The following is a 72,089-nucleotide window of genomic DNA, read 5'->3' as shown; positions in this document are numbered from 1 at the left end:
GAAGTTGCCACCGTCTGCAGGGAATATGTTACTTCGACCTGGGGCGTGGCCATGGATCGGGCATCCGTCCCTGCAGATTCTGATCTCAGGAAAGCTGAGAACATCTTTTTCCCGGCGGAGATACGTGAGATTCCTGGTGAGGTCGCCTCCACTGAGCCTCCTCAAACAGACTCCTCTGTTCTCGAGGCTGGGAGCACGGAGCAAGCCTCACAGGGCCAACCAACTGAGGACAGTCTTCGCATCAGCGAGATCCTTGCCCAGGCCCAGGAAGTCGCACTTGAGAATCCAGCAGCAGACGATCAGCCTGCCCCGACTCAAGGCTCTTAGGGACTTAGTGTAGGGATTTGTTTGTTTTGCTTTTTGAGACTCGTTTTGTTTAATCCTCACTAATGTTTGTGAACCGAGTTATTTTGAACACTAAATGACAAAAGTTATTTTATTTCTTATATCGTTGCTTTATTCTATTTTGTTTTCATCATGAATGGATATTGGTTTTGCCACTTTGCTGCTGAAAGTCAAGCAATAACGAATGAATACGTTAGAATGGCACTAATTTATAATTGGGCAAAAACCGTGGCTGAGAATCCGCACAACACTTATTGAGAATAGTCGCGTGGTTAATTTCCCCCAAGCCTGTGGTCCGAGGAGCCATCCAGGGCTTGGGTTCTGTTTAACACGTTTCGCGGATAGTTGCGTGGTTAATTTCCCCCAAGTCTGTGGTCCGAGGAGCCATCCAGGACTTGGGTTCTATTTAACACGTATTGACTGTAGTTGCGTGGTTAATTTCCCCCAAGTCTGTGGTCCGAGGAGCCATCCAGGACTTGGGTTCTGTTTAACACGTATTGACAGTAGTTGCGTGGTTAATTTCCCCCAAGTCTGTGGTCCGAGGAGCCATCCAGGACTTGGGTTCTGTTTAACACGTATTGACTGTAGTTGCGTGGTTAATTTCCCCCAAGTCTGTGGTTCGAGGAGCCATCCAGGACTTGGGTTCTGTTTAACACGTATTGACAGTAGTGGCGTGGTTAATTTCCCCCAAGTCTGTGGTCCGAGGAGCCATCCAGGACTTGGGTTCTGTTTAACACGTATTGACTGTAGTTGCGTGGTTAATTTCCCCCAAGTCTGTGGTCCGAGGAGCCATCCAGGACTTAGGTTCTGTTTAACACGTATTGACTGTAGTTGCGTGGTTAATTTCCCCCAAGTCTGTGGTCCGAGGAGCCATCCAGGACTTGGGTTCTGTTTAACACGTATTGACTGTAGTTGCGTGGTTAATTTCCCCCAAGTCTGTGGTCCGAGGAGCCATCCAGGACTTAGGTTCTGTTTAACACGTATTGACTGTAGTTGCGTGGTTAATTTCCCCCAAGTCTGTGGTCCGAGGAGCCATCTAGGACTTGGGTTCTGTTTAACACGTATTGACTGTAGTTGCGCAATAAAGCTGTATCAACATGGTGTATCTCATTAATAAAAGTATCTTTTCAGGTTATTTACATTCCACGGACGTGGCACTACACGTTCGTCTAGGTCTTCCAAAAAGTACGCACCAACACCAGCCACTGATGTGATGCGGTATGGACCCTCCCAATTCGGTCCAAGCTTTCCCCATGATGGGTTCCTCGCATTGCCCAGGACTTTCCTCAGCACTAAGTCCCCGGGCGCCAATGGTCTCGACTTCACCTTGGCATCATAGCCTTGCTTGATCTTTTGTTGATACTGAGCTAGGTGCACCCTCGCGCTTTCCCTTCTCTCTTCGAGGAGGTCCAGGCTTTTTTCTAGAAGCCCGTTGTTAGTAATGGGGTTGAATGTAGTAATCCTCTGGGAGGGAAAATTTATCTCCAATGGGATGACAGCCTCGGCCCCGTAGGTCAAAGAAAAGGGGGTTTCTCCCGTGGATCGGCGAGGCGTGGTGCGGTACGTCCACAAGACATGGGCGAGTTCCTCAATCCACCTCCCTTTCACGTCGTCCAGCCTCTTCTTCAATCCGTTCACTATGGTTTTGTTGATGGCTTCTGCTTGTCCATTACTCTGCGGGTAAGCTGGTGTGGAGTATCGGTTGGTAATCCCCAGTTCACTGCAATATCTCCTAAAGAGCTTGCTGTCAAATTGGAGGCCATTGTCCAAGATTAGGGTGTGTGGGGTTCCGAAACGGGTCACGATATTTTTCCAGATAAACCTCTTGACGTCGACATCCCTAATGTTTGCCAGCGCTTCAGCCTCAACCCACTTTGTGAAGTAATCAGTGCCGACGAGAAGAAACTTCTTGTTCCCGGCAGCTTTGGGGAACGGCCCTAGTATGTCTAGGCCCCATTGTGCGAATGGCCAAGGGCTGGACAACGGGTTAAGCACCCCGCCCGGTTGGTGTATATTCGGAGCAAACCTTTGGCATTGGTCGCACTTCTTCACATATTCTAGAGCCTCCTTATGCATGCTTGGCCACCAATAACCCTGGGTCATGGCTCTGTGGGAGAGGGACCGGCCCCCCGTATGGCTTCCGCAAATCCCCTCATGCAACTCCTCCAGAATGAGCTTCGTAGCTCCTGGGTGTACACACAGCAAGTACGGCCCTGAGAAAGAACGTTTGTAAAGTTTGGAGTCCTCGGACAACCAGAATCGAGGAGCTCTCCTCTTGATTTTGTCGGCCTCGACTTTATCATCCGGTAAGGAGTCGTGTTTCAAGAACCGGACAAGAGGGTCCATCCAGCTTGGTCCCTCCCCAGCGTTGTGTACCCGAATACTGCTTTCCTCCGCTTCCGTTGGGTGGCAGAGGTCCTCGACAAGAATTACCCGCGGAAGAGGCTGAGCCGAGGAGGTGGCCAGTGTTGCCAGAGAGTCGGCGTGAGTGTTCCCGCTTCTGGGTATATGCGTTAAATGGAAGTCGTCGAAGTAGGCCTGTAGGCGTTTAGCTTGGGCAAGGTACCGTCGCATTCTTTCATCTTTCGCCTCCAATTCTCAGTTTATTTGCCCTACTATGAGTCTCGAATCCGAGAATATGCTCGCGCATTTTCCATCCATTTTCCGGATCATAGACATCCCCTCCAGCAGTGCCTCATATTCGGCTTCGTTATTTGTTGCCGAGAATCCCAGTCTTAACGACTTTTCCAAGGTTATACCATCGGGAGAGATTAGAACGAGCCCCACACCGGAGCCCCTGTGGTTTGCTGCACCATCGATGTATGCTCTCCACTTATCATGATCTTACAGAGAAACTGCGCCGACCAATCTCCTATCGTCACTCGGTGATCCCAACACTTCCACCCCTTCTAAGATAGGCTCTGCAAATTCAGCCACCAGATCGGCGAGGACTTGACCCTTTATGGCGGTGCGAGGCATGTATCTAATGTCAAAAGCGCTCAAGAGGGTTCCCCATTTAGCTATTCTCCCCGTGTAGTCGGCGCTTCGTAGGACTGATTTCAATGGGAGTTGAGTTAACACAACCACTGTATGTGCCTGAAAATAATGAGGAAGCTTTTTTGTAGCTTGCACGACCGCCAATATTGCCTTTTCGAGGGGAAGGTACTGGGTCTTCGCCTCCTGTAGTGACTTGCTAACGTAATACACGGGCCGCTGCGTGCCATTGTCCTCTCGGATTAGTACTAGGCTCACCGCATGAGCGGCGACTGCGATGTACGCATATAACACCTCATCAGCCTCGGGACTGGACATGATCGGTGGTCGGGCGAGATATTCCTTGAGCTGTTGGAATGCTAAATCACACTCTTCAGTCCACTCGAAACCCTTCCACTTGTGCAATAGGAGGAAAAAAGGTCTGCACCGGTCTGCTGAGCGGGAGATGAAACGGTTTAAAGCTGCTATCATGCCGGTAAGCTTTTGGACTTCTTTGGGATTCCGAGGGGACTGCATACCATGAATGGCTCTTATTTGGTCAGGGTTAACCTCGATTCCCCGGTGGGTTACCATGTAACCAAGGAATTTCCCTGATCCCACCCTAAATGAGCACTTGGATGCGTTCAGTCGCAGCTTGTACCTTCTCAGGATTTGAAACACTTCGTCGAGATCCCTGATGTGGTCGGCCACCAATTTACTCTTTACTACCATATCGTCTATATACACCTCGATAGTTCTTCCCATCTGTTGCTCAAACATCCTAGTCATCATCCTTTGATAGGTTGACCCGGCATTCTTCAGACCAAAAGACATCACCTTATAATGATAGTTGCCGACTGGGGTGACGAAAGCAGTTTTTTCCTGGTCTTCAGTGGCCAAGGATATCTGATGGTAACCCTGGAAAGCGTCCAAAAAACTCATTCGGGGATGCCCGACAGTTGCATCTACCAGTCGGTCTATCCGCGGCATCGGTAAAGGATCCTTTGGGCAGGCCTTGTTTAAGTCCGTGAAGTCCACGCAGACTCGCCATTTTCCACTCTTCTTCTTCACTACGACAGTGTTCGCCAACCATTCGTGGTAAAATACTTCCTTGATAGCCCCGGCTCTCTTCAACTTTGCGACTTCCTCTCTCACAGCGTCCGCATGCTCCTTCGACGGGCGCCGGGGAGGCTGCTTCTTGGGTGGAATAGCTGGATCAACGTTAAGGTGATGGCGTATTAGGTCTGAATCAACCCCGGGGGCTTCATAAGGATCCCAGGCGAATACGTCCTCATTTCGTCGAAGAAAATTAATGAGCGCCGACTTCTCTGGTTCTGGCAATTCCGAACCGACTTGGAAAAACCTCTCGGGGTCCGATCCAACAAGCACTTTCTCCAGTTCCTCACAGCTCACCTCCATGGCTGGTCCTTCATTTCCTGTAGCTAGGACCGGGCTCCTTGATTGCTATAAGCTATTCTCGGCCAAAGTGGAAGGTTCACTGCTTGATTGTCGAGCAATCGCCGACACCATGCATTGCCTAGCCATTCCTTGGTCCCCTAATACCTCTTTGATTCGACCCTCTGATGGATACTTCACTTTCTGGTGCAGGGTTGACGATACAGCCCCTAATGTGTGAAGCCATGGCCGTGCAACAATGGCTGTGTAGGGGGAGTACGCGTCCACCACGATGAAGTTCACTTCCACGACTTCTGTGTCCGTCTGCACAGGCAACCTAATCATGCCTTTCGGGATGACTACTTTTCCCTCAAAGCTAAGCAGGGGTGAATCGTATGGCGACAGGTCTTCCTGCTTCAAGTTCAGCCCCTTGTACAAGTCTGGGTACATTATCTCCACGGCGCTACCCTGATCAACTAAAACCTTCTTCACGTCATAACCTCCTATTCTAAGTGTCACGACTAGGGCATCTTTATGGGGCTGAATGGTTCCTTCCTTATCCTCATCCGTGAACTCAATTAATGGCGAGGCCCTCCCTCTGGCTCTCTTTGATCCTCTTTCACCTGGCTCTGTCGGAAACCTACCCACTGACATCACTCTGAACGGGCCGGGACCGGTTCTCCCAGGTGCGGCAAGAATAACATTTATTGTGCCTATGGGCGGCCTCAACGCACTTTGTCTGGTATCGACATTGGACTGCTCGGGGCGGTGCAGCAGATGCCTGAGCTTTCCCTCTCGGACAAGTCGATCCAAATAGTTTTTTAGGTTCCTACATTCGTCAGTGACGTGACCAGGCTCTTGGTGATACGCACAGTATAGATTCTGATTGCGTTTTGAGGGATCGCCTGACATCTTATTTGGCCATTGAAAGAAATGCTCAAGCTTTATCTTCTCCAGGATCTCGTGCAGCGGTTCTCGGAACACAGCGTGGACTACCTGAGCCCCTGTAGATCCAGATTGTTCTACATAATCTCTCCTCGGCTTGTTACTGCTACTGAAACGGTCCGACCTGAAGTCCCTCCTCTCCTGAGGGACAAACTTCGACTTTCCTTTCCCAATCTGCTGGTCATCCTCGACCCTCTTGTACTTGTCTATCCTGTCCATGAGTTGTCGCACGTTGGTGATTGGTTTCCCAGTGAGAGACTTTCTCAAGCCATGCTCTATGGGCAGGCCCCTTTTGAAGGTACTGATGGCGACGTCCTCATAATTACCTTCGATCTCGTTGTACGTCTCCCAATATCTGTCCGAGTAGGCCTTCAGCGTTTCCCCTTCTCGCATGGATAAGGATAAGAGGGAATCGAGGGGTCGAGGGACTCTGGTGCTGGTAATGAAACGGGAACCAAAGGCTTGTGTCAGCTGTTTAAAGGAGTCTATGGAATTCGGTGGGAGGGCATCAAACCATCTCATCGCTAGTGGTCCCAAGCTGGATGGAAACACCTTACACATTAACGCCTCGTCCTTGGAGTGGACGGCCATCCTTTGGTTGAATTGGCTCACGTGTTCTACTGGGTCAGTTCGACCATTGTATGGGATAAACGTTGGCTGATTAAACCGCCGAGGAAGCACTGCCCTCTCTATTCTACGAGTGAATGGCGACTGGGAGATCCGGTCTAGGGCCTTGCTCATGGCGTCATTGACCAGGCCTCGGTAAGATGGGCTTTTGCGACCGCGCTTGTGAGGCCGCTCTTCCTCGTACGAGAACGTTTCACTCGGGGGGGTTCTCGTTCTTCGTCTGTACTCTTCATCCTCACCACTGCTTGTATCTGAAACGGGCAAAGGATGTTTCTGCTGGGCTCGACGCAGCTTCTTCTTCAAATCATCAATCTCTTGTTGTAGAGCCTTCCGCTCGTTGTGCTGGTGGGACGCGTGATCTTTCCCTTTCGAGCGACTTCTACTTGTGTGAGAGGTGCTCACACTGCCCTCTCGTTGATTATCTTGGTCCTTCGCTCGTTCAAGGTTTACAAAGTTGTCTTGTCGTTGAGATTCTGCATGTCCAGTTTGGCGCGGACCTGATCCTTCCATCCCTGACTGTTTCGCTTGTCGAGACACAAGTTCTTCCCACAGACGGCGCCAATTGTAGGGGTTGTTTTTGGGGCTTAGGCCCAACAGGCGGGCGATTCTGGCCCAAAGGTCCCACGACAATGAATTTGTAGAGAGTAGGTTATAGAACTAGGTCTTTGACAGCGGGGACGTGGTTATGGACAAGCCATGCAACCAGTTGGACGTAGAGATATTCCTCCAAGCTTTCGGGATAACAGTCCCTGGCGCTGTATCTTCCGTTTTCTGTCTCTGTCTCTTTTCTCCTCCTCTATCTTTTTTCTTCTTTCCGCTTGCGATGCCTTGGCCATGGGGATTTCCTTCTCTTATATAGCACTCTTACTAAGATCTCAACCCTACACTTGTTAATCATCTGGGTCTCCACTTGAGTGCCTGTCCCATAGGACATCCTCCCTCTTTTCTGTGAGTCGTACTGGCCAAGACAATTCTGTGCTCCTGTCCCTTCTACATTAATGCGGCTGGAAAAGTAGTTCCCAGGCATTTAATGCGGCAGTAGTGGTTGCCCCCTTCCCCTAATGTCATGCACCGTTCCTTCTTATTGGGTGACTTTTCACCATGTATAGGGTGTGAGTCGGACACTCACTTGGCGAGTCCGAGGAGGTACTCCTCCTCGGACGCCCTAAGCAGGTCCGGCCCAGCATGGTTGGGTTGGGATATCCTAGGCCCATGTCTTTTCTTCTCGTCGTGGTTGGGCTTAGTGCATTTGCTAGGGCCCAACATTGATTGACGGATTTTACCCCCACAGTACCTTATGTTTCTTAATTAAAATTAGACATATTATTAAATTGACCAATACAATAAAAATAATTTATTTTCCATAAAACAATGAATTTAATTGTAATTAATTTATTTGAATTTAGATAAGAAGCATAAAGTACAGCACTTAAAGAATTGTGTTAAAGTTTAAACTCATAGGCAAGATATCAAGCTTTCCAAAGGGTTGACATAAGTATTATGAAATTACATGAATCAATTAAAGATAGAATTTATGCATAGTGCATAACCATACCAATATATGGGTAGCAAAGTTGGCTCATGATAGGCCAAAAACGTATTGACCCTTTGTGATGAATTAATTGATTAATTAGCCAAATTTATTAATTAATCAAATTAAATGCAAATGCGTGGTAGCACAAACAAATCACCAATAAACTAATTATGCAGCGGAAAATAAATAACACAGTGATTTGTTTACGAATGGGGAAAACCTAACGACAAAAACCCCATCGGGTGATTTTTAGGTCACCACTCCCGAAACTCCACTATTATCACAACAAGCGGTTACAAGTAAAAGAATCCCGAGTACCTTACCAACCTACACTTGAACCCTTACCCCAATACTCAATTGGACTTATTCTGTAGTGACAGTTTCCCCTTTCGATGCATGGCTCCCAAGTACATGACTAACCAATTGCATGAATCTCAATACGCGACTTCACTCACCAACTAAGAAGGTTGTTGGCTGCAAAGTTTTTCAGTTCATCCACATGATGAAGATCAAGAAGATGCTTGATCACAAAACCCTATGGTGCACATACACAGCAACTTCTTCAAGAGAAAGAGATGAACTAGGGCGAAAATTTGGCTTTGGTCACAATTTGCTTGAACAGAGTTTGCTCAATGCTTGTGCAACTTTTGAACTCTTTGATAGCCCTTAAAACAATCCTTTTATATGTCTAGGATTAGGAGAAAAGAATGTCCAAAGACACATCTACGGATCCCAAGAAAAACATATCAGAAATTCTGTTTTTGTAAATCTCGACAAATAGAAGCTGTCGAGCATTTGTCGAGCTAGCTATTGAGCCACGAGGCTGAAACAACTTCTTAAACCTCGACACATGCTAGCTGTGTAGCTTTAGTAACTTTGCACTTTCAGCTTGTTTTCTTGGACAGACTTGAAGACTTCAACACTTGATCTTGAAACATGGTTTCTTGAAGTATTTAAACACATTCTAAATCTATCCAAATACAAATAAAATGCGTTTTGTCAAAGGATAATCCAATTATATAAAATAGTGACATATGTTCCTAACAAGTGAATCACATATGTTCTAACAGCTCATAAATCATACCATTGGTCAACTAAATCTTCTAACTGTATGCTATTTAATAATATACTTGAGCCATCCTTCACTTCATATTTATATCTACAAAAAAAAAAAAAATAGTTCCTCAACAAAGTTTTTTTTGTTTTTTTTTTAGGGAAACTCAACAAAGTGTTCTTAAACATTTTATTATTGGTAAAAAGTGTGTAACACAATGAATTTCTATTACAGTGAAAATATATCAACGAAAATATTATGAAGTTTCAGAGATCAATTCAATATAACATTTAAGCACTTGCAATAACAATATAGGGGGAGGTGAGACTAGGGTCATAAAATAGAAAAGATTTAATTTTTCTTCATGTGTTTGGTTGAAGAGATGAAAAAAAGAAAAAATTGTTTGGTTGAGGAGAAAAGTATGGATCGAACAGGTAGTTTATATATATTTAACCATATACCCCTATTACAAAATATAAATATAATAATTTCTTTTATTTTTCTTTATTATTGCATTACATTATATTATTTATATATGACAATTATAGAGGAGCCAACCGTCATTTGGTTTTAAAAAAACTATCATTGATTTAAAAAAGGAAAAGGAAAAAAAAAATCTATTGTTAAATACAAATATCACCATTGAGACTTGGTTTCTAAATAAATACACTAATTTAAAAAAAAAAAAAAAAAAAAAAAAAAAGAAGAAGAAGAAGAAGAAGAAGAATATGAAGAAGCTAGTTTTTTAGAAAATAAAGAAAACATGTCAAAGAAAAAAAACTACATGCCAAAGGCCTTGTAGTTGAATTGGCACCTCCCCCTGCACAAAGTGCTTGGGGGTTTAGGGGGAAAAGGGTTCGAGCTCTAGGGTTAGCAGCATGTTGTAATTATTTCTCAAAAAAAAAAAAAAAAAAAACTACATAACACGTAAAACACAAATAGTTGAGAGAGCGACACATTTGACATTTTGTCATCTAGCAATCTCCTCCTCAGTTTCACTTCTAAAATCACTTAGGGTCTGTTTGGTTGAAGGGGTGAAAAAATAGGAGGATAGAAAATTGTGGGAGGATGAAAAAGTGGGAGAATAGAAAAGATTTTATTTTCTCTCCTTTTTGTTTGGTTGGGAGTGGAAAAGTGAAGGGATGGAAAAAATAAATTTAATAAATTTATTCATATACCCCTATTAAAGAATGATGCCAAATTTTTTTTTTAAAAAAAATGACAAATAACCACACAAAAAAGAGCAATCACCCAAAATTTTTTATAAAAATAAAAAACATGTTCAAAAAAAATCACATCTAGTAAAAATGCTATTTTCTCTCCTGAACCAAACAGTGAAAAATGCTATTTTCCACCCTATTTTCCTCTCCTTATTTTCCATCCTCTCTGTTTTCACCCCAACCAAACATACCCTTAAATTTGGAGAGATTACCAATTTGGAGAAAGAAGAGACACGTGGCAGCCACACTAGATCTTATTGAGCTTTAAGGGGAGTCAACATAGGAGAGGCTTGAAATCGCTAAGAGTGTTCATATCAGCTTGTGCAAAAAAATTTGTCTATTTTAGCATAAAAATCTACTTTTTTTTCTATTTTACATACTCACTTTTGAAAATACCTATATCTGTAAATCTATTTTACACTACATTACATTAAAATATCAATTTTTTTTAATTGTTTCTCTTTCTTCATATATAATAACCACCATCCACTCTCTTCCTTCAATCTCGGGATACATAAAGAAAAAAAATTAAAAACTACTGTATGCAAAGTAAATAGTGTCAATGTAAATTTACAATAATTTTGCAAATTTAGAAATTTTTCTATTTTGCATTGATTGATGGGAATGCTCATATTCCATGTATTTGTATAAGGAAAAAGGACTTGGCTTAACTTATCTTGATTCCACTTTTCTCTCTCTCTCTTAAATAATGATTAAACAAATCACAATGTTGACGAAAATTGTTAACCCTTGTTTAACAATAATTGTTAGATTATGTTTAACAAACATTGTCAAATTATGTTTAACAAACATTGTCAAATTATGAATTGTTATTTAGCCAAATTTATCAAACATAATTTCACTCATAAGCCTTTTGACATATGATTTTTATTGATGTGAGTAGTACCTATTCAAGATAATGTATCTCTTAATTACAATCCTTTGTTTCAAGGGAAGACCCTTTGATTCCAACCACGTCGACTTTGTACATAAGTTTATTTATTTTCATATTTAAGGGGATATGTGTTTTTTATTTATTTGTGGCTACACCTAATAATTTATTTAGGTTGCCTACGTACCCTTGACAGGAATGAAGCCAATTCGTAGTTCTTAATTTGAGATTTGAGATTTAAAATCCTCAAATATGATTTTGCCCAATTTAAATGATGGACATTTAAGTCAAATACTTTGTATTCAATTAAGCATTGACTTAATTTTGTTTTTGGGTGAGATAATTGATTTTAATCTCAAGGATAAGTCAAGGACCATGTTTTTATGGAAATTGAACCAAGGATTCTCTCTTTGAGAAGTTGAATGTCCAAACAATTTTCCTTTTATTTCATTTGCTTCCTTGTAGGAATTTTAATGATATGTTGATTCAGGTTCCCAAATTTAATTAAGGGATAGAAAACTCCTTTGAAGCAATTTTATTTTTTTATGAACATGTTTTAGGAATTGGGAATTGGAAGATTTCCTCAAATCAATTTTATGGTCATTTTATTTTGTGAATTATTAACTCCAATCTTGATTAAGAAATTAGCCATGTTGGAATTTACATGAATTAGAATCATAAATTTGGGAGTCAAGGACTCTATTAATTTGGGTAGAGTCAAGGACTCCATCAAAATGTGGTAGATTCAAGGACTCATAAACATGGTAGAGTTAATGACTCCATTAATTTTGTGTAGAGTCAAGGACTCCATAAACATAGTAAAGTCAAGGACTCTATTAGTTTGGTAGAGTCAAGGACTCCATTGATGTGGTAGAGTCAATGACTCCATTAATTCGGTGTAGAGTCAAGGACTCCATTAATTTTGTGTAGAGTCAAATACTCTAGTTGAGAAAACATTGCACCAAAACTTGAGAGAATTTTTATTTGGTAATTTTCAAATAGGATTTACGAGTCAATGACTCGTATCTAAAACTTCATGTATGGAGTTAGGGACTCCTCATGAAACTCAACCCTATTTGTTTTACCAAACAAAAATTCAGATTTGAAGAAAGGAGAGAGAGAGAGAGAGAGAGAGAGAGAGATAGAGATATTTTGGTAGAGTCAAGGACTCTAGTTGAGAAAATATTGAATCAAAACTTGAGAGAATTTTTTTTTGGTAATTTTCAAATAGGATTCATGAGTCAGGGACTCGCATCTAAAGCTGCATGCATGGAGTTAGGAACTCCTAATGAAACCCAACCCTATTTGTTTTACCAAACAAAAATTTAGACTTGAAGAAAAGGGAGAGGTAGGGATTTAGAGAAGAAAGGAATTGATAAAATCTCAACCTAATGCTGATGTTGTGTATTCCACCTCTTTTTGTTGATCTCTATCGCTTTTTTTTTTCTTCTTCTCACTGTGTTTTGCTGTGTGTTTTCTCTCTATCTACTTGCTTCTCCTCTTTTTTTTTTTTTTTTTTTTTTTTTTTTTTGCTAGCTAAAGCCCATTTAATTTATAAAGGAATTGAGAAACCGTTTTCCCCTATTTTTTTCTCTTAAGAGCAATTACATCAGTTGATGTATAATTGTGCAAAATGGAAAAAGGGGCTAATTTTACAAAATTTGAGCAAAAAAACACCCACATCAGTAGGTGCAAAATTGTGCATTTATGCACAATTACTACAGTAACCGTGCATATATGCACGGTTACTGTAGCTTATGCATTTAATATTTTATTAGTTTTTTTTTCTCTCTCTCTTGTCTCTGCTCTCACTCTCACTCTCACCGGACTCTCTCCTTGTCTCTGCTCTCACCTCACCTCCCTCCCCCTTTTCCTCATTTGCTCTCACTCTCATCATTGCCGCCAATCAAACCATGCCTCCACTGCCGCTGGTCAAACCATGCCTTCACTACCGCCGATTTTGAGCTTCATCACCTTTTCGCCGATTTTCTTTGTCGATGTCGGGATTCTGAGATTCTGGTCAGAACCCAGTGAAGCGACATGATGATGCGATGAACGAGTGCTTCGCCGATCAACCTTCGCAGCCACAGCAAAGGAGGATCAACCTTCAGAACCCACTGAAGCGACGAGGTGATGACGAGGCGATGAACAACGTGATGAACGAGTGCTTCGTCGGAGCTAAAATCTTAAGGTTTGTGTGGTGGTGGTTTGGGTCTGTGAGAGAGAGAGAGAGTTGTTCTGAGGGAGAATCTTAAGGTTTGTGTGGTGGTGGTTTAGGTCTGTGAAAGAGAGAGAGAGTTGTTCTGAGGGAGATGGGTTAGGGTTTCAATGCTTTCAGATTAGGTCTATGAGAGAAAAGCGGTGAAGGAGAGAATAATAAAAAATGATAAAATAATGAATATTTTATTGAATAAATGTGTAGAATAGATAAACTAATGTGGGTGTTTTATAAAAATGAATGTGTAAAATAAAAAAAGTAACTTTTTTGTGTAAAATAGAAGGCAAATTTACATCAACTGATATAATTGCTCTTAACTGATCAATTCATAGGGCCAGACTACAAAGAAAGTGCAGTACTGCACTAGCATTTTTCTGAGACCATTAACTTCTTTCACGTGTTCATCCCATCACCCAATTTGCAGCTTTTCAAATTTTTATTATTATTTTTGTTCCTGTCGTGGCTACCTTTTTAGCCTTTACCTCTTTTTTTTTTTTTTGGGTAAATTTCACTAACTACCCTTGAGATTTGGACAAATAATAAGAAGGTCCAAAAGATTACAAAACTGACCATTTCAGTCCTTAAGTCCAAACACACTCTAACACTGTTATTTATTTTTAGTTTCTCTCTCTCTCACCCTCATACGGGTCCTCCTTTCTTCTCACCTTTTCTTCTCATCACTCTCTCTGACTCCCTCATCCTTCTTCCACTCTCAAACCTCTCTTTGACTCTCACGCTCCTTTCTTCTCTCTATCGTGGTCTTTGCAACGATGTGGTGGTGTGGGTAAGGAGTTTTGGTGAGTTTCGGTGTGGATCGATGTTGGTTCTTATGGTCTTTGAGTGGCAACGTCGTGCTATGGCTTAGCAGTGGTTCGTGGGTTTTGGTATGGGTCGGCAGTGGAGGTTTGTGATTTTGGTTCGGATCAGTTGTTGGTCGACGGTGGTGGTTTGTGATTTTGGTTTGGATTGGTGGTGGGTCAACGGTGGAGGTTTGTGGATTTTGGTTTGGATCGGCGCTGTGGGTTTGCTTTGGTTTGAGCAAAGTTTTTGTGGGTCACGATGAGTGGCGGCCGGCGATTGTAAGATCCCAATTTGGTAGGGCTCGCCATCATGGGTATGGGTTTTAAAAAAAAATTGTTGATTTGGGTTTGTTTGGGTTTGGGCAATGAATCATATGATGTTTGATAGTTGGAACTATTTAGGTTTGAGGAGGATGAGTGGGTAGTGATAGGTGGTGCCGTGGTGGATGGCAGTAGCTGGGTTGATCTCTGTTGTGGGTCTTGGTTTTGTTTTGAAATGTTTTTGATCTGCGTATGTTTAAGGTTTGATGTTGGATGGTTGTTTGTTTGGGTTGATCTGTGTTTGATTGTCTTATTGGTCCTTTGTTTAGTTTGAAACCTTATGGCTAGCTTGAGCTTGACATAGAGAGAGAATTTCTGGTGTGAAGAAGAGAGAGCAAAGAGACAATGCAAAGGAAAAGATCTTTTGGGTTTTTGGTTAAAAGAGGTTTTGATTTATTGGGTTTGGTTTTGGATTAGGATTTTGAGTTGAGAGGCTGATTTTTTTTTTTTTTTTTTTTTGGTCACGGTTCTTGATGGTTTTGTGATTTTTGTTTTATGTTTTCAATTTTGATTGTTGGATCCATTCAAGCATTTTCTTTCCCTGCTTGTTTACTGAGAAATAGACCCATTTTATTTCCCTGGTTGTTGACAGAGAAAGTGAGATCAGTCAAGAAAGAGAAGAGAGATAGTTAGAGAAAGGGATGAGAGAACTAAGGTTAATGGTGTTAGAGTCCGTTTGGACTTAAGAGGACTGAAATGATCAGTTTTGTAATCTTTTAGACCTCCTTGGTATTTTGTCCCAACCTCAGGGTAGTTAGTGAAACTTACCCCTTTTTTTTTTTTTTTTTTTTTTTTTAATGGCAAACTAGTTTTTGATAATACTACACCCACCTTTCCAATAGCTCCTTATTTTTCTCATTTTAGTCATTTCTTATAGGTAATGGCAGACTAGTTTATAGGTAGTCTTTGATTTACTAGGTGTTGGACTCATGTGATTTTTTTTTTTTTTTTTTATATGTGTCAACCAGGGGCGGCCCAACATAATTTGGGGTCTAAGATGAAAAATTTATGCGGGGCTTTTAATATGTAAATATTAATTAAACAAAATTATTTAATACTAATCAAATTAAGATTAATTTGATACATTGAATACATAAATAATACTAACTAGACTAATGTTAATTTCATGTAGAAAATTGAATATCATAGTTGAATTTTTGAAAAAAATACTTTATTTTGGATATAAGACGATGCATAGTTAAATAAAGTTCTAATCTAATTTTTAATTTTATATTTTGATTTAAAGAGAGAAAGAGGTAGATATTATTTGGTGTATGGTTTTGTAGGATATTAGTTTACAAAAATCAAAGTCTCAAACTATTAGGGGAAATTAATCTATAATTGATGATTTAACACATTTGCAACATCTTTTTGAAATATTTTAGGGTTTCAATTGAGTTAAGGTTATGTTGGTCTCATACTTTGAGAGTATTAATAGAAATGAAAAAGAAAAATACGCTAATTAAAAGCACTATAAAATGTTCAAAATATAATATGATATTGTCTCTCATTGATAAACTTTTTTTTTTTTTAGAAAGACTCATTGATGAACTTCATCTATTTAACTAATAAATGTTTATATCACATTTTTTGTGATTAATAACATGGCAATTTTTAAGCTAATAGTAAAATTTGTACATCACTAATTAAAAAAAATGTACAACCTTTAGAAAATATATATAATTTTATAAAAATTTGGACCTTTTAACTATAAAAAGTGGGGCATTTTTTTCAAGGAAAAATTTGTTTTTTGGTGGGGCCTTAGGCCTAGGCCTTGAGCAGGCCCTGGTGTCAACCCTTATTTTCAGGTGATGTACATTTGTTTTAATGTGTATTTTTATTAGTTTCAACAGTTTCCCCTAAGTGTCATGCAAGAATTAGAATTCTTGTGTGACACTCGTGTCTTGAGATTTCTCTCTTTTTTTTTTTTTTGGTGGTTTGGAAACTCCTTTTGAATTTGAAGTTCCGAGTGGCAGATTGATTTGGCTTCGACATCTTTTGTCTTAAAAATTTTTTTGTTGCTTTGTTTGAACGTTGATTTGCACTTTATACTTATGCAAATTTTCTTGCATGCATAAGATAGACCACCAATTTCATATGAAATGAGATTTTTTTTCTTTTTATTATTATCCATTTGTATATTTGTGGCTGCATTCATTTTTTTACTAGATTACCTACATACCCTTAGCAGGATCAAGCCTTACGTAATTCAGGATGGAAATTTTTATTTTTTATTTTTGACACGTGACTGAACTTAGTAAATAATACCAAGCTACCTACATACCCAAAAATGGATCAAGTTAACACGTAGTTCAAGAAAGGATATTTTTGTTTCAAAGGTGTGATTGAACTTAGTAAATAATACTAAGCTGTCTACGTATCCGAAAAGGGATCAAGTTATCACATAGTTCAAAAAGGAAGATTTTTGAAGATATGAGTGAACTCAGTAAATAATACCAAGTTGCCTACTTACCCAAAAGGGGATCAAGTTATCATGTAGTTTAGAGGGAATTTTCAAAAGGGAGAATTTTTTTTTTTTTTTTTTTTTGAAGATGTGACTGGACTCGATAAATAATACCAAGCTGCCTATGTACCCAAAAGGGAATTAAGTCATCACGTAGTTCCAAGGATGGATGATTTTTTTTTTTTTTTGGTGCTCTAACTTTTGCCTAGGTCGCCTTATAAAAAGGTTTTCAACTTAGTGAGCTTTTTTTTTTTTGGGTGCCCCCTAGGTCACCTTATAAAAAGGTTTTCAACCTAGCAATTTTTTTTTTTTTTTTTTTTCGCCTTAACTTTTGCCTAGGCCACCCTATAAAAAGGTTTTCAACCTAGTGGGTTTTTTCTTTTTCTTTTTTGTAGAACATTTTAATGAACTTCTCGTTTACACAAGGGTAAACACATTGTCCCTCACCCTTCTTCCTTAGTATCCTTGTCTTTTGGATAGATGCATAAGCATGGTTGTTGCTTAAAATTTGGCATCAAGATAATTCACCTCTTCTCCCATGAAAGGGTTAGAATCAGTGTACACCCTTTTCACATTTCCATCTTCATCATAAAGTTTAAAGCATTGATGAAGTGTGGAACCGATTATGCCATAAGTGTGTACCCAAGGGCGTCCTAACAAAATGTTGTAGGGAGTATCGACATAAATTAATTGGAAAAGAGCTTTAGAATACAATTCTCCTATTTTCCACTTTTAAGGAGATGTTTCCCATGGTTCTTTGTCCAACTTGGTTGAAGCCTTGAATGGTCAAGTTGGATGGGGACAACTGTTTGAACTTCATCCCCATTACTTTGAGTGTCTTATAAGGGAGAAGATTTACAGTTGATCCATAATCTAATATGATTCTTGATAACCATGCATCTAATTGTGCCCTTGACATATAATGGCCGATTATGAAATTTTTCCCTGAGCTAGAGGTCCTCATCACTAAACATTATGCATGCCAAACATGAAGCGCATAGTCTAGGTGACAAGGCTTGTGAGGAATTACCTTCTTCCTGTTTAGAAGAATCATATTTTGCATTTTGGTTTAGTTTTTCCTTTAGTGGTAATGACAAATGTTGGCTTGAAAGAAAAGTTACTTCATCTACTTCTCATTCATTGTCATCAATTGAAACCATGTAGCATTGCACAACTTCCTCTTTCATCTCATCCTCGGAATGATTTTGAAGAAATTCCTTAGGAAGATATTCTACTAGAATTATTGGCATCCTCTCAGATTGAATATATTTTTCTTCCTCTAAACTCATGCTTGTGTTCTGAGTGTTCTTCTTTTTCTTCTTGTTTTTCTTGGAATCCTTCCTTCCATGGATTTTGACTCCTGGCTTCTCAAAGAATATAGTGATTGGTAATGGCCTTTTAGCCATTTTCTTGGATTTCTTACCCATATATGTTTGCCACTCTTCTTCATTTCTATCTTTCACGTTAGAGGAATTGCCCCAACAATCTAATTTTGCTTCAGTCATAAGTTCATAAAGACTTGGGAGATTGCTTGACTCGGCCTTGACATTAGGAATCTTTTTGACCTTTTCAACATTATTTGGTTTTGGACCAGTGGGCAAGGCAAAGTGGACTTTGGTTCCTCCTCAAGCAAGGAAATACTATTTGATGCAGTAGCTGGTACTTGAGAGGAACCATCTACCTCAATTTCACCATCATTTATCATTTTCTGAATTATATTCTTCAAGATATAGCATTTTGATAGAATATGGCTAATGATTCACTGGTAGCGACAATATTTAGGGTCATCTATCTTATCAACTTTAGAAGGTCTTTTAGGCTTAGGGAGTTGTATTGCTTTTTCTTTCATTAACTCATTAAAAATCCCTTCCAGATCCTCATCATGGAATGAGTATTTTGTTTTCTTTTTTCCCTTCAAGAGTGAGCTTTTTCGAGCCTTCCTTACCTTTCCCATTTTGCCTTCCATTATTGACAAAGGTAGCCATTATTTCTCCATTATTTCGGGGCTTTTTTTCCTTTTGTATTTTTTTTCTTCTAAATTAGCCCCTCTTTGCGTGGTACTCTTTTGTCGGGCAATTTGTCTTTCAACATTGCTCACCTTAGAGACTAATGCATTAAAACTCTGAGGTTCTATAGTCCCTACAAAAGTAGCCATCTCTGGTAAGAGATTATTTGAGCACATTTGTACCGCAGATTGTTCACTCAACTTTTTAGAGCATTGGAGATTTAGGCTCCTCCATCTTGTAATAAAGTCATTAACACTTTCATTCTATCTTTGTCGAGCATTGGTTAAGTCAATGTTGACACTATTTTCTTTGAACTTACAAATTGGGCAAGAAAAGCACTTTGTAAATCATCCCAAGTATGAATTGACCCTGACTTTAATTGAGTATACCAAGTAAATGCAAAGCCTTTGAGAGATTGAACAAATTGCCTTATCAACAATGCATCTGACAAAGTAGATTCTCCACAAGCTGAATAAAAATGTGCTAAATGCTCTTGAGGGGAACAGGTTAAGCCATCAAATTTCTCAAAATTTGGTTTTTAATAACCCGTTGGAAATGAAACATTATCATAATGAGCTGGATAAGGTTTTTGATATCCATGAACGGGTAAATTTATAGATGCCTGAAATTCTTTGATTCCCTCAGCAATGAGTGTCTTTAATTCATCTTGTATTATAGAACTAGATTATGTGTGCCTTTCTTCGGCTGTAGGCATGTGAGTTCAAGCTGATGTACTTGTTAAGAACCTACTTGGGCTGCCAAGGTTGCTATTTTGGCATCTTTCTCAATGAGTTTGCTTTGCAATTCTTGAAGTTGCTCTTCTAAATTTGTAGTTACTAGAATCGGCATGTCTTTAGAATCGCCTTCATTTGAGATCTTTAACACTTTGCCAAATTGATCCATTAGAATTTTTGGAAAGTCTTCATCTTGAAAAATAGACTCTGAATCTCCATATAGTGGACTATGAAAATCACTTTGTGTTTCCATAGTGTCGGAAGAAGTGGTGGAGATTAATGAATCATCAATGATGGATTGGGACATGAGGTGAGACCTAGAGCATGTGATAGGACCTGAGTAAGGCCTTGGTGGCTTATTGACCTCCTCATGAGTCTCTATCACATTTTTGTGTTTTGAACTTGTCCCTAATCCAAATTTTTCTTCTTTTGCCAACAAATAGCTCGAGAAGAATGCCCATTTTTGAACCTCCAAGTTTGACTTGGCTCTTTTTGATTGTTCAACACATAAAGCCATGATCAAATAATTCAGACGTTTGGCTTTCTTCTCTTTGTACATTTCTTCTAGGACCTTGCTTGGTCAGTGGCAAAGTTTCAAATGAGGCATTGATGTCCATGACTACTTCTTTTCCTTTGACAATAGGATCACTCTTTGGTGAATAATTTAATTCAAGAATGCAAGGCTGCATTGCCTTTGGTTGAGAAGACTAGCTTCCCTTTCATTAGTTGATGTCATCATTACTGGCTCAGTTGTTCCCAATGTGATTGGGATAGAACCAATCATAATCTAAATAGGGAGAAGCCTTGAGGCCATACCTATAGTGTTAGGATCATTCACATTCGAACCCTTAGCTTGGAACTTTTTAGCTTTGGCACTTTTCCTCGCCCTTCTCTTCCTTGAAGCCTTTGAAGTTGAAGAAACTTGGATGTTGGTCATGTGTTCATCATTTGGTACCTCAAGTTTGATGGAAGGGCAACCAAGGGTGAATGTCATGCAACAACCACTTGCTCCTCGTGTAGTTGCAAGAAGCTTGGGGAGCCATTGGCAAACCTATTTACAATACAAAAATTGATGTATAAGAAACATAGTTGGAGTCTTGGAGATGGAAAGGAGAATGGGTCCCATCAGGTATGCCAAAAATAATGTGGACGAAAATTTTAACCCATGTTTAACAATAATTGTTAGATTATGTTTAACAAACATGGCCAAATTATGTTTGACAAATGTTATCAAATTATGTTTAACAAACATTGTCAAATTATGAATTGTTATTTAGTCAAATTCATCAAACATAATTTCACCCATAAGCCTTTTGGCGTATAAGTTTTATTGATGTGAGTAGTACCCATTCAAGATAATGTATCTCTTAATTACAATCCATTGTTTCAAGGAAAGACCATTTGATTCGAACCACGTTGTCTTTGTATATAAGTTTATTTATTTTCATATTTAAGGGGATATGTGTTTTTTATTTATTTGTGGCTGCACCTAATAATATCTTTAGGTTGCCTACATACCCTTGACGAGGATCAAGCTAATTCGTGGTTCTTTATGTTAGGAAATTTAGACCCCAATTGATAGAATTAATAACTTTTAGACCTAAGCTGTTAATTAGATTTATTATGAATAAAACTTGTTAAAACAAACAAACATCAATATCATGTCAAAATCATGCAGTGGAAAAATAAATAAGACAAGATATGATAACCCAGGAAAACCAATGAAACGAACCAGTTTCACAGTAAAAAACCTAGGGGGAAACCTTCCTGAAAAGCAATCCACTATAGAAAAGAGAAATTTTAGATTTAGTACAAAACTTTTGTCCCTAGACTCTAAATTCCCATAGATGAACTCACAGCAGAAACCTTCTACCGCTTTAGAACCTCTGAACTCTTCAATATATGAACGCCACCCTTTTGATGCACGAATCCCAATACATGACTAACCAATTGCGCGGATCCCAGTACGAGACTTAATCACCAACTAGAAGAAGATTGTTGGCTGCAAAGTTTTTCACTTCATCAACAATGAAGATCAAGAAGCACTTAGTTACAAAACCCTAAGGCGCAAAGACGCAGTAGCTTCTATCAGAGAGAATAAGGCATCGGCCACCTTTTGCATATGTTCTCCTTGTATTCTCTTATGTGACGGCCTCTAAAATAAGCTTTATATAGGTCTAGGGTCGTGAGAAAAGAAACCCTACACAAATACAAAAGCTTGACCCAAAAATCAGATCTAAAAATTTCGATTTTCGTAACCTCGATCAATAGGGAGGTGTCAAGGAGGTGTCGAGATTTAAACTTCGATAGATATAGCTATCGAGAAGTTATAGAGGAGCCGACGTGGATACAGGAGCTTTCTCGATCGATCCACCAGCTATCGAGAGGTGTCAAGCTATTGGTCTGCAGCTATCGAGAGGTGTCAAGCTATCTGTCCGCAAGTGTCGAGCTATTTGTCCAGCTTTAATGAACGACTTTTCTTCACTTGTTTCTTGGTCCAATCTTCATGGCTTTAATACTAGACTTGAATAACATGTTTCTTGATGTATTAAACACATCCTAGATCTACCCAAATACAAGTAAATTGCGTTTTGTCAAAAGATTAGTAAATTACATAAAAGAATGACATATGTTCTTAACAAGTGAAACACATATGTCCTAACACTTTATTTGAGGTTTTATATTTAAAATCCCCAAATACGATTTTGCCCAATTTAAATGATGGACATTTAAGTCAAATACTTTGTATTTAATTAAGCATCAACTGGTGTGACTGGCGGCTCAGGTCGATATGGCTAGTAGGCAGCTTTTTTTGTATTTTTTTTTTCATTTTTTGAGAAACATCAAATGGGTTCATTAATTAGGCTAAGTCATCCTTCTCTTCCTAGTCACATGGTATGCTCCATACAATATAGCCAAACTACATGTATTTGCTTTTAGAGAAAATGATAAAAATTAACAATTTTGACATAGTATCAAGTATCTACTGAGTTATATATCATTGGTAAAGGCTTATTTAATTTAATGCGAATTCTTAGAATTTGTTGTATATAAATCTCTTAAAAATATATCAAGACTAATTTTGAGAAATAGATTAATTATAATTATTTGCATATTATGTTGTTATGGTGGAAAATCAATGGAGTTAATTTTGTATTGTTCCGACCGATAGGGCCGAAATTTTCCGTACCGGTGGCTAAATTGGTACCGAAACATAGTAATTTTGTGACGATTTAAATATTGGCCATACCGGCATTGTTTGGCCATACTAGGATACATATCAAATTTCGGCCGGATAATGGTTACTAGTGGCGGAGCCCAGAATTTAGGTCGGGGGGGCGAGTTTAAAAGACAAGATTGAAAATACGTAAAAAATTAATCAATATTAATAACAAAATAAATAAACAACTATATGCTAATGTAATTTTCATACAGAATCTAACATAAAATGTAAACTTTAATTTATTTTTTCACACTTAGCTTAATTTACTCAATTGCCCTCAACGATTTTTCATATTTTGAAACCACTGCATGATTTCTTCACACTCAATAGTCTTGAATATATCTTTCTCAATATATGTAACTAAACAATCATTCATCCACTGATCTCTTATTTGATTGCGTAATCGATTTTTAATTATATTCATTGCTCTTTCAACAGTAGCTATTGCAACTAGTAAGATCAATGCCACAATCACTAATGAGTAAACCAATGGATATGAAACATCCTTTTTCATTTCTACCATCTTTTTAACAAGCTGTCCAATTATTTTTTTTTCAGTTGTAATTGGTCACAGTCTCATATTTCATTTTTTTTTTTCAACTTATAAGAAATTGACACCTCAATAATTGTAAAAATATTGTGAAATTTATTGTGTCGTATAACAATACCTTTATTTTTAGTTGTGGTTAGTTCCAGTATGATATTTTATTTTAACCTGAAGGAATTAACATCTCAATAATTGTGAAAATATTGTGACAATTTATTGTGTTTACTAACAGCTATATATAAAAAATAATGAAAAAGAGTTGACTGGGCAATATTACAAAAAAAAAAGAAGGCCAGTGAACAATGCAAATTGAACAAAGCAAAAAGAAAATGTAGCTACTACTATAACTTTACGACATTCATACTTTTGTTACAAAAGTGATGTGAAAAATCTTGTGGATGTAGCACTTCTTTTTTTACAAGACCTTTATTTTTAGTTGTGGTTGGTTTTAGTATGATATTTTATTTTGACTTATAAGGAATTAACACCTCAACAATTGTGAAAATATTGTAACAATTTATTTATTGTGTTGACTAATAGCTCTATATATATATAAAAAAATAAAAAATAAAGAAAGAAAAAAGAAATGGACTGGACGATATTACCTGAAGAAGAAAAAAAAAGCGAAACAATGCAAAGGATTGAATAAACCAAATACTATAGTTTTCACTGTAGCTATAGCGCATTGGCACTTTATATATATACTAGTATGTAGCCCCGTGCTACCGCACAGGAATGAATATATTATTAATCATGAGTTTATTCATATTTAAAAGGCTTAGTTAAGTCTAAATTCATATTATTAACCAGAAAATTTCATTAACAAAACTTAGCAGTATATAGATTTTACACAGAAAGATGAACCTTGGTGATAATGTTTCTCCAAAAGATCCGTTCACGCTTTTGAATCTTTAATCTCTATTGGTGATTGAAATTTTCGCAGCTTAAAAAATTTAAAATTTAAAATTTAATAAAAAAAAAATCCTCAAAGTTGTACTCATTTTGTAGTTTTACGATGGGTCATTTTGTAACATTATGGGCGTTTGTGTGAAAAAAAACCTCTGAAGTTCCATGGCTGATAAAAGAAATTCTCTCCAATCTCTTTTTATAGAGAGATGGGTTTGTGCGTGTTTTTATACATCCTTCATAGTTGTATTATCACGAAGCAGGTCCAATGGATTTAGATTGGTACTACCGATTCCCAAAGCATGAGTGTTTAATGTGTTATTAATTTCATCTCATTGGCTTCTGCACATGATAGCAAAATTAAAAATAATTAGATTGTACATGTGTATAGTAAAATTGGAATGAAAAATTGGAATGATAATATATGATAGTAACAACAATAGGAAAATTCAAATAAAATTTCGAATTAAATTGCAACAATCTAAATAAAAAATTCCAGTAGAAAGACAGGGTGGAGTGATCCACTCCAAGAAGGCGACCAAACTTGCGTAAATATAGAATAATAAATCTCTCTCCGGAAAATTTACATTGTTCATAATCTTTACCTTCACTGAACATTTTAAAAACATAGTGACTCACATCTGCGATCCAGACATCTACAGTTGGGTCCTCTCCAATTTGTGTGAGATTCCATTGATCACTAAGTTCCTTTGCAGCCTACAAAAAGTATCATCCATCGGTCCACAGCAGTGCTTTCTTCATTGTTATAGGTGCCCAACCTGAACAAAAAGCCAAATATAAGGATAGTGAATTTTAGGCATAATGTGCATCTAATCACATATTAGCAATTTATAACAATGTAAAGATGCAAACTTTGTAAGTAAATAGTAAACAAAACTTAGTGTCAGAATCAAGAAGAAAGCACTTTAATCCGAAACTCAGTGCAAATGTAAAGATGCAAACTTTGTAAGCAATTTATAACAAAGATGCAAACTCTGGCTTTGCTATCTTTTTGGAAATTATGCAATGTACCCAAACCAAGTTCTTATCACCGATATTAATCTCTTTGGTTTTCACGTTTGACTACAAAATCAAGAAAAAACTTAATTAGCACAGTAACCCACTTAACCCGATACATAGAAGTGGTTTTAATGAGAATGAGCCCACATACATTTAGCCACATGATGCAAAATTCAACTTCAATTTCAGATTCTAGACACATGGCACAAAATTAAAGTTCTAATTTGGAATTCAATTTCACACTCTCTCTGCTTCACCTATTATTTTATATATAGACTAGGTAGGGTGGCACGTGCTAGCTCTTGAGTGAGAAAATTAAAATAAAATTTCTATTTGAAGAAGTATGAAACTATATACATAAAAAATATATGTCATACAAAGTTAATCTTATTCGTATAATAATTTTAATAGTTAATCACACATAAAGTTATGGTAGCTATTTAATATATGTGATAAGCCAAGAATGTATTAACCTCATTTAATGAATTAACCAATTAATTAGCCAAGTTAATTAATTAATACAATTTGCATGTAATAAGCGTGGTAGCACAAACAAATCACCAACTAAGATAAAATGTAGCGGAAAATAAATTGACACGGTGATTTATTTACAAATGGGGAAAACCTATAAGGTAAAAACCCCAATGGGTGATTTTAAGGTCACCACTCCCGAGAATTAACTATTATCACAACAAGCGGTTACAAGTAAAGGAATCTCAATACCATATACCAACCTATAGTTAAACCCTTACCCCAATACCCAATTGAACTTGTTCTGTAGTAACAATCTCTTCTTTCAATGCATAACTTCCAGTACGTGACTAACCAATTCGATGCACGGATCCCAATACGCGGCTTACTCACCAACTTGAGAAAGATGTTGGCTGTAAAGTTCTTCAGTTCATCAACACGATGAAGATCACGAAACTCCTTGGTTACAAAACCCTACGGTGTACAAACACAGTAGCTTCTTAAAGAGAAAGATGAACTAGGGCATATGTCTCTGCTTCACAATATGCTTGTTAAAAACTTTTGCATTGAGTTGTATTAGTTATGACAGTCCTTAAAACAATCATTATATATGTTTAGGGTTGTGAGAAAAGAATGCCCAAACATCTATTCACAGATTGGAGTGAAATAAGATCTGCAAAACTGATTTTCATAAATCTCGACAGATAACCTATCTATCCAACATCAGGCTTAAACAACCTTTTAAACCTCGATAGATACTAGCTGTCGAGCTAGCTGTCAAGTTTTAAAATCTAGCACTTCTTCACTTGTTTCTTGGATAGACTTGCATGGCTTTAACACTTAAACTTGAAACTTTGTTCTCTGAAGCATTAAACATGTCATAGATCTATCCAATTACAAGTAAAATGCATTTTGTCAAAGACACACATAACGGAAAAGTGTGTAGACTCTAGATAGGAGATAGAAAAATGGCGAAGGATCCGCATGATAGCCAAAGGAAAAATGAGTTTATTACAGGTCGTTGTATCCCTATAGACATCTATAAGGGATCGAATGAAGAGAAAAGGGAAGTCAATAGAAATGTCCTTTAAGAGGGATAACAAAAATCGAGCATGAGTGACTTTTTGCACTTTTTGCACTATAACTCTACGATGGAGTTATAGTGAGATAATGGATGAAGAATGAATGTCATCACCATGTTAAGTAATCTCGGACCTTTTGCAAAGCCCGAGTAAAGGGTGTTTTAACGGTCACCCCAAGATGAATGTGTCTCACAGAAAAGAGACTAGAGTTCATCTTTGGACACAGTCCTCAGACGATCACAACTGGAGTAGTCAGGATGCGCTACCCTCGGTACATGTAGTACCTTGGATATAAGATCCAGAGTAACTACAATGTCGTACCTCAAACGCGAGTGACAAACTGAGGTACTAAAGTATCGAATATGTGCATGTTGGAGTAAAACTCCTATATGATCATAGATGGACAAGTGACCAGGATGCCACACAGTGACTTCCAACCCTGACTGTAGATGACAGTGGGAAGGTCAGTATCGAAAAAGTCCAATAGAACGACTTGGCATTTTGAATGAATGCCTCATCGTGAAAAGTTCTCCAAAAAGTCCTTACGGGCTTTATCATCACGGAACTGAACAGAAGAAGAAGTAGAATCAATGAGGGAAGAAGAAAATGCCCTAAAACGAAGAGGGTTCTAGGATGGATTGGATTTTCGTTTAGGTGCCATAGAGCAACACCAACACAACACAAGAAAGAAAGAGAGAGAAAGAAACACGTTGAAAAGCACCAACACAAATCAATATCAAAATAAAGATAAATGAAGGTACACATGCATGAAAAATGCATAAACATGTGACATGCAAACTTAAAAACATCATGAGCTCAGCCCAATCCAAACCTACCAGCACACAACAATTTAACAAAAGTAAACACACATCTAAAATGCATGAAACATTGTTATGATGCAAATGTGATGCAACACATGATGATTTAAACTCATTTAAGCGAAGCCCAACCCAAAAATTTTGCAAAAACCTCAATCACAAGCACAGACCCAGATCACAAATAGAGATCAAACACAGACCCAGATCACAACAACACAAATGAAAAAAAAAAAAATAGAGATCAAAAAAAAAATTCACGTTCTTCAGTGTATTAGAAAGAGAGGCCGATCTGATCCACCATGCACCACCAATGTAACCCACCACGCACCACCGATCTGACCCAAAGTCACCAAGATAGAGCTTCATTGTGGCCGAGATGGTGGTTGAGACGTAGGCCTAGATCGAGCAATCTGGATCTGCTCCAAACCGCCGGCCTCATCTCATTTTTTCTCTCTCTCTCTCTCTCTCTCTCTAAACTCAGATCATGGTTTAAAATGTTCTAATGATAATAATAATAAAAAAAATGGTTTGATGATTTTTAAAGTATATACACTTTTGACAACACACTTCAAAAAGAAAAGAAAAAAAAATCGTTTAAAACTGAAAAAGTAAAATTTTTCTTTGTTTTTTATTTTTTTAATTAAAATTAAAATTGAGGAATTAAAATTTTTTTGTTTTAATTTCTTATTAATTAAAATACTGCCGTATCATTTAAAAAATGTCAAATAAGTTTTTAATCATATTTTAATAGTCACATTAGTGTTACATCAACGCCACATCAGCAAACAAGACGCTCTGTTGAATGGTCATTTCCTAGTTTTGATATCGTATTTCAGCCATTTTGAATGGTCAGATTGTGTTAACAAGTTAATCGAAGTTTCCAGTCTATTAAACTTCGTCAAATCTTGAGAAATTTCATCAAAAGTCTATTAAACTTGGTCAATCTTTGGTCAAAATTCAAAGTTGGTTTTAAGACCACTGGATTTGATCAAATGTTCAAGTAGGTTTGAAGTGAGTTTTGGGTATTGATCATTATTTTAAGATCTTCTTGGATTTCATGTTTTCATCAGTGTATTGGATATTTTTATTAATTGAAGTTTCATTATAGGTGGATATGACACACATCCATCTTGTGCCATAGTCAGATTTAAAATTTGACCATTGGATTGAAAAAGTAGGATAAAATATTAGTTTTGATGAATTTTGAGCTCAATGAAACGGTTGGATTAGGAGAACGTGTCCAATCAAAATTTCTTGGTGTGTTGGTACAACAACACACATCCATAATGCTCTAGACTCAAATCCAAAATCCAACCGTTGCATTGGAAGAACGTGGTAAGATATTGGTATTTGTGAAGTATGGCATCAGTTAGATGGATAGATTATGAAAAATGAGTAGTCAAAGTTTACAAAACTTGGTCAATATTTGGTCAAACATGATCAATCATCAAAGTTGGGTCTATGATCACTCGATAGGATCAAATTATGTTGAGTAGGGAAGTTTTGAGCGTGTTTTGGGTATTGGTCAGTGATTTATAAGGTTTTTCTTGGTTTTCATGCTTTTATTAGTTTCAAGTTTTAAAATGGCAAAGTCAAAAGTCATACACAAATCCGTTCGAGGTCATTTTATAGGTTTTGTGTTGTATTTTGCATATCACTTTTTCGATTCTTAGTAATATTTATACAGTGTACAACTCTTTTAATTAATAGAGTATTGGATATTTTTAGTTATTGAAGTTTCATTATAGGCAGATATGAAACACCTCCATCTTGTGTCATAACTAGATTTAAAATTTGACTATTGGTTTGAAAGAATAGGATAAAATATTGGTTTTGACAAATTTTGAACTCAATCAAACGGTTGGATGAGGAGAACATGACCGACTCACCAAGAAAATGTTAATGGGATGTCAAGTGGAAAAAAAATTTTTCCCCTTCAAATGGGGTGGTTTTGCCAAATAAAATACTTAATTTTTTTTAGTAGTTATTATTGGTTATTAATTTGGTAGTTTTTATCGATATATGAGATAATGACATGCATCCATCATGTGCCAAACTCATATTCAAAGTTTGACAATTATATTGAAAGAGTGGGGATTGTGTCAATGGGGTTAATGGTGTATTTCAGTCATTTTGGATGGTCAGATTGTGTTAATAGGGTTCATCAAAGTTTTCTAGTGGGTGAGCACAACAACACATGTCCATCATGCAACTAGATGGAGATCCAAAATTTGACCGTTAGATTAGTAGAATGTGGTGAAATATTTGATTTTGTAAATTACAGTGACAATCCAACGGTTAGATTGTGAGAACAGAGTAATCAAATCTTATGAAACTTCGTTAAAGTCTATTAGACTTGGTCAATCTTTGGTTAAATTCAAAGTCGGTTCCAAGTCCACTAAATTTGATAAAATTAGGTTGATCAAGGAGGTTTTAAGTGGGTTTTGAATATTGGCCAGTGTTTTAAGGTTTTTTTGGTTTTCATGCCTTTATCTGTGTCAAGTTTTAAAATGCCAAAGTCAAAAGTCAAATTTGACCATTGGATTGAAATAGTAGGATAAAATATTGGTTTTGATGAATTATGAGCTCAATCGAATGGTTGGATTAGAAGAAAGTAACCAATCAAAATTTCTTGATATGTTGGTACAACAACATATGTCCAAAATGCTCTAGACTCAATTCCAAAATTTGACCTTTGGATTGGAAGAATATTTTAAATACTCTTTAAATAAATTTTTTTTGAGAATATTTTAAAAATGCAGTTTTGACTGATTAATCGCTATTTAGTTATACATTTAACCCCAAAAAAAAATCGATATTTAGTTAAACATGGCACATATTTATTGTTTCATTTAAAATGACAATGATTCTTATACTGCTATTCTAAGATTTTTCGTTACACGTCCATACTAGAGCTACTTCATAGGTCTTAGAATACAACATTTTTAATATTAATTAAAAAAAATTTGGTTAATGAGATTTCAAGTGAAAAATGTTTTTTCCCTGGGGTTGTTTTGCCAAATAACTCAAAGGAACTATAGATTGGAGAGGGGAAAAAGTAGGAGACTATTATGCTGCAATGAATATGAACAAATATCATGTACCAAGAACATGCAATTATATAGAACACAACCTCCTACACGTGCTTAAATATTGCAAGAGACACATAACCCCATTTTCGTATCCTATCATCTCATGAGAAAAAGATTAAAAAATGTAAATGTAACCAAGCCTAAACCAACAAATTCTAGCCCAATATTAATGATAGGCTACGAATTGAAAAACGCAAGATGAAAATGTACGCACAAAATTCAATGATGCTATTAGTTGAGAATTATGACAATTCAAATTTAAAAAAAAAAAAAAAACAAAAAAAAAAAAAACAATTAACCAAAGTAAAAGCCTAGATTTCTCAAAAGGTGATCATCAAAATTGTAGAAACCATTGGCAACTTAGGGCCCTACATCATTCAAATTAAAAAATAAAAAATAAATTAAAAAAAAAAACCCAAAATTGTCCCCACATAAAAAGACTAAACACGATGATAGAATACAAACTCATAAACAATTTCATCTAGAATAAGGAAAATTTTTTATTTCAATTTCAACTGAAAAATTAAACAACAAAACTATGGGTGTGTTTGGATAGAACTTATTTTGCTGAAACTGAAAACTGAAAATTGAAAACACTGTAACAAAATAATTTTTAAATGTGTGAATAGTACCGTGGGACCCATTTTTAATGAAAAAGTTGATAAAAAATGAAATTTGTGGGTCCGTGAACAGTGCACAAATGCACTGTTCACATAAAACCGGTCAAAAGTTGCGGCTACTGTTGCATGAACAGTAGCCGCTTGTGGGAAAATCTCGTGAAAAAAAAAAAAAAAAAAAAAGGGAAAACGCAGAAACGCACAGCAGCAAAAATGCAAACGCGTATCCAAACCCAGCCTAAATTAGAGGAAGGAAAAGAATTGAAACAAAAACATGTAAAGAGACTACCTAGATGTTCACGACCTTATTGCTGGACTCAAGTTGGCTTCCTGCACAGAGAAGTTTCTAAAATTTTCATACTATTCCATTACCATAAATTTGCCAAATTCAACACACTATTCTAACTTCAATATTTATGTATTAAACCACCAATAACTTGCTCACAATATATCAAAATTCTTTCATTAAACCAAATTATACCTTTTGGTAAAGTACATACAAAGTAGTACATTCTTTTGTTGCTAATTAAAAACAACATATAAAATAAAAAAATTAATAAAAACAAAGGAGAAAAGATTTCAAATACAGAAATTATATTAAGCTTATTACAAAAAAAAAGGGACAAAAAACAAATCAATAAAGCAAGAATAGTATGTAACCCCATCTTCATCATATACAACCACAAACATAAAAAAATAAATACAGCAAGTACATGTAATGAATAGATAGATAGCCTCTATATTTTATTTTTTGTCTACTACATTTATCACTTTTATGGTAATTCAATTTTTATATAAAATAAAATGACATTCAAGATGATCAATGTTAGATTGCTAAAACATAAACACAATTCGACATCTACCTCTCAAAACTAAATAGTACCAAAAATTGGAACACTTAGCACATCAAAACACACATATACACATAACCAAAACAAAAAACAAAAAACAAATAGATCCTTTACTCAAGAATCTCAAAAATGTAAAATTTTCCAAAAGCAAAAGCACATAGACATGCATATGTACATGTCTACATAAATATCACAATCAACATGTATATATCTCATAAAGAACAAAGAGCATATTTGTCAATGTTCTAATTGTCAAGCGCAACAATCCCAAGTTTACTGCCAAAATACGTGTCATAGGAATAGGTGGAGATTGATATTTTAGAACAAATTTATTGAAATTGTAGCCTCTCTCACTTGCAAGCAATTGGCTGCCTACATCTAATAAATTATTTTATAATTTTTTTGGATGCCTTTGCCAAATTGTAACTTCAAAAGAGAAAGGAAGCAACTTGTTTATCTTAGGTTACCTCTATTCGGCTTTGCAGTGGCCATGGTGAGAGATGATGATGAGTTCACCTTGGGCCTAGGATTAAATGGCAAATCACAAAATGCATTGAACACAACCCAATAAGTAGCAACAATTTATAATTTTAATAAACACAAAGTTGTATTCTTTAATAAATAAACAAAACAAATGTTTTCAAATCTCATCAACAATAACAAAATACATAGATGAAACACACATTCATAAGAAACCCCAAAAATGATGGAGAGAGATTTGCTATGGAGAGGTAGAGGCTGCATCCGAACTTGTCAAAAAAGAAAGATTCTTTTTAGTGTCTAAACTCGTCCAAATAAAAAGACTCTAATAGTTTGGAGAAGATTAAATTTGAATAATGAAAAGTTATTCAAAAAATATATTAAAGAAATATGTAAATTTCTAGCACATAAAGATAAAATTTAAAAAGTGAAAGGAACATAATTATAAACGTAAAGGATGAGAAAAGAAAATTGATTGAAATAAGAGAGGGGCTAACCGTGTGGGTTTTTTTGGCATGGGCTAAGGAAGACCAATAAAAACTGTCTACATAAATCAAAACCAATTCTAAACCTTAATCAAAACCTTCTCTTTCTCATCTCTCTAACTCTCTCAAACCAATTCCAAATTTTAAACCTTAATCAAAATCAAATCTAGGCATGATATGTAAATCAAAACTAAGTAGTCCATAACAATCAAACCTAAATCATAATTGTGGGGCCAGAGAATTTGTGACCCCGGCCCACTTTACCTTAAGGCCCAAGGCCCGCGTCGAAGAGAGACGTTGCCAAGGACATGCAGCAAAAGTCCAAATGGCCTAGAAATGCAGACGAGGACAATCCTGTCCTCGGCATCCCAAAACCTAGAAGGGAAGAACAGCACGCCATCAAAGGCAGCCCCCAAAGCGCTCCCAGAAGAAAGGACAAGTACAGTAGGACTCGTACGAGGGTACAGTGTGGGAGCAGTTCAAGGAAAAGCTGTCACCTCTGCATTGAATGCGCCAACAAATGTTCTGACCACATTAATGGGAAAAGACCCCTGAACAGTGTAGCTTTAGTTATTGCAACTAATAGAAAGTGGGGGAAGGCGATTGATGAGACAAGCACTCAAGTAGTTACCTGCCTAATCAACAGATTAAAGATCAGGATCAACTGAGAGGGGCTATATAATGTAGGAATTCATCCACGGGAAGGGGGGGGGGTGATAAAATAAAGGGCATTATGTATTGTCTCTAGGACCATGGTAACCTAGCGTAAAAAAGAATAATAAGAACATTAAGCTCCTTGGACGGGGGATGCCAAGAACCAGAGCCACCCAGACCGTGCCAAGGAGAAAGTCTTCTTGGGTAAGCATAGTACATCTCTGTGCGATCATCGTGAACACCATGACTAACTAATGTCCGTTCACCAAGGCCTAACCTTTTAGCCCACTCTCTACAAATTTATTATTTCAGCCTTTAATGTTCGAACCCAATACCACTTTGGGATCGATACAAATTGAGTCCTTACAATTGGCGTCGTCTGTGGAAAGGCTTGTGCGTTGGCATAGGCGGCGATTAGTCATGGTAGAATCAAGCCCCTGTCAATAAGGGACCCTCGAAAGAAATAATTTTGGCAATGGTGCAAGTTATACGAAGGCCTTTCCATCATTTCCAGTAACACGCGGTTGTTGCCCTAACACAACTCCCACTCAGAGCTACACTTCGAAGTACCAGTGGCACAGGCAGTTCTAGAGGCTTCTAACATCAAGTTTATGCCCCACACCTTGGTCAAGGAGCTAATCCTTGCGGGCCCAGTAGCCTGATTCACTAAATTCCCATAAGTGCTAAACAGAACTAAGGTCTTGCATGGTCCTCGGACTCAAACCTATGGAGAAACCAACTACTTCAAGAAAATATAAGTTTTGGACAGAACCAAGATCTTGCATGGTCCTCGAACTCAAACCTATGGGGAAACTAGTCACTAGAAAAAATAAGTGTTGGACAGAACTAAGGTCTTGCATGGTCCTCAAACTCAAACCTATGGGGAAATCAACTACTTTAAGAAAACATAAGTTTTGGATAGAACCAAGGTCTTGTATGGTCCTCGGACTCAAAACTATGGGGAAACCAACTACTTCAAGAAAATATAAGTTTTGGACAGAACCAAGGTCTTGTATGGTCCTCAGACTCAAACCTATGGGGAAACCAACTACTTTAAGAAAACATAAGTTTTGGATAGAATCAAGGTCTTACATGGTCTTCGGACTCAAACTTATGAGGAAACCAACTACTTCAAGAAAATATAAGTTTTGGACAGAACCAAGGTCTTGCATGATCCTCGAACTCAAACCTATAGGGAAACCAACTACTTTAAGAAAACATAAGTTTTGGACAGAACCAAGGTCTTGCATAGTCCTCAGAATCAAACCTATGGGGAAACCAACTACTTTAAGAAAACATAAGTTTTGGATGGAACCAAGGTCTTGTATGGTACTCGGACTCAAACCTATGGGGAAACCAACTACTCCAAAAAGAAAGTGTTAGACAAAACCAAGGTCTTGTATGGTCCTTGGACTCAAACCTATGGGGAAACCAATTACTTCAAAAAGAAAGTGCTAGATAGAACCAAGGTCTTGCATGGTCCTCGGACTCAAACCTATGGGGAAACTAGTCACTAGAAAAGAAAGTGTTAGACAGAACCAAGGCCTTGCATGGTCCTCGGACTCAAACCTATGGGGAAACTAGATACTCCAAGAAAGTCTAAGTACCAGACGTGGCCTAAGAACACGCTCGGCACCTGGGATGGTGCATTTAGCTCCCTAGAGGTATGTGTAGACGCAAACTCAACACCCCATGGGCGCGGGAAAGTTAGAATTCTAGGATGTAATTCCAAATATATCATATGCACAATCATTCATACATGTTAAGATAGCTAATTCAAAAACCATGAGATTCGCAATAATAGTAAATATCGGCAAGGGCAACGAATGTATAATTAAAAGGAAAAAGGGAGAAAGGAATTTCATACGTATGGTCAAAGAGTTTAATTACAAGTAAATTCCAAGGTCCTCAAAACAAAAGGGAAACTAATTAACAACTAAACAAAAAACAAATACAAAAGTTGGCTAGGACTCCTACTTCTTCAATTTTGTTTTGGCCACTTCCTGGGGAGGCTGAGAATGACTAGCCTCGGGACCCTGAGAGACATCCCCTTCCTGGGAAGGCCGAGCAGGATTAGCCCCAAGGCCCTCGGAGACATTAGCAAGGGGAATAGCCTGAAGGGGCTGAACCAAGAGGGCCGGCTCCTCGGCATCAGAGACCTGAGCACTGACTATGGACTTGGCAGCCTCCTAGGGCATCTCAAGAGTCAGACCTCCAGGTGTTTCTATCGCCCCATGAAGCTCTCCTCCCTCAGTAGGCTCGTCAGGAGTGAGAACGATCTGAGCAGCTTCCGGCTGAGTAGCCTCAGTCTTCTGTGGAGCGCTCACAGCCTTGGAGCTGGCGGAGGCGGTCTCACGAATGGCCGGAAGATACTACACCTTCTCCGCCTTCCACAGGTCAGACAAAGCCTCCACCCCAGCTTGTTTGAGGACTTCATTCCAAACCTGGGAGCAGTATAGCCTGCATACACCAGGGATTTGAGCTTTAAGGGTGGTCTGAGTATCAGCCACCCCCGCATCGTAAGCCTTCTCCTTGGCCTTATCTTTGGAGGTCTCGGCCTCCGTCTTGGCCAACTCAGCTTTTGTCTTGGCCCTCACGGCTTCGTCCCTGGCCTATTCCGCGACGCCCTTAGCCCTTTCTGCCTCGGTCAGTTTCTTCTTTAAATCACCGATCTACTCTTTGGCGATCTTCAATTGCTCCTCGGCGGCAAGCAGGTGCCTCGTCTGTTCCTCGGCCTGTTTTTGGGCATCGTCCAGGCCTGCCTCAGCACTATCCCTGGCCTTGGTCATCTCCTTTAAGTCCTCCCTGGTCTTCACGAGGGCAGCCTCGAAATTTTTAAGGGTTCGCGCAGCCTCTATACGCTTATTACGCTCAAGTTCTGCAGACTTACTCTGCCCCTTAACCTTGTTCTCCAGCCTATACGTGGCCTGGACGGCCTGCCAATTGAAACAAACACATTATGAATGAAAATCTAGGAGCAAAGGTCGACGGAGTCATAAGTATTAGGTGCTTTACCATGCCCAGGTACCTCTTCATGTTGAGGAAAACCTCCTGCATCCTCATATTCTTCAACTCGGTCATGTCAGTGGGGAGCAGCAGGGTCCTCTCCAACGCGTCGGCCTCCTTCGCCGTCTCGAAAGCTCCTCATGGATGCATCTTCCATCAAAGGTTCCCTATGGAGCATTGGGGCAGGAAACCAAGCATTAGGCGCGGATTAGGCATCGACCCCTTTCCCCTGACATTGATGTCTAATCTTTAACTGTTTTTGAGCTCACGGGGTTTCGTCCTCCTCTCGAGAGGAGTGGGATTTCCCCCCGTTCATTGGCTCCTTACCCTTGTAACTCCTCTTCCTCTTTGGGTCGGTGGGCTCAAGCCGAGGAGGCAGAGTGGATTGAGGAGGGGCAGGAAGTTTTGGTCGGGGAGATTGTGACTGCGACCGAGAAGGAGAAGACCTAGTCTGGACTGGCTGGAACTATGGTGGGGGAGTTGGAGCACTAGGCTGTGACCTTCCCTGCACACCTTTCCCAGACTGGCCCTCGAGCAGGTCAAACAAGCTGGTCAGGGGCTTTCTCTTAACACCCATCTCCACCCAAAAAGATGTTCCCACTAACGACAGTTCCGCCTCGGACAAGTCAGGGTCACCCAGGTCACTGGAAGGATCCTCGGATGGATCAGCTTGGTCAAATACACCGAACCCCTCTTCGGATAAGCCCAAATCACCCTCGTCCTCCGCTATTTAGTGGGACGAAGAAGAGCCCACCAACGGGATGCCCTCCGGGACAGGAGATCCTTCAGAGATCAAAAACCCGTGCTCGGCTATAGTGATTTTCTGAAGTCGAGGATCGTTAGCCCTGATCACGTGCTTCGGGGCGGCAAATGACTTCTGGATAAGATTGTACCCTAAGATTTTGTGAGCAGCTCTGACTTGGTTGTCCTCTTCGTTTACAAAAACCGTGGCCTTGAGAATGGTTTCCAAATCCTCTCTGTTGGTTAGATGAAAGTGCCACTGAAAGGCGTGTGGATCTGCAAAAAGAAGGCATGTTCTTAGTTAGTAACCGAACCACACAAATTACGACGGCACAAAAGATTAGCCCCCTCCTACTCTCTGCACCCCACCTGGTTCTCCCTCCACAGTTGGGCAAGGAAGGCCATCGTGCCACTCCCCAGATACAATAAGAAAGTCCTTATTCAATCCTTTGCTGGACTCGGGGAGGCACTGGATTAGCCGAACCCTATCGTCTCTCATCTTCATATAATAGGATTTGCCCCTTAAATGTTAGAGGTTGTAGCACCAGTTTACATCATGATGGGTCAGTCTTAGCCCCATTTTTTCATTTAAGGTGTCCACACAACCCAGGATCCTAAATACATTAGCAACGCATTGGGTGGGGGCTAATCGAAAATGCCTAAGGTAATCCCTCATTATCGGCCCCATGGGGATTCTCACACCCCCTTCTATAAAGGCGAGAAGGGGAATCACCACCTCGCCCGTTCTTCTCTTAAGATGCCACTCCCCCTCCTTGCAGTACCTCAAACTCACATTGGGGGGTATCCTATAGTCGGCGATGAACTTTTCCATCGCCTCTTCGGTCTTAACCAAATTTTTAATTTAACCATCTCTAGGAACTGCTAAACAAACTCAGGGGATAACGGGAGAAGTAGAGGAGCAAGAGAAAAATAAACCCAGAAGAGAGAAAGCACGAGTTAGTGAGAGCAGAAAACTTACAGAAAGGAGAAAAAGTTTCTCGGACGGGCTTTTTATGCTAGAGAAAGACTTGAGTTTGGATGGAAGTTTGACTGAACCCAGGATATGTGCTCCAGAACACTTATGTGCGAAAGTGAAGAGACAAATCAGTTCTAAAAATTATTTATACTTCCCATCAAAAGTAACTGTGCGAATTTTCCCGCCCATAAAGATAAGGAAATCTCCACCGTTAGATTACTATCGCACCGTTGAACGTGGGAAGCACAGAGCTGCTTGCATTTAATAAAGACGCGCATCACATACCAAGGCACCAAGAACATGTCTCGGGTAGATAAAGAGTCTCTGGTACTGATAGATGACAAGGATTGACAAGCTATGGCAGAGGCCTGATATCATCAAAACCCTCCTCTCCGTCCGAGGAGCCGAACAGCAAGGTTTTGAGGGGCTAATGTGGGGCCAGAGAATTTGTGACCCTGGTCCACTTTACCTTAGGACCCAAGGCCCGCGTCGAGGAGAGACGTTGCCAAGGACATGCAGCGAAAGTCCAAATGGCCTAGAAATGCAGCCAAGGACAATCTTGTCCTTGGCATCCCAAAACCTAGAAGGGAAGAACGGCAAGCCATCAAAGGCAGCCCCCAAAGCGCTTCCAGAAGAAAGGACGAGTACAGTAGGACTTGCACGGGGGTACAGTGTGGGAGCGATTCAAGAAAAAGCTGTCACCTCCGTATTGAATGCTCCAACAAACGTCCTGGCCACATTAATGGGAAAAGACCCCTGAACAATGTAGCTTTGATTATTGCAACTAACAGAAAGTGGGAGAAGGCGGCTGATGAGACAAGCACTCGAGTAGTTACCAGCCTGATTTACAGATGGAAGGTCAAGATCAACTGAGAGGGGCTATATAATGTAAGAATTCATCCACGGGAAGGGGGTGAAAAACTAAAGAGCATTATGTATTGTCTCTAGGACCACGATAACCTAGCGTAAAAAAGAATAATAAGAACACTAAGTTCCTTGGACGGGGGAGGCCAAGAACCAGAGCCACCCAAGCCGTGCCGAGGAGAAAGTCTTCTTGGGTAAGCACAGTACATCTCTGTTCGATCATCGTGAACACCATAACTAATGACTGTCCGTTCACCAAGGCCTAGCCTTTTAGCTCACTCTCTACAAATTTATTGTTTGGGCCTTTAACGTTTGAACCCAATACCACTTTGGGTTCGATACAAATTGAGTCCTTACAATAATTATTGCCAAAATTTGTGTATAGAAGAAAATACCTTTATCAATGTGGTGTCGGCAGTATTACGGTGGTGGGATGCCGTTGAAGGTGGGTGCTAGCCTAACAATGTTCTTGCTTTTGGGGCTTTGCTTGCAAATAACTTGTATGGAAAAATTGTCTCTAAGTTGTCATAGGAAATAGAGTAAAGAGAGCAAAGGAAAGAGGGAGAATAACATACACAGAGAGAAGAAAGAAGTGGTTAAACTACTAATAGACAGAACGTTGTCTTTAGTTTACCAAGAATATACGCTTGTTTTTATGAAAGGAGATATATATTGGCAAGAATCAAATCCAAAACTATAAACTGGGATTTAGAGATACCTCAATCGAATCATTCAGCTTCTGTTAGTATTTATATACTTGGAGGAGAGGAAGACTAGAAGGAAGGAAGACAGAGAGGCTAGCGTGAAGTAAATATGAAATCGGAGAACATAAAGGTGGGGAGAAAAAAAAACGTAGGGAAGGGGAAGGGGAAGGAATCTGAAACTGTGCAGTAAATGTGATACCTTAGAACAGAAACGTGGGAAGGAACAAAACATGGAGAAAGAAAACGTAGGGAAGGGGAAGGGGAAGGAATCTGAAACTGTGCAGTAAATGTGATACCTTAGAACAGAAACGTGGGAAGGAACAAAACATGGAGAAAGAAAACGTGGGGAAGGGGAAGGAAAGGGTTTTGTGTGGAAAATTTTGTAACCATGTTTTAGAGGAACAAAACGTGGGAAGGGGAAGGAAAGGGTTTAGCGTGAAAAATTTTGTAATTGTGTTTCAGAAAGGGTTTCACAAAAGGTTTAGGTTGAAAAGGCTTTGGATTTGGGCTTTATGGTGGAATTAAATGTATAAGAAGTGGGCTTTATGGTGGAGATTATGGTGGAATTAAAATGTATCAAAACTATTTTAAATTTATGGTGGAGATTATTAGTATTTTAAAAGGTGTAAAAACTTTTTTAAATTTGTAGGAAAAATACAAAAAAGAGGTTGAAAATTACATGGCTGCTGACGTGGCTCAATGTGAGCATAGCAACATTAAATGCTACGCTTCAGCTTTTTTTTTTTTTTTTTTTTAAATTTTATTATCCTTCTTGTCATCACTTTCTCCCTCAAGGACGGAGTCAGAACTTGGAGTCTGGAGGGGCAACTCTGGCATTTGAGTTTACTGCTTTATTACTAAAGATTTTTGTTTAAAATTTTTTAAATGGCCAAGTTGTTTGTTCTGGGTAAAATAGATTGATTGGGCTTAATTTTTTTTGTTTTATTATTGATAATTTTTGTTATTGGGCTAATTTTTTTGGGTTTTTATATTTTGTTTTAGATTTAATATTAATTTTTTATGTCCTTTAAAAGGTAAAAAAATGCTAAAACTACAAAAAAATTTACAAGTTGCTAATATGGTGAGTGATTTTTATTTTTATTTTTTTTTTACAAGATAGAATTTCTACTCTAACTTAATCTAAGTATATATATGTGTGAAACTTCCTTCTTGAAACTTAAACCCTAACTCTTACCCCTCACACCCCACATGCATTTATACTTGTAGAGTAACCATTGCACCAAGGGTATGCGGTGGTTGGTGAGTGGTTATTAATAAGTAAAAAGTGATACAAGTGTACGAACCAATAAGAATTTGCTACCTTAATAATTTGTATAAATGTTGTAAAAACGTCTATGGCTATAATATTATTCTCAAAAGAATTGATAGCATTATTAAGGGGGGCAAAGTATAATTTTATTGAACAAAATTGCTAAAATTAGTACCTATTAATATGATAATATTAAAAAAAAAATAGTGGGGGCAGTCCAATAACAACTCTATCCATGCTCTCCCTCTCTCTTTTCCATTGGTGTTTCCACTCAACAATATTATATATAATAACAAAGAAAAATAACAAAAGTTTATATGTACGATGTGTTAATTTTTATAAGATGTTATTTTATTAATTTTAATTAATAATAAGTAATATTTTATTTTGCACAAAAAAAATTATTTCTTACATATTATGTAATAAGGGCATAAGAGTAATAAACTCTCTTTTTCAACTAAACAATATAGTTTTTCATCCATCTACTTTTCTGTCCCTCTAACCAAGTATACATAAGAAAAAAATAAATTTTTCTATTATCTTACCATTTTTTATTTTCCTACTTTTTCATCTCCTCAACCAAATGAACACAAGGAAACTTTAAAAAATGTGACCCATATATTTTCCATATTACTTTTGCTGTTTCGACATTAAATGCTAAGTGAGAATGTGAGCAAAGAGTATCAATGGAAGTTTAAAAAGATGGGAGTGGAAGCCAAGGGGGTGTTTGGTTTGTGTTCTTAAACAACTATTTTCAGTTTTTAAACAGCATTTCATGCATTTCAACGTACTTTTTCACCCACACGTATTTCTAATTTTCTACAAATATTTTTAAACAACAATTTTCAGTTTTTAAACACATGTACCAAACGGGCCAAGTAACTTGAAAAGATGGGAATTTCGAGCAATGAATGAAAGGTCGAAAATTGAAAAAGAGAATTTTGTAACAAGCCAATAGCCTGATGTGAGGGGGTTTCAAAAGCAAAGACTAGTAAAAGCGTGAAAATAAGATAAAAAGTAAGCTTGAAAGGAACACTGTGGACAGGTGGAGGGCAAATTTTTTTTTCTTGGAGAGGGGGTAAGCTCTTTACGAAGTTGATAGGATCTCCATTCTTACCCACTTTGAGCAATTTTTAAAAATTTTTGAGGGGCGATGGCCCCTCTAATAACTAGTGTAGCTCCCCTTCGCATATGATTTATTTTTGAATTTTTATAATAAAATATTAGGAAATTTGTGTTAATTCACTCTGATTTATATATTAATTATGAGTTTTGCTAATGTATGCCCTTAAGGCATATGTTAGTAAATTATTTGAGGAAACTTTTTATTGAGAATTGACAATTTTTTCAATTCTCAATAAAAATTTTCTTAAAATGGATTGCTATTGTATGCTTTTGAGCATATATTAACTAGACCCATTAATTATATTTACACTAAATAATTGCTATCTTTTTTTCATATTTAAGTTCCAGAACATTCTATTTTGGTCATTTGGTATTCTTCTATTGCTAAACTCTTTGCTTTACTTGATAAAAAAATGATAATATTGTATGGGGGATGTGAAGCTATTATAAAAATAAAAAAAAATTTTAAAAAAAAATAGATTGTTATTGAATGCCCAAGGGCATACATTAACTGGGTCCATTAATTATATTTACACTAAATAATTGTTATCTTTTCTTCATATTTAAGTTCCAGAACATTCTATTTTGGTCATTTGGTATTCTTCTATTGCTAAACTCTTTGCTTTACTTGATAAAAAAATGATAATATTGTATTGAGGATGTGAACCTATTATAAAAATAAAATAAAAAAATCCTATTAATTATTTTGAAGTCGGGGATTATGTGGAATAGCCGTGTAAAGTTGACTACCGAGCCTTGCTAAGGAAATAAAAGTCCCGAAGCTTTCGCACTCTTTTATCTTTATCATTTGGTCTGTGATTTGTGGTGAACCAAGTGAGAAGGCTCACCTCTTCCACTCCAATCTAGAATCCTTCAATTCCAAACTGGTATAAACCTATCAACGACTCAACAAATTAAGAGAAAAGCAATGCAATTATATTAGTGTTATCTAATGTTATAATATTTTTTTAGAGATATTTTCAACCTATGGTTTTAGCTCTTAATGATCGATCTTTATCATTAAATTAAAACACCAATTGATTTTGGTATAAGCGGAGGTCAAACTCTAAATCTCTTATTCGATGACAAAAATATTTACCAGTTAAATTAACTGGAACTCATGTCTAAAGATATAACATAAATTACATAACTAAGCACCTAAATTCCAAATTACCACAGCTGGACTTCCCAAATCTATTGGGCACCCAAATTGACGCGGAAACAAGTGACTGGAACGTAGAATTGCTCCCACCATTTGTTCTCATGAGGGATGACACAGTGAAAGATCTTATCCATTAATTCCACTAATTAAGCAAGTCATTAATTTCCAAGTGATAAAAATAATTGGGTCTTGTTAACTGCTCTTAGGGCATTTAATAATATTATTTTTATGAAAAGTACAAAAAAATTTCAAAATAAGTTTTTTATATAGGATTGCAAGATGGTACAAACTACAAACATGGTGAGCTGAATTACACCATTAATTTCAAAAAAAAAAATTAATAATAGTCAAACACTTCTTATTATGCATGTGTGTAATAAGATTTTTTTTTTTTTGATATAATGTGTAATAAGATGTTATGTTTGAAGAATGAGTTCACAACCAAGCCTTTTTAGACAGTTTTGAACGTGTACTACGCATAATACGTGGATTTTGGGGTCCATTTTTTGGTTTATTTGACTTGACTCTCGTTTTTCTCTGCAACAAAATTATCTGGGATTACCTTGAGAAAGGACAACAATGTAGGTTTCGCAGCCAATACATCAACATGTGTGAAGCTTTTAGACGCTCTTACTCTCAACTTGGGATGCACGGACGCGGCTCCCAAGGTCGCGCACCCACGTCCGACGCGGCGGGACGCGGCGACGCGGGAGGGACGCCGCAGACCGCGCGTCCGTCCCGCGTCGTGCCGCGTCCTGCCACGTGGCAGTGCCCGAATCGGGCCGACACGGGCCGACGCGGCTCAGATCGGCGCCGATACGGCCGAAATCGGCACCGACGCGGCCGAAATCGGGCCGACTCGGCCTGTATCGGCCGTATCGGCCTGTATCGGCCGAAACGGCCGAGTCAGGCCGAAATTTAAAAAAAAAAAAAAAAAAAGGTGCAAAACGCACCGTATGACTAAACCTAAGATTCCTAAGTACCCAGACCCCCTCAAACCCTCACATTTCGTCCAAACTCTCAAAGTCCATCTCTCTCACTCCGCCCCTCATCTCCCTTCTCTGTGTGTGTCACTGTGCTCCGTCCCTCTTCTCTATTCTCTGCGTTTTGAGCGTTCTGTGAGTGCTGTGTGCACACTGCCCTGCTTCAGCCTTCAGGTGTGCTCTCTCTTTACTCTTTTCTTGAATTTTTATTGTTTGTTCTTTACAATTTCTCTCTGAATCTGAAAATTTATATCCGACTGCTTGCTGTGTTTTTTTACTTGTTTTTTCAATTATTTCTTGTGGGAGTTAAAGGGTTTTGTTAACATGTGATTTATGGTTTATGGGAGTTAAAGCCTTAAAGGGTTCTGTGTTTGTTTGCTGTGAACGTGGTTGCTGTGTTTTTTTTACTGAACTTGGTTTAATTTATCATTAATTTATTGTGTTAATAGTTATTATTTGTAGGTTATTTGTGAGAGTTAAATGGTTTTTTTGGTTCTGTGGTTTTGCATTTTTTTGCTGTGAACCTGGCTGCTGTGTTTTGTTGCTGTGAACTTGGTTTGATTTATCATTAATTTATTTAGTTAATAGTTATTATTTGTAGGTTAAATTGAATCTATTGAATTTACAATGGACGAAGTTAATAGCACAGAAAGTTCACAAGAAGTGTCAAATGTCGAATCTCCTCTTTGGCAGTATGTGACTAAAGTAGAAAAACCGGCTGGTGCATCTGTTAAATCTGGTGGAAACACATATTTTAAGTGCAACTATTGTGATATAGTTTTTATGGGATCCTATTCTAGGGTTAAGGCTCATTTATTACAAATTTCCGGCAAAGGTATTAGAGCATGCCGTAATGTGTCAAAGAGCCATAGGTTGGAAATGCAGCGAATGCATGATCAAGTTGAGGCTAATAAGTTAGAGCAAGAACAGAGAAGTCAAATTCCCTTACCCCCACCTCCACCTCCCCCAGGCCGTGGGATACCTATTTCCCCATTTCGGAGACAAGAAGGGAGTGATAGTAGTCATAGTACAAATCCGGTTGATGCTAAGAGGAGGAAGGTGACTATGAATACTACTTTGGAGAAAGCATTTCAGAATAATGCTAGACATGATTTAGATAGTAGAATTGCTAGGATGTTTTACACCGGTGGGCTTCCGTTTAACTTTGCAAGGAACCCACATTATCGTAGTTCCTATGCATTTGCTGCTACTCATAGCATTCCGGGTTATCTTCCTCCTGGATATAATGCTTTGAGAACAACACTTTTGCAAAAGGAAAGAGCCCATGTTGAAAGACTCTTGAAACCAATTAAGGACTCTTGGCTTGAAAATGGTGTAAGTATAGTTTCTGATGGATGGTCAGATCCACAAAGGAGGCCTCTTATTAATGTTATGGATGTATCAGATGGGGGTCCAGTATTTATAAAGGCAATTGATGGGTCAGGTGAGTTCAAAGATAAGCATTACATTGCTGGGGTGTTGAAGGATGCTATAAAAGAGATTGGGCATGAAAAGGTTGTCCAAGTCATCACTGATAATGCAAATGTGATGAAGGCTGCTGGAGCTCTTATTGAGGGTGAGTATCCTAAAATATTTTGGACACCTTGTGTTGTCCACACTCTCAATCTAGCTTTGAAGAATATTTGTGCAGCAAAAAATACTGAAAAGAATGAAGTTACATATGAGGAATGTAGTTGGATTACACGTGTTGCTGATGATGCATCCTTCATACGTGTTTTTATCATGAACCATTCTATGAGGTTGGCAATGTTTAATGAATTTTGTCCATTAAAATTGCTCCAAGTTGCTGATACTAGGTTTGCTTCGGTAGTTGTAACATTGAAAAGGTTGAAGTTGATAAAAAGATGCCTTCAAGCCATGGCTATTAGTGACCAATGGGCTTCTTATAGGGAGGATGACGTTGGAAAAGCTCAAAAGGTGAAAGATATGATTCTAAGTGATCTTTGGTGGGATAATATTGATTATATCCTTGAATTCACGGCACCCATTTATGATATGCTACGAATAGCCGACACAGATAAGCCTTGTCTTCATCTTGTGTATGAGATGTGGGATTCCATGATAGAGAAGGTGAAAGCAGTGATATATCGGCATGAAGGCTTGGAAGATGATCAATATAGCTCATTTTGGGTTGTGGTGTATGATATACTCATTGATCGGTGGACTAAAAATTCTACACCACTACATTGCTTGGCTCATTCCTTAAATCCTAAGTAAGTACATTCATTATCTATTTTCCTTAGTTCACCCTTTAGTAAAACACACATTTGATCTATATTTGTTTTTTAATCTTTAACTAGGTATTATTCCATTGAATGGATTTCGGAGAATCCAAAACGCATCCCTCCACATCGGGATCATGAAATTTCTATGGAAAGAAGCAAGTGTTTGGAGCGATACTTTGAAGATGAGAATGACTTAACGGTGGTGAAGTATGAGTTTGCTAAATTTTCAGGAGGGAGGTTTCCTTCACCAAGTGCCTTGACGGATAGGTGGACCTTACTACCGTTGGTTTGGTGGCAATACCATGGCTCCGCATTTCCAACTCTTCAAACCCTTGCCCTTAAACTTCTTGGACAACCTTGCTCATCCTCATGTGCTGAGAGAAATTGGAGCACGTACAAATTCATTCATTCCTTAAAAAGAAACAAAATGGCTCCTGCACGCGCTGAGGATTTGGTATATGTGCATTCTAATCTTCGACTCTTGTCAAGGCGCAATGAAGAGTACATACATACCGCAACAAAGATGTGGGATATTGCAGGAGACTCTTGGAATGAGAGCGACATGCATGGAGGAGCTGGAATTCTTGAGAATGCAGCTCTTACACTTGATGAGCCAGAGTTGGAGGCTATAGTTATTGGGAATGTTAACACTAGTGCTACTACTAGTGAAAGTGAAGTTCGAAGTGAAGCTATTGATCTTGAGGATGATGATATTTGTGTTTGATTGTTTTGTTGATTATCTTTTATTTTGTTTTAGTTTCAAACTTATGAGTTGTATTCTAATTTCCAAACATCATGGAATGTTTTAGTTTCAATCTTGTGGATTATATTTAATTTATGAACATCATGTTTTAGTTGTTATCTACTATTGCTCTTAAATTTGGTATTTGTTTATATAATGTGAAAAAGTAAAAGTATGCTTAGCAATATATTAAACATATATTATAAAAATATTTTTAATAATTTTTTAATCGCCGAGTCCTGCCGCACCCGCACCCACCTTTTTCAAAAATTGCCGAGTCCCGCACCCGCACCCGCACCCGCACCCGCACCCGAGTCTCGAAACGCACCCGTGCTTCATAGCTCTCAACACTCAACCAAAACAAAAGAGAGAAGCGAATGAATCTTATTATTTTCTAGATGTTATTTTCAACCAATTGGAGTTGAACATGTACGTCCGCACCAAAATGCATCAGATGTTAAAAAGAAGAATGATGCTCTCGACGTATAATTTTCCACAACTTTGTGCCATAAGTTGTCACATGGCGAGTTGTGATACAAAGTTGTAGGAAATTATGTGTCCGTTACTCTAAAAAGAACACAAAACACAACTGTCTCCAACAAAACATTGAAGTCTGAACACACACACAGTAGAAGAAAAGAAAAGGAAGATGAAGATGAAAAAGGAGATGGGTTTTCTCAGCGGGCTTTAAAAGTTGCTGAATCGAATCTATCAGGGCTCTATATCTCTCTCACGTTGTAAATTTGTAATTATAAGTATTCTACTTGTGAGTTATTAGCATGGAAGATTTTGTTATTATGAGTGCAAAAAATGTTAGTCATGCACAGAACTATCAAAATTGGAAGGAATTGGAAAGTTTTATGATTTTTGGTTTGTTTATTTTTTTCCCTTCACATGTATAATAGTAACACAAATAGTTTAATAATAGTAGGTGCCCACTTAACGAAAAAAATAAAAAAGGTTATTATGTGCAATTCATTTCCTTGATTGATTTGATTTATTTTCTCTAAAGATTTGGCATTTTTTTTTTTATTTCATGTGAAAACACAAGTCGGCTTGAACCTGTTGGACTCGTCGCAACCCAATTAACCCAACCTGAACTCGACGCGACCCGACCGTTTGTCATGTCTAGTAATATCTAGTAAGACAACAAAACGTGAATAGCCGTGTAAAGTTGATTGTCATAGTTGTCAAAACGTTAATCGTATTGTGAATCGATTTTTGATTTTTTCGTATCGTGTATCATAAGATATACAAACACTTAATAAAATTTATAAAAAATTATAGATATACGTATATAAAGGGTATATTCATTATAAATTTTGAATATGCTTAGCTAATGACCAATTTATTCATCACTTATGTAATAATATTTAACAAACTAACTAAATAAATCAAACTAGCACGTGTTTATAACATAAGCATTCAAATTGCTTAAATTCAAAAGTGGTAATATATTACAAATGACCCAAAAATTAATTTATTTTTGTCATATTGGCTAATCAACCCCATCTAAGTCAATGCTATCATGACGTTTTGCAATTTTATTTCTTCATTAAAATTTTCTTCATCATCACTAACATTTACTATCTATTCTTGTTCTTTTTATTTTAATTAAAAAAAAATCTTCTTGGCATTTTAGTTTCCTGGACTTATAATAATAATAAAAAAATAAAAAATAATTAAATATTCAATTAATATCTTATTCATGGTATAGAAAATAAATTTGTAAATATTAAAGTGAAGTGTAAGTTTATAATGTGTAGTCCAAATTTTGCAGAAGAAAAAGAAGAAGAAAAACCTTATGAATATGTTATTTTATTAGGTTAAATTAAGTAACCTAATAAATTTGTGTATAGAACAAGTCTAACAACTTGTTAGATTCAAATAAAAGTACAAATTTTAACAAAAAAATATTATTTTAAAGCATTTGTCTATGTATCGTACGATATGTATGATTTTATAATACGATACGATTTATATGATACACACACTATATTGTATGATTCATAAGCACTTACAATACGCCAATATGATACGAAATTTTTTACACACAATATGATACGTATCATATGATACGATCGCGTATCATACAATACTGACAACCATGTTCATTGTTGACTATTGAATTGAGCCTTTCACACTCTTCTCATAACAAAAAGAGTTGAACCTTTCACTCTTTTATAGCTTTTTTATTTTTATTTTTTGGTTGGGAAACAGCATTTTCCAATTTAATGTAACTGATTTGTGGTGAACTGCTGAACTGGCATATTCCTGTCAAGGAATCAACGGATTTAAGAGAAAAGCAGTGCAATTAAATTATTGTTATCTTAAGTTATAAGTATAATATAACTAAACACCTAAATTCCAAATTGAAACACAGCTGGACCTCCCATTGTATTGGGGCTCCCTAATTGATGTGGAAATAAGTGGCTGGAATGTAGAATTGCTCCCACCATTTGTTCTCAAGGGATCACACCACAGAAATAGATCTTATCGATTAATTCCACTAATTAAGCAAGTCATTAATTACCAAATAATAAAATAATTTCAGATTAAAAAAATGCTAGAGTTACAATTTTTTTTTTACAAACCACTAATATGATGAGTAGTTACTAGTTATTGGTAAATTAAAAAATGATATAAGTGTAGGTCCAAATGAAAACCAATAAGAATTTATCACCTCAATAATTTGTAAAAATATTATAAAAATGTTTGTGAGTATAACATTGCTCTCGTTAAGTTTAAGGTAAATAGTATCTACCCTATGGCTACTAAAACTACAAAGCACATTTTACGAGATTGCGAAATTGTACACTTGGTGGACTATACGACACCATTTTGAAGAAAAGTAATAATACCCATACACTTCTTGTTAAATAATGCTAGTATCACAACAAAATCCATATATTCTATCATTTATAACTGGTCACGTGGACAAGTTGCGACAAAAGTTATTGGTTTTTTTTATGATAGCATTATTCATCATTATTACATATTCCTTGTACACACTGCCACGCTTGGTTGAAATCGAATTCTAAGAACATTATTTTCAGAAGTGTGTACTAATTGTGTAACATGTGTGTAATAAGATTTTAAGTTTGAAGCGTGGTATCAAAACCGAGACTTTCAGACAGTTTTGAAAATTAACTAGGCATAATACGTGGATAGTAGGGTATATCTCTTGATGTACAAGGCTAGTTCAGGTTTTTCTGCAATGAACTTCTCTGGGATTTCCTTAAAATTTCTTTGTCGGACAAGAATCAAGAATGTAGATTCTCTTTCTCCGCAGGTAATAGAAGTGGGTCGCGCATTTCAACAGAAAAAGGAAGAAAAAGCGGGCCCACCGTCCCAAGAGTAAGGATATGTTTGGTTGATGAGGATGGAAAAGATGCGTGGAAAATATGTGAGAAGATGGATGGAATGGGTATCTAAAAGGTCTGTATCTCTCTGTCCTTGATTTCTAAAAGAAAACACACACACACACACACAACAGTTCTGTCTCTCTCCTTGATTTCTAAAACTCTCTTTCCTTGATTTCCTTACTAAACGAACACACACACACACAACAGTCTCTAACAGAACACACACATAGACATAGTAGAAAAAAATAAAAGGAAGAAGAAGAATATGGATTTGCTCAGTGGGGTTCTAGAGTCTTTGAATCGAATCTTTCATTTCCCCATTATTCAGGTCTCTCTCCTTGATTTCTTAAGCACTTTGCCCAATCTTAAAGCTTTATTGTTAATTCAACGTTTTTTACTATATAATCCAGTTGGGTGTCTTGAATCTGTCTGAACCAAATTCAAAGGAGGCCAATATCTTGTTCTTGGGCCAGGATATGGAGTGCAAAGAAGCTGTGATTTCCAGCCTCTCGATGAGGTTTTTTTTTTTTTTTGGTGGTAGCTTTTAGAACTATGAAAAGGAAGGAGAAGCAGCCAGATAAAGCCGAAACTTATCACTAATAAAGCTTCTTTTATTTACTTCTTTATTTAAATGGTGGATTGGTAATTTCAATTTTGTTTAATTTCGATAACCATTGACTTGATTTTCTTTGTTGTGGGTATTGGTGAGTGAATGTTGCAGGGGTCACCTGAGTACTTGACATCATGGGTATCTAGTATTGGCAAAGTCAAGTTTAAATTTTTTGATTTAGGAGAACATGAGATTGCTCACAGAGTTTGGAGTGACTACGGTGCCAAGGTTGATTTCTCAATCTATCAATTATCTTTGATGAGAATATATAGTTAATGATTTGTGCAATACTATGATATGTGATTGTAATTCAAATTTCTTAATTTACTCTTGAGAAAGCTTGCATGTTTTGAGGTTGTCTAGATCTAACTCTGTTACGATTTTAGACCAGGCTTTTTTATCTGATGTACTCTCTGTTTTAGTTTAATGGGTCCTTCATGTCTTCGTCCTTTTTTTTTCTTTTCTTTTCTTTTCTTTTTTTATATAAACATAGAGTCTATTTTTTGATTCAATGTTGAATAATAGAGAACATGACTTACATGATTGTATTTATATTCCCAGCCAAAACTTTCCGTGTTTATGTTTGATTTATGGGAGGTAAACATTTATCATGGGAGTTCGGTTATAGCACATTTTGTTTTAGAAGGTCTGCTAATAGTGTCTCAACATACATAATTCATTCTCTTTGTCGTTTTACTAGTACATCATTTACTTCTTATATGACAGATTATACTTTCTTGTTTAGCCTTTGTCTTATAGTTTATATACCATTTATATCTCTTGAGATTTTGGATTGGGAATTTGGCAAATTGCTGCCTGATTATCTAACAAAGTGGAAAATGTTTTGAGTTATGCTTGTCAATGCGTGTTGCCCCAGTCCACCATGCTATCTTTCCTTGTTAAGTATGCACTTGTGCTAATTACATTTCAATCTTTATTCTGTAGATGGATGCAGCTGTGTACATCGTTAATGCTGATGCTCTAACTCAGGAGGAACTTTTGGGGCCAGGAGAAGAGCTGAATGCTCTACTCTGGGATCATTTTTGGGGTCCAAGAGAAGAGCTGAATGCTCTACTCTCTGATGAAGTCTTTGTGAAAGTTCCATTCCTTATTTTTGGCGTAACATCTACTGGAGCTTGTTCTCAATTAAAAGAGAGATTGTGTTACTTCCTCAGTTTGCCCTATGTCACCATAGAGTTAATATCTACTGGAACTCTTTTTCAATTGAGAGAGAGATTGCGTTACTCCCTCAGATTGCCCTATGTCACCATAGAGCCGGCAGACACAAATGCCCCCCTTGAGATTTTTGTGGCTCAAACATTACACAAAGAAGAGTATCTAGATGGTTTCCAGTGGCTTTCTCAGTACATTAAGTAGCGGTAGAGGTATTGGTGATGTTTTTTCTTTTTTCTTTTTTCTTTTTTCTTTTCTTTTTGAGAGATGGTACATCTTACATATGCATTAAACATCCCTCTCACAATGAAGTGGTGTCTTATTTATCTTAGACATTTAAATGAAGATTTGTTTTTTTTTTTTTCTGAGTGGATTTTATGGGCACACTGTCAGTTTGATTGTTGATTTTCCTCTGTTGATTGCCTGCTATAAGAAAAACCACATGAGATCCATCTGGCTTAGGAGCCCCTATGAGAAGTACCCATGATATCCATCTGATTTTGGTGAGTTGATCGCCTGCTATAAAACGATATCCCTTTGGTTTAGGTGAAGGGTCTCGGAAGTAATGTAAAAGATTGAAATCCGTTTGGAAGCAATCTCTGTCCATTCTAGGGAATTCCCCCTTCAGTGTTTGCATTTGCTAAGCTTAAGGTTGATGTTGAAGCTGAGTGCCTGTGTCACCAGGCTCTTTATCAACAGTTCCTATATCTCCACCCATTATACGCACTTAAGCACAAACACGAGTACATTTTATCATATACATATCTATCAGCTTAAATGCAATCATATACTTCGTCATTTCCTAAATATAGGTTACCTTTTGCCAATCCGGAACTACTTTTTATATCGTTGGAAGTTTGAAGTAAACTTAGCTTCACCGTTGCTTTCCAAAGTAAATAAAGTACAAAACAAAAAGACCTAACTTCCTATAAAGATTGGACAACAAGTCAACATCAAACCAAAGCAGCATTCGTTTCCAAAAGTTGGTAAAGTCATTAATTGCATATTACTTGAATTACTTAGCAAACATTTCACCATACCAATTACCAAGTCCCAACCGGGATCTTTCTTGACCAAAAGCTGTTTCTGTAACCTAATTATAGAATTCAAAATAGAGATTTTCACGATGTACTAATTTTGGAGTCCATGAGTTACAGTATTGATCAAAAACATATTTTTAGCAAGTACTAGCATTTTTGTTAGATTTGTCAATTAATCAATTTTTTGGTGAAATGTCAGTTTCATTGAGAAGTTTGAAGGCTTTTGAAACTTCTCACCGTCTCACGTAACAATCTTTATGGGAGAGTACCATCAAGTCTTGGTGATGTAAAAAATATAGAGTTTAGACTTGTCAATTCCATAATCACTAGCAAAGTTGCAAGAACTAACTATTTTGGATTTGAGTAACAACAAACTCATAGGCAAGATTCCGACTAGTTTCCAAACGGATATAGGAACGATCTAAACTTTTATGCCAACAATCGTGGGTTGTGCGGATTGCAAATTCGGGTGACATGTCCAAAAGACCTATCACCAACAAAACAAAACCTCCTGCATTGTTAAGGCTTATAAGTTATGCATGCATTCTATGATCAAAGACCAACATTATAAAGGCTTTCAACAAGTAAACAATGGTGAAAAGTTGTTATTCGTAAGTATCAACAAGTATGAAGTATGTTGACTTGAGAGGCTAACCATTTATCTTGTTTGGAGGGATAAAAAATGAAAGTGGTTCGAATTGATAAAGTGAGAAGTGAAGTAAATAAAGAGACAGATTAGCAACTAAAACTAAGCTTAAGAATACCATTTAGAACAAGGTGTTATGTTGTTTGGTTGATCCCTTTATAATAGCTAACGAGGCTTTTTTTTTGGGGGGGGGGGGGGGGGGTTCTAATTAAGTAGAGGATTTGTGTGCTTTGTACCCTCGTTGTTACTATATTTATAATTAGATTTTACTAACGTATGCTCTTAGAGCATACAATAGCAAATCATTTTAAGAAACTTTTTATGGAAAATGAAAAACTTACCCATTTTTTTGACAACTTTTTCAATTACTTGTAAAATGTTTTCAAAAATTGATGATTAATGTGTGCCCTAAAGGCATACATTAACCAAATCCTTTATAATTACCAATTGAATTATTCTTTGGAAGTTGGGATTATCTCTTGTAAGAACCAAGTGCAGCTCTTCTGGACCGTAGGTCACTTGGGCTCACAACTTATTTGTAGTGGGCTTAAGTATTTCCCACAATGGGTGGTTCTCGGCAGAGAGACTCAAAGTCACACTCAATTTATGCTCTTTCCTTGACTGTTTTCTCTCAATTTTTCTGAACCCCTTCTTCTCCCAACTTTCTTCTATTTATAGTCAAGGTTAGTGGGGAGATCATGATTACAATCACCGTTAGTGCTACTGAAGGTCCAGTATTATCTGGTTAAAGTGGTTGTTTAGGTGAAAGGGCGGTGCAGCATTTATGATCTTGGAACTTGGTTCCATTTTCACCGATTATGTTCGGCAACTCACGTTCCCGTGCATATCATGTCCTTCCCGGATATGACTCATGCGCTCTACCGGGAAAGATCAACCGGTCAACTCTGGGAACTTAATACCCAAAACTTGTTTTTACTCTAAGGCAGTTTCAAGAAGGGCATAAGGTAACTGGAACTTTCTGCTGGGCCTGCATCCAAGGCCGGTATGGGCTTGGGCCCGGGGCCTAGATGGGTCTGGGCCCAAGGACAGTATGGGCTTACGAAGCTCAGTGCCGTACAATAGCCCCCCCTTGATTCATACTCGGTTGCCGAGGAGAATCAAGGAGCTGCCAGGGCCTTTTGATCCCGGGAATCTTCTAGCCTGGGACTTCTGGCTGTCACTTCTCATTAATATTCATCTCAAAAGACGCGCCGTTTCGCGGCGCCAGGCGCAGTCGTCATTATTGCCTGACGGTTCGTGAACCGAAGCGGCGCGCAAATCGGTTACGCTTGGCATTCGTTGGGTCGCTCGTAGGCTGTGCCCATTTATTGCTTGATTAAGCGTTTCTTCTTCCCCCATTTCTTTTGGCTCTATAAATAGTCCTTCTCCAAACATCATTCCATTTTTCCTTCGCCTCTGATCTTTAGTGCCTACTCTCTGCCGATCACATTTCTGTGTGCTTGCTTGCTCAGCGTTCTTTTCCTCCTTAGAACCCAAAGTAAGTCTTTCTTCCCCTTCCTGTTCCTTCAGCTTTGTTTCTTTGAGTTCATTCTTGTAGTTTTAGGCTTTATAGATGGGTTATTCTTACCTTCTAGATACCCCGGCTACTTTGGCCACCTTTAGGAGTAAATTTAGTATTCCCAATGACGTGGACGTGGCCTACTGCCATGAGAGTGATATGGAACTCCACCGAGGGCAGGGTACAGCCTTCTTTCCTTTGATGTCCATTTTAGAAGGTGGGGTTAGGTTCCCGGTAGATCCCCTCCTGATAAACACACTCACCTACTATGGGCTGTGCCCCGACCAGCTTCCCCCCAATTTTTACCGAGTAGTTAGTTGTGTCAGCCAATTGAACCAAACCTTTAACTTACAATTAGACCAACATGATATTAACCAAATGTACAGCCTCTGTGGGAGCAAATCCACAAATTATTACTTAAAGACGAGGGATGCTCGGGTACGGCTGATATCGTGCCTACCCGATTCGAACAGGAACTCCGCCGGGGAGTTCGTCAGGGTGCGCGGTAATTGGTTTGCCGGGGAGATCCCTTGCCCCCTCACACGGCGTGAAGTGGGTTCGTACCATCCCCTTCTTATAATTGTTTGAGTAAAAAAAGATTTTTTTATTGTTAAAAGCTAATGCGTCACCTGTTCTTTTGCAGACGGCAAAGTGTCTGCTCAAGACCTCAGAGCCGTCCACACCAGGGACTTAAACTTCGTCCTCCGTTCCGAGATCTACGTGCATTGGGACGGGCAACTCCGGGCCTCACACCTGATCCTCGGCGTGGAACCGGTTTACTCTACTTGGCAGCCTTTCAAGCAGGCGTTGATAGTTGACAGCCCCCTGCTATCGTACATAGACGTCCGGTACGTGAATTTCTTGCCGCCGAAGCTTACAACTGGGGAAGCGAGGGAATTTGGTCGGCGGTTCACTGCCGCGGACGAACTAGTTCCCCTGCGAGACGATTCCGCGGAACGGGTCTCTCGGCGCCTTAGAGAGAGAGCTCACGAAGCCATACAACAAGGGGATCAAGCCCAAGAGCAGCCCCATCCCGAGGATCCACCCGCCGAGCCTCAACAGCAAGTGATAGAAGCGGCTAACTTGCTAGCTGAAGCAATCCAGCCCGGTGCAAGAATGGTGGCAAGGAGAGTAATGACCCTTGACAGGTTCGTGCCTGGTGCCCGGCCGACCAACCAGCCCCCGCCTACTCAGGGTCGGGGTCCAGCGTCTCAACCTCCTCCCCCTCCGCAGTCCGGACGGGCCCGTAAGAAGCAGAAAGTAACCGAGCAGCCTTCCACGGGCTCGGGGGATGCTGTAGTTCAGACTCCTCCCCGACCAACTGGCAGAATCGTTATCCGCGAGCCGCCAACCGAAGCTGGCACGGGGGGCGCGTCCTCCTCCCAAGTGGCTCCAGCGTGGGAGCCAAAGTTCCTTCTGGACGGCAAGCCATTGCCCTCAACCGCCTCTGTTCGGATGTGGGATAAGGGCGAGGGCGGCCGTATTGCCCAAACTTTGGCTGGAGCTCTCCAACTCCCCGAGGACGTGCATGCTTTCGAGGAGGGGTCCGAGGAGTCCGTGGGGCGCCGGTTAGAGTGGCACGCTATTGCGGTAATTCTTTTATCTCTTTCCTCCATATAGACTTCCTTTTGTTTCTTTGCTAACCCCCGTGTTCGCTAGGCCGCTCAACTGGCTCACATCGTGGCTGCCCGGGCACGGGAGCTTGATGAGGAAAACGAGCGCGAAAAGGGGGCGCGGGAGTCAGCAGTAAAAACAGCTAAGGAAAAGCTGAAGATTGCTGAGGCAGCTGAGAAGAAGGCTGCTGCTGTGGAGAAGTACCGGGCATTGGCTGAAAAAAGAAATTCTGAGCTCCTGACCAAGCAAAATGAGATGGAGCTCAAACTAGCCGAAGCCCTCAGCCTCAACACTTCCAATGCCGAGGAGATAGCCGATCTTAGGGCGGGCTTGGCGGCCACGGAACAGAAGTGGTACGACGTAGGTTTTTCCGACGCCGAGAATTCCGTAGAGCCGGTGGTGGCTCGGGCTCGGCATATGGGTTTTGAGGCCGGGTGGTTTGCCGCTCTACAGGCAATGGGAGTTCCTGAAGACTCGCCGCTGAGAGACCCCGGCCAGATTCCCTTTCCGAACCCTGCACCTGCCGTCCAAGACGGCCCGGCTGCTCTTGACGAGGAGGAGACGGCCAGTATGAGGGAGTTGGTTGAGCAAATCGACTCTCATGCCGAGCCCGAGGAACTGGAGGCCACGAGCATACCTACTGTGCAGGAACTTCTTGATGAGGCCCAGCCTTTTTCCCTGATCGTCCAGCAGGAAGTGCCACCACCGACTCAACCTCCCAGCTGATTTTATTTTAGCTTATTTTTATTTCATTTTTATTTGCCTATGTCACCAGGATGTGGTGATTGAACCGTTGCTTTAATTTATCGGTTTTATTTGCCCATGTCACCGGGATGTGGTGATTGAACAATTGCTTTTACTTGTTTAATTGGTAGCCCGTTTTCTTTTCCCGTTTCAATTTGTTGAAGGAAATTATATCCGTTTGTGTTTTGCTTGAATTATACCAGTGCTATGGCCGCTTAATAGAATGGTACCCCCGAAAACCTGTTGTGCGACGCTGTGGGTAATTTGAGAGCGCTATTTGGACTTAGTTTTTGTAAAAGGGTTAGGTTTTTATCAGGTTTTGGTTTAACCGAGAATTGAGTTTCCGTCCTTCGAGCATTTGTTTGCAAAGTTTCCGTTTGTCCGGATATTTGATTTTAACCGAGAATCAAGTTTCTGTCTTCATAGATTTAATTGCAAGGTTTTCACCTGCTCGGCGATATTGATCGAGCCGAGGGTCAGGTTTCTGCCCTTAGGATTTGTTCGTAAGGTTTTCACCTGCTCGGCGATATTGATCGAGCCGAGGGTCAGGTTTCTGTCCTTAGGATTTGTTCGTAAGGTTTTCACCTGCTCGGCGATATTGACCGAGCCGAGGGTCAGGTTTCTGCCCTTAGGATTTGTTCGTAAGGTTTTCACCTGCTCGGCGATATTGATCGAGCCGAGGGTCAGGTTTCTGTCCTTAGGATTTGTTCGTAAGGTTTTCACCTGCTCGGCGATATTGATCGAGTCGAGGGTCAGGTTTCTGTCCTTAGGATTTATTCGTAAGGTTTTCACCTGCTCGGCGATATTGATCGAGCCGAGAGTCAGGTTTCTGTCCTTAGGATTTATTCGTAAGGTTTTCACCTGCTCGGCGATATTGATCGAGCCGAGAGTCAGGTTTCTGTCCTTAGGATCTGTTGGCGATTCTCTTGGTGCGCGGCTACAGGGTCAAAAACAACAAAGACAAAAAAGTTCATCATACTCTTAATATTAATAGAATACAAGTTTTGGCTTACATCGATGGTTACGCGTAGAATTTCTTCAGGTTGTTGGCGTTCCATGGTCGGGGGAGCGGCCTCTCGTCCAGGTCCTCCAAGTAGTAAGCCCCTGCACCTGCGACGGCTGTGACTCTGTATGGTCCCTCCCAACTCTGAGCAAGCTTCCCTGCAGCCACGTCCCGCATGTTCCCCACTACCCTTCTTAACACTAATTCCCCGGCACTGAATTCCCTGGTCTTTACATTTCGGTTGTACCTTTGCGCCAGCTTCTGCTGATACTCGGCAAGACGTACGGTCGCGGCCTCCCTGCATTCTTCTAGCCAATCCAAATGCTCCATCATAAGGTCGGCGTTCCGTACGGGGTCAAACCCGGCGACCCGTGCACTGCATAAGCTCACCTCGGTTGGTATCACTGCTTCTGCTCCGTATGCCAGAGAAAATGGGGTTTCCCCCGTGGATCTCCTGGGGGTCGTGCGGTAGGCCCACAAAACACTGGGTAGTTCTTCTGCCCACCTTCCTTTCGCTCCATCCAACCTTCTCTTGAGCCTGTTCAAAATAGTCTTGTTTACTGCTTCAGCTTGGCCGTTGCTCTGGGGGTATGCCGGGGTTGAATACTTGTTCTTGATGCCGAGCTCGCTGCAAAAGGTCCGAAAAGCGTTGCTGTCGAACTGTAGCCCGTTGTTTGTCACTAGTGAATTCGGCACCCCAAACCTTGTAACTATGTTTTTCCACACAAACTTTTTCACGTCAGTATCCCGGATATTGGCCAAGGCTTCAGCTTCAGCCCACTTTTGTGAAGTAATCCACGGCCACCAGTACAAAACGGCGGTTCCCCGTTGCTCGGGGGAATGGCCCGAGGATGTCAAGCCCCCATTGTGCAAATGGCCACGGGCTGCTGACAGGATTTAGATGTCCTGCCGGCTGATGGATCATTGGGGCGTGCTTTTGACATTGTTTGCAACTCCGAACGTATTCGGCTGCGTCCTTCTGCATCTGTGGCCACCAAAACCCCTGCGTCATTGCTCTGTGTGCTAAAGATCGTCCCCCGGCATGCCCGCCGCATACTCCTTCATGCAGCTCGGTTAGAAGCTCCTTGACTCTTTCAGGATGCAGGCACAAGAGGTAAGGGCCCGCGAAGGACCTTCTGTACAACTTTCGGTCCGAAGACAACCAGTACCTGGGAGCCATTCGTCGAATCTTATTGGCCTCGGCCTCATCCTCTAGAACTTTATCTTCAGAAAGAAAGTCTATGATCGGGTTCATCCAGCATGGTCCGGCCACTGCCACCTGCGCAACCTCTACTCCGGCCCGGCCGAGCTCAGTCTTCACACAGATGCTTGGCTCCCTTACAAGTTCAATCGTGATAAGCCTCGGGGTGTCCTCGGTAGCCGATGAGGCTAACGTGGCAAGAGAGTCAGCATGCTTGTTTTGCGACCGGGCTACCTGGGATATCTTTACCGTTCCAAACTGACCGATAATTTGCTTTGCCGTACTTAGATAAGCTTTCATTCGGGGATCCCGAGCCTCGAAGTCCCCAGTGATCTGATAAACAACCAGCCGAGAGTCCGAGTAGATTTCCACGTCCCTGGCGCCCAGATGCAATACTGCCCTCAGTCCGGCCAGCAGGGCCTCATATTCGGCTTCGTTGTTCGAGGCTTTGAACCCCAATCTGAAGGAGTGTTCCAGTCGCATACCTTCAGGGGTGATTATGACAATACCAGCCCCGGCCCCCATAGCATTTGATGCGCCGTCCACAAATAACCTCCACGGGCGAATCTCCGCACTACAGATTACCTGGCCTTCATTCTTAGGTGTAAATTCCGCGATGAAATCAGCGAGAACCTGCCCTTTCACCGAGCTTCTAGGTCGGTATCTTATGTCAAACGATCCCAACCGAGTCCCCCATTTAGCAATCCGTCCTGTGAAATCGGATCTCTTCAACAGTGATTGCAATGGATACTCGGTGAGGACGAACACTGTGTGTGCCTGGAAGTAGTGTGGTAACTTCCTCGTGGCGTGTACCAAGGCCAAAACCAACTTTTCAAGAGGCAGGTACCTTGTCTCGGCATAGACCAAGGTCTTGCTCACGTAATACACCGGCATTTGCACTCCCCGGTCCCTTAGTAACACAGCACTTACGGCATGATTGGTGACTGCAAGGTACATAAACAGATCCTCCCCGGGCTCCGGGGCCGTTAACCTCGGCGCCTTTGCCAAATATTCCTTTAGTTCTCGAAAAGCTTCATCGCAGCTCTCGTCCCACTGAAACCCCTTCCACTTCTTCAGAAGTTGATAGAATGGCCGGCAGCGATCGGCAAACTTGGAGATGAATCGATTCAGGGCGGCCAACATCCCAGTGAGCACCTGCACCTCCTTAGGGTTGCTCGGTGGTTTGAGGCGATTGACGGCCTCTATTTGGTCGGGGTTAGCCTCTATTCCCCGAGTGGAGATCAGATAACCCAGGAACTTGCCAGCCCCCACTCCGAAAGTGCACTTTTCGGCATTGAGGCGCAGCCTGTGTCGTCGTAGTATCTCGAATACTCCCCGAAGGTCTTCAGTATGCAGCGACTCTTTTCTGCTTTTTACTACCATGTCGTCGATATAAACTTCAACCGTGCACCCAATTTTTTCCCAGAACATCCTTGTCATCATACGCTGGTAGGTGGCCCCGGCATTCTTCAATCCAAACGGCATGACCTCGTAGTGATAGTTTGCGTTCGGGGATATAAATGCTGTCTTCTCTCGGTCCTCGGGTACCAAGGCAATCTGGTGGTAGCCTTGGAAGGCATCCAGGAAACTCATTCTCGGGTGCCCGTACGTGGCATCCACCAGCTGATCAATCTTGGGCATCGGGAACGGATCCTTGGGACACGCTCTGTTTAAATCGGTGAAGTCCACGTAAACTCTCCATTTACCGCTCTTCTTCTTCACTACGACAGTGTTTGCTAGCCATCTCGGGAAGAATATTTCTTTTATGACCCCGGCTTCCTTCAGTCGCTGGACCTCCAGGTTTACTGCATCGACGTGTTCCTTTGATGCTCTTCTCGGCTTCTGCTTTTTCGGGGGAAATGATGGGTCCACATTGAGTTTGTGAACAATGAACTCGGGGTCTACGCCGGGCACTTCATACGGGTTCCACGCGAAGACATCTATGTTCTGCAACAGGAACAACAACATCTCTACCATTTCCCGGTCATTCATGCTTGTACCTATCTGGAAGTATTTATCACAATCTGGGAGAATTCTTTCCTTCAGCACCTCCTCGGCAACGTCCGCCCCATTTTCCTGGGGTATCTGTAATTGCTATGCAGTCTTTCTCGGCGTGCTCAGCTTGGCCGAGCTGTTCCTTTTCCCACCGGACCGCGGCTACGAGGCATTGCTTCGCCACCTGTTGATTCCCCCTTACCTCTACAACTCCGTACTCAGTAGGAAATTTTACTTTCACGTGAAGGGTGGATGGAACAGCCCCCATGGCGTGAATCCACGGCCTCCCCAGGATTGCGGTGTAAGGTGCGAATGATCGGACTACTATGAACGTAACTACAACTTCCTTGCCCTCCATGTCCACTGGGAGAGAGATTTGCCCCTCGGGAATCACAATTCTCCCGTCAAACGAGACCAATGGTGTGTTATACTTCGCCAAATCCTGGGTTTTTAACCCGAGCCCTTCGAAGAGGTCCGGGTACATAACGTCAGCCCCGCTACCCTGATCAATCATCACCCTCTTCACCAAGAATCCGCCTATCCGGGCTGTCACCACCAGAGCGTCGTCGTGAGGTTGGATGGTTCCTTCGAAATCGTCTTCTCCGAACGAGATGTCTAGCCGTCCAACTTTCTTTTGCCTCTTGGATGATTCTCCCTCTGCGCAAGCCACTGTCATCACCCTCCTTGCCGCTGCTGCCCCTCTCGGTGCAGCATGAATGACGTTGATTACCCCCAGGGGTGGTGGAAGGGGATTCCTTTTCTGTTGGGCGCCCTGCTCGGTCTCCCGGTCAGTGGAATCTGCTACAAACTCTTTCAGGTGCCCTGCCTTCACTAACTGCCCGAGATGATCTTTCAATACCCTACACTGCTCGGTGGTGTGCCCCTTGTCTCTGTGATAGGTGCAGTATAGGCTTTGGTTCCTCCGAGATGGGTCGCCCCCCATTTTGTTCGGCCATCTGAAGAATGGCTCGTTCCTTATCCGTTCCAGTATCTTGTGCACGGGCTCTTTAAACAACACATTAACCCCTTCGATCTGTACCTCAGGTTCCTGCATTCTGAAATCCCTTTTCGGCTTTGGCGGCAAGATGCTTTGCCGAGATCTCCCCGTAAAAGGGGCTTTCCCCCTGCTTTGCAGCCGGTCATCCTCCAGGCGTTTGTACTCCTCTATGCGTCTCATCAGTTGCCTCATATCCTCCGGGGGTCTTCTTGTCAGCAACTCCCGCAGTTCAGAATCCTCGGGGAGCCCCATCCGGAAGGTGCTAGCCGCAATTTTCTCGTTTCCCCCACCAATCTCATTGTAGAGTTCCCAGTATCGGCTGGCATAACTCCGAAGGGTTTCCCCGACCCTCATTTTCATGGAAAGCAATGCGTCGACCGGTTGTTGCACTCGGCTGCATGTTACGAACCTGCTACCGAATTCTTGAATCAGCTCGGCGAAGCTGTGTATAGAACCTTTCCGCAACCCATTGAACCATCTCAGTGCGGTGGAGCCGAGACTAGAAGGGAATACTTTACACATCAATGCATCGTTGTGTGCATGCAAAAACATCATGTGGATGTAATGACTGACATGCTCCACGGGGTCCGTCCTCCCCTCATAGGAATTGAATGGTGGACGCGTGAATCTGCTCGGCATGGGTGCCCGTTCAATCTCATCAGAGAATGGAGACCGGGCTGCCATCCGCAAGGCCCTGCTCATGGCGTCCATCGCGGCGTTGTGGTGCCGCCGCTCCTCTGGCGACTCTGACCCTTGATTATCATATCCATGCGACCAGGAACGGTCCCTTCTACGACGCGTCTCCCGGGAGTGTCGATGTGACTCTTGAGAACGTGATCGGTCTCGGCGTCGTTGTGTAACGGATCGGCTGGAACCTTCCTCGCCACGGTTTCTCCTGGGTTGGGGGTTGCGGTTCCTTTCGTGGCGCCGACCCCTTGCTTCCAGCTCCAAGTCCATTACTAATCTGCGTAACCGCTCCAGCTCCCGGTCTCTATCATCATGTTGCCGGTGTGCTGAGACGCTTGAAATCGTCCGGTGTGTCTGGGCCGATCCTTCTCCCAATCCGGACATTTCCTCTCCTCTTAGATGCTCCCTATCCTCCAGCCGCTTCTGCCTTCTCTCCCTCCACGTTGATCCCCGAGAAGATCCTGCGGAATTGCTCGGAACGTGCCCCCCTGAACGCCCCTCAGACATCTCCCTTGCTTGAGTCTCGCTCAAAACCACAGCTTCGTAGGAGAGCCCCACGGTGGGCGCCAATTGTAAGAACCAAGTGCAGCTCTTCTGGACCGTAGGTCACTTGGGCTCACAACTTATTTGTAGTGGGCTTAAGTATTTCCCACAATGGGTGGTTCTCGGCAGAGAGACTCAAAGTCACACTCAATTTATGCTCTTTCCTTGACTGTTTTCTCTCAATTTTTCTGAACCCCTTCTTCTCCCAACTTTCTTTTATTTATAGTCAAGGTTAGTGGGGAGATCATGATTACAATCACCGTTAATGCTACTGAAGGTCCAGTATTATCTGGTTAAAGTGGTTGTTTAGGTGAAAGGGCGGTGCAGCATTTATAATCTTGGAACTTGGTTCCATTTTCACCGATTATGTTCGGCGACTCACGTTCCCGTGCATATCATGTCCTTCCCGGATATGACTCATGCGCTCTACCGGGAAAGATCAACCGGTCAACTCTGGGAACTTAATACCCAAAACTTGTTTTTACTCTAAGGCAGTTTCAAGAAGGGCATAAGGTAACTGGAACTTTCTGCTGGGCCTGCATCCAAGGCCGGTATGGGCTTGGGCCCGGGGCCTAGATGGGTCTGGGCCCAAGGACAGTATGGGCTTTGGAAGCTCGGTGCCGTACATCTCTAATGAATAATTATGAGCTTGATCCAATGCCTTTTCATACGCTGAGAAGTGACAACTTTGGGTCATAGAAGTGCTTTTTTCTAGAGAGAGAGAGAGAGTGCTAATGTGAGAGTGGAGAGTGCGCGTGGATGGTTCGTTAAAATTGACTTGTGCTCAAAAAGCTCACAAATGATTATAAATAGGCTATGGACTCGTGTGTAAGAGCACTCACAACAGTGGTGCTAAATAGCTATATTGCTATTTTTTAGCACCACTGATCACAAAAAACACGCTGCAGCAGTGGAGGCATAAGTAAATATTTAGATGTTCAGTTATAGTGCACATCTATCTCTCTTTCTCTCTCTCTCTCTCTCTCTCTCTCAGACTCAAGAGTCTCAGCCTCTCTCTTCCTTCTCTACCTCTTCGCCATCTTTTCTCTCTTCTTTTCGCGTGATCAGCAATGGAGTGGGTCGGTGGGTTTCGTGAACGACGTGATCGGCGATTGGGTCGGTGGGTTTCATGGATGGCGTGATCGGGGATTGGGTCGGTGGGTTTCGTGGATGGCGTGATTGGCGATGGCGTGGGTTAGTGGGTCGACGATAGCGTGATTGGCGACAGCAACGACGATGGCGATGGCTGGTCTTCTCTTTCTCGATCAAGCTCAAATGGTGGGTTTAATGGTGGTTTGGGTTTGTGTAGTTGTTGGTGGGTGGTTGTTCTTTGGCAGTTGAAAAGTGGATTATGCCGTTTGTGTAGTTGTTGTTAGGTGGTTGTTCTTTGGCAGTGGTTGTGGATTGTGCCGTTTGTGATGTTTTTTTTTTTTTTTTTGTAGTATTATGTATTATTTTTTTGGAATGGATATATTATTTTATTGTAGTAGATATATTATTTTATTGTGATATTTATATTATTTTATTGTGTTGAAAGCTAAAATAGATTTACTGCTACAGCATGTGTGTAGGTAAAATAGATAAAGTAAGTTTTGGTGGTACTAAATAGCTAAAATTATAGATCCACTATTGTGGATGCTCTAACGAGCAAGCTTAACAAGCTTAAGGATTAGAATACGGCTTACCGATGCTTAACCATAAGATAGGGACGAGGGAAGGGAACCATTCCAAACGAATAATAGTCTAGATTCCAGAATTAGAACTTTGTCAATAAAAAAATGGAATATTTACATAGTTTTCAAAAAATAATAATAATAAAGATGATATCCCAACTCGGTGTCTACATATATATATATATATATATTTTTTTTTTTTTTTTTTACTTTTTACCTTTTACCTTTTTCTCAATTTTTTTATGAAATATACTTGGGAAGTATTTTCAAGGTAAACTTTTTTTTTTAAATGGGAATTTTCGAGTAAACTTTGATTGACTCATAAACTTTTCATCTACTTTGAAGCTTCGTTTTTTTTTTTTTTTTTTTTTTGGGCAAAAACCCACCCTCTTTTTTATATTTCTTTAAATGTTTGGAACAATAGAAAACAAGGTTTTCCATATTATAAGGTTTGGTATGGCAGAAGACATCTTACTCTTTTAAAAAAGTAAAAACGTTTTCTAAACATTACATAATTAACAAAGTCACCACACCAAAAAAAAAAAAAAAAAATTTTCCACCTAACAAATAATAACTTCTCAGTCTTTTCACTCTTTACCTCTCTCTCTCTCTCTCCACAGATTCATTCTTGAATCTTGATTGTCGGTGATCTTTTCATATGGCATTCTCTGCTCAAACTAGTTCCTTTCCCTCATAAGGTTTTTTGGGTTACTTTCCCTCTTTTAAGTGCTACTGAAATAATATTGGAAGCCCCAATGAGCACTCTATTTCCCTTTTTTTTTCTTTTTTTTTTACCAGTGTGAGCACCATTTGACATTTGTTCCCACCGGGGGATGATTCGAAAAAAGACTTAAACTGTCCCTGTTGAGGAAAACAATGTAGATACTAGATTCTCTCTTAACTATAGGACCCACCATATCCAGTCAAGTTAGATACTTTTTTGAATTGGTCCCCACATTAACACGTGTCAAGCTTGTAGACGCTAATCAACTGCGTTTATCCCACACTTTGTTTTGTCCTTTAAGTCTTTAAACTAATTGGCAAAGACAACAACGTTTTATTACTTCTTGCTCACGCAGTCATGCCTCCCCCAAAAGGTTTTTTTTTTTTTTTTTTTTTTTTTTTTTTTTTTGAAGAAAAGGTGTGTTTTTTTTAATGTTTATGCAAATTTAGTAGTAATTCACGATCTTTTGTATCCTTCCGCGATGAAATTTTATAAAATACCATACTATAAGGAAAAAAGGGAAAAAATAAACATATAAATAAATACATATTAGTGTCTTAACATTAGTTTGCTGTGATTTTTCTCAAAAAAAAAGCTTGCTGTGATTATAAAAATTAATATTGTTTCTAAAAAAATTGACATTGAAAAGAATAAAATGTCATATAGATTTTCCAGAAAAAGAGAGAAAAGTGTAAGTTGATGAGTGTTAAGGACAAGGAGATGATGAGAGATATAAAGAGGATCTAAATATTGAATCTTTGTTCTTTGTTCTTTACTTTTCTTGTTTCTTTTCCAAAATTTGAAGAAAGAGAAGAGAAAACGAGGTGGGACATGTGTTATTGGGAAAAGATAAGGAAATGAGGTATGAGTGAGACATAGAAAAGAAAAGGACGTTTTGCAAATTTGGAGTGTGTTGTCATTTCAACTGTGAATTTTATAGGAAAGAAATATAAATTTGACACTCAGAAAATGAGATTTACTCCCCTCAAAAAAAAAAAAGGCAAATGAGATTTACGATGATTTTGGTTGAAGAGAGAAATAATAGGGATAGAAAATGAAAGAAGAGAATTTAGTTTTTGGAGCTGTTTGGTAAGGAGGAAAGAAAGGAAGGATTTTGGTGGAGTCTCACATTTTTTTTTTTTTTTTTGGGCCCACTATAAATTGGCCTTTCCCAAATAAAGAGAACAACAGCTGAAAACTTGGTGGCTGTTTGGTCACCGAGTTCAAACACTAGTTTTCAAAAATAAAAACACGCGTTTGGCAACGTATCTTTGTTCGGTGTTGCTTGAAAATTGTTGTTGAAAATATGGTTTTTAAATGATGCTTTTTGAAATCACCCGTGGCCTTTTTTTAAACAACAAACAACATCTTCAATGGCAGTACCGTAAATACTTTCAAAAACCGTGGGGACCATCAGATGTGACATATCTGTGTTTAGTTCTCTTCCTCTCATCAGAACCCCTGCCCTCATCAAATAAAAAAATTTATTTTGAATAGGGTGTCAACTTTTTTTTAAATCAAACACACATATACCAAACACATATTTATGTTTTTCGAACACTAAAACATGTTATTTAAACCATGATACCAAACATTTTTTTTTTTTGTTTTATAAACACTAAAACACATTTTTCAATAACATTTTTTAAATCATAATTTTCACATCTTTTTAAACAACAATTCTTGAATTCTATGACCAAACGGCCTTAATGTTGGGTCCAACCAAATGACTTTAAGAAAACAACCCATTATTAATAACTCTGACCTACCCATCCAGTCATTTCTTTATCATCTTCAATAAAAAACCACATTATTCTTTATCTCTTTTCTTCTCTCTGTTTTCACTTCTTTGCGGTGTTTGCATATTACTACCTGTAAGGATCAGAAAATTTAATGGCCCACGCCCACTTAAAGTAGTGGGTTGTGCAATTCAACCCTGTCCCAAAACAATAAAATTTGTAAGAGAAGAGAATGAACAACAATAGAAGGCTTTGCCCGTGGACAAGTGCAAGGAAAAATAAGGTTTGTATTAAGAAATAAATGAGCATCAAGCTCTCACAAGTTCTCCTGAGGAGACTAAGTTTGCATAAAAAGCAATATTGTTCACTCTCTTCACTCAATGTTCTTCCTTGTTCTTTCTTCTCTTTTTTCTCAATCCCCTTTTCAGTACTTTCCCCTTTCCTTATATACTTTTACCTCCATCATATCTCCACCATCTATTTTCACCTAACCTCCTCCTTTTATGACACTTGTTACTTTTAACATCTGAAGAAGATGGTGGAAGGAATCTGCTTAGTTGTGACTTACACTGTTCAAGTCACTTCCTCATCAATGTGGCTGATAAAGTTGTTGTCTACCATTTAATGTAGATGCAACAGGCTACACTAGACCAGAAACTTCCCTACTGTCCATTGACTTCCACTTTCTTCCTACTCCAGCCCCCACTTAGAATACTATAGAGTACCTTAATTCATTTCTTTCCTTCCTCGAGCGGCTTTCTTCCTCGGGCCCGTGGCTTTCAACATTCCCACACCAATGCTACGACCCTTCAACTTCATCCTCGGTCCTCGGGCTCCCACACTACCCAATAGGTCCCACTCTTCTTTCTTTTTTTATCCTTCTTGTCATCACTCTCTCCCTCTCTCTTTTCCATTGTTGTTTCCACCCAAGAATATTATATATAATAACAAAGAAAATTAATAAATGTTTATATGTATGATGTGTTAATTTTTATAAGATGTTATTTTATTAATTTTAATTAATAATAAGTGATATTTTCTTTTATGGGTCTGTTTGGATACTGCTTATTTTGCTGAAAATTGAAAATTTATTGCTAAAAATACTGTAAAAAAATAATTTTTAATGATGAATAGTGTCGTGAGTCATGAATAGTGACGCTTATCTGCATTTTTGCTGAATTTTGGCTGGGTCATAAACAGTGCCATGGGACCCAGCCAAAAATGCGAACACACAATCATTTGCATGCAAACGCACACTATACAAAAAATTTATTTCTTACATATTACTCCCTCCGTCCCATTTTGTTTGTCCTGATTGAAAAGTCAAACTTTTTAAGGGAACATCATTTATTGTTTTGTCTACCTTTTAAAAATGTATAAATTTCCAAAACTACCCTTAAATAAATTTATCAAAAAATTGAATTAATAAATTAATAGGGGTATAATAGGAACATTAGTAAATTAATGACTTTTATTTTTAGAAACAGGACAATATTTTGGGACATCCTAAAATGGAATAGAGGACAAACAAAGTAGGACGGAGGGAGTATGTAATAAGGACATAAAAGTAATAAACTATCTTTTCCAACTAAATAAAAAAGTTTTTCATCCATCTACTTTTTCATCCCTCTAACCAAGCATACCTGAGAGAAAATTAAAATTTTTCTAACCACCTACTTTTTCATCCTCTTATCATTTTTTTATTCTTCCACTTTTCCATCTCTTCAACCAAACAAACCCAAGGAAACTTAAAAAACTGTGACCCGTATATTTTTCCATATAACTTTTGCTTATCATAAATCATTAAGGCCGTCATTGTATGCATCCTTATTCACCAATATAGTGGCATTAAACGAGTCTAAAACCTTGATTTCTCTCCAATAGTGCAAGTGAAAGCACAGGTTTAAGGAAACGTACAAGAGAATGCTCCTATACTTTGAAAAATGAAAATAATCATACCTCTTATAATATACAATTGACAACAAAAATAATGAGAAATTAAATTGATTAAAAAATTGATGGAAAAAGATATGAAATTTTAATTCTCTTGCAATGGACAATTATTTGAAACAACAACACACATTTGAACTATTTCTTCTTTTTTTTTTTTTTTTTTTGAGAGAGAGAAAGTTTCAACTTATGACGTCCGCTCTTAATGATAACTCTTTATCATCAAATCAAAACACCAATCAGTTTTTGATATAGACGGAGATTGAATCTCATATCTCTTATACATTTATCAGAGACTTTATCAGTTGGACTAACTGAAACCTACACATTTGGACTCTTAAGGACGGAGCATAATATTTATTTCTTTTAAAGGTAAGAAAACTAATGAAACAAAAATTTTGCAACATTTTCTTTTTAATATTTGATGAGTTTGTTTTTTGTGATTGATGTATAATAAAAGTAGTATCAGTAGTAAATCCATATGAAAGCAATGTTACTTCCATTACAGCTTATCATTTTAACAAATTATGAATATTTTGGTGTTTTTTTTTTTTTAACATTTTCAAAAGTTTTTAGTTCATAAAGTTGAACTCATAATGGAATTAAAGTTATACTTAACTTTTTAATCAAAAGGAAAAGGTGCAAAAAAGAAAGCATAAGGTTTTGAGTTGTGTAAAGAAGTTGTGCTGAGTAATTATAAATAAGGTCCAATTAATAGGTGTTCACTGTGCTCTTAGGGAATTTGTTAATTAATCATTGTAAGAAAATTTTGATACAACTTTTATGAAAAATAAAAATAAATCAATTACTTATTTTTTTTTTCCCATCAAAAATTTATTAAAACATTTTCTAAACCAATTTTTTTAGAACATCCATTAACTTTCCCCTTATAAATAATATACTAGTAAAAAATTAACACAAGGGGACATAACTCAATTTTTTAGATAATCCAACTTTTTAAGAAAACATAAATTTGGTGCCCAAGCCCAAGAAGTATGGGGTCTTGGTCCGGAGCCCAGAAACAATGAATTTGTAGAGAATGGGTCGTAGAACTAGGTCCAAGCAAGTTGGACAACGGTTAGTATGGGGCTATACAATGATTAAACACAAATAAAACATGTTGACATCCATATATTTTCAATTTGAAGAGGTTAAATGAATATATATTGATCACCTTTTGAATATTATGGCAGTTTAGATTGCTACAGTATTCTCTTTTTTACTCTCCACCCCCCTCCACTCATGGGGACTCCTCATATTATATAGCCTTCTT

The 72,089-nt window shown here is 39.1% G+C and overlaps 3 protein-coding genes and 1 pseudogene across 5 annotated transcripts; 3 read left to right on the top strand and 1 right to left on the bottom strand.

The window, feature by feature from the left end:
* Positions 1–4,782: 4,782 nt before the first annotated feature.
* Positions 4,783–5,877, bottom strand: LOC126719147 (uncharacterized). The gene is made up of 2 exons (XM_050421732.1): positions 5,197–5,877; positions 4,783–5,037 (listed from the first exon to the last, which is right to left on the bottom strand). Exons 1-2 carry the CDS (start codon positions 5,875–5,877, stop codon positions 4,783–4,785), a joined length of 936 nt encoding a protein of 311 aa, XP_050277689.1.
* A 40,258-nt stretch (positions 5,878–46,135) lies between these two features.
* On the top strand, positions 46,136–47,716 carry LOC126716853 (uncharacterized). Its single transcript, XM_050417861.1, has 2 exons — positions 46,136–46,839; positions 46,927–47,716. The coding sequence occupies exons 1-2, from the start codon at positions 46,154–46,156 to the stop codon at positions 47,573–47,575; spliced, it is 1,335 nt and encodes a 444-aa protein (XP_050273818.1). The 5' UTR covers positions 46,136–46,153; the 3' UTR covers positions 47,576–47,716.
* A 3,090-nt stretch (positions 47,717–50,806) lies between these two features.
* Positions 50,807–53,101, top strand: LOC126716852 (GTP-binding protein SAR1A-like). 3 transcript variants are annotated; one of them, XM_050417860.1, is made up of 3 exons: positions 50,807–51,031; positions 51,369–51,796; positions 52,514–53,101. In XM_050417860.1, the coding sequence occupies exons 2-3, from the start codon at positions 51,671–51,673 to the stop codon at positions 52,943–52,945; spliced, it is 558 nt and encodes a 185-aa protein (XP_050273817.1). In that variant the 5' UTR covers positions 50,807–51,031; positions 51,369–51,670; the 3' UTR covers positions 52,946–53,101. The 3 variants fall into 3 exon arrangements, with proteins under 3 accessions (XP_050273817.1, XP_050273814.1, XP_050273815.1); XM_050417857.1 differs by having other exon boundaries at positions 50,807–51,286; positions 51,680–51,796; XM_050417858.1 differs by having other exon boundaries at positions 50,807–51,286.
* LOC126720114 (small nucleolar RNA snoR83) lies at positions 52,123–52,243 on the top strand (annotated as a pseudogene).
* Positions 53,102–72,089: the final 18,988 nt, after the last annotated feature.

This window comes from Quercus robur, chromosome 3, assembly GCF_932294415.1.
Source record: "Quercus robur chromosome 3, dhQueRobu3.1, whole genome shotgun sequence".
Lineage (NCBI taxonomy): Eukaryota > Viridiplantae > Streptophyta > Magnoliopsida > Fagales > Fagaceae > Quercus > Quercus robur.
Note: the sequence above shows the minus strand (reverse complement) of the source record. Positions and strands in the feature narration are given on the sequence as shown.

Bases quoted from the DNA above. Each gene is read 5' to 3' on its own strand.
- LOC126716852 (XM_050417857.1), top strand. From the start codon at position 51,224: ATGGATTTGCTCAGTGGGGTTCTAGAGTCTTTGAATCGAATCTTTCAT. The intron at 51,287-51,679 runs GTCTCTCTCCTT...TGAATGTTGCAG, and splicing joins TTCATTTCCCCATTATTCAG to GGGTCACCTGAGTACTTGAC. The intron at 51,797-52,513 runs GTTGATTTCTCA...TTTATTCTGTAG, and splicing joins GGAGTGACTACGGTGCCAAG to ATGGATGCAGCTGTGTACAT.
- LOC126716853 (XM_050417861.1), top strand. From the start codon at position 46,154: ATGAAGGCTGCTGGAGCTCTTATTGAGGGTGAGTATCCTAAAATATTT. The intron at 46,840-46,926 runs GTAAGTACATTC...ATCTTTAACTAG, and splicing joins GCTCATTCCTTAAATCCTAA to GTATTATTCCATTGAATGGA.
- LOC126719147 (XM_050421732.1), bottom strand. From the start codon at position 5,877: ATGGACAGGATAGACAAGTACAAGAGGGTCGAGGATGACCAGCAGATT. The intron at 5,038-5,196 runs GTTTTAGTTGAT...TTGCCTGTGCAG, and splicing joins GAGGTTATGACGTGAAGAAG to ACGGACACAGAAGTCGTGGA.